General features: G+C 45.2%; 2 long non-coding RNA genes across 3 annotated transcripts; one reads left to right on the top strand and one right to left on the bottom strand.

Moving 5' to 3' along the window:
- Window positions 1-28,820: 28,820 nt before the first annotated feature.
- On the bottom strand, window positions 28,821-39,937 carry LOC128340027 (uncharacterized). Of its 2 annotated transcripts, none has more exons than XR_008313407.1 (3): window positions 39,779-39,937; window positions 31,455-31,736; window positions 28,821-29,035 (listed from the first exon to the last, which is right to left on the bottom strand). It is a non-coding gene; the product is annotated as an uncharacterized LOC128340027 (long non-coding RNA). The 2 variants fall into 2 exon arrangements; XR_008313406.1 differs by lacking the exon at window positions 39,779-39,937 and adding an exon at window positions 31,834-32,263.
- On the top strand, window positions 32,347-48,847 carry LOC128340026 (uncharacterized). The gene is made up of 5 exons (XR_008313405.1): window positions 32,347-32,439; window positions 45,501-45,802; window positions 46,136-46,261; window positions 47,291-47,407; window positions 48,633-48,847. It is a non-coding gene; the product is annotated as an uncharacterized LOC128340026 (long non-coding RNA).
- The last annotated feature ends 23,242 nt before the right edge of the window (window positions 48,848-72,089 follow it).

The raw sequence follows: 72,089 nt of genomic DNA on the forward strand, positions 1-72,089 counted from the left end.
GCTGATCCAAAAACTTTTGCTGAATGTGAAAAACAGGGTGGGAAATGCAAATTTCTGACTTGTGGAAAAAACATGACCAGCATTGGGAAGTGTGATAAACATGGTGCCGTTTGCTGCAAAAAACCGGAAGAATCCTTTTAAATGTGATATATGTGAGTGTATCCTTAATGAACCCACATCCTCTCTCTGGGTGCATGTATCTCTCACCCCCTCTCTCTCAGGACCAAACTGCATGTGATACTGAAAGCATTATTAGCCCTAATGGGCTCAGTTTTTCTGGAGTCAACAGTAGTTGGACTAAGGCCTCCCATAGATTGGGATGATGGTAGGAGAAAAGGTAGGAGTTTGATCCTACCCCCTGCCAATCTGACAGCTATTTACTCTGGGGGAAATGTCCCACTCGCATAACTGATACCTTTGTTCTGGAAAACTAGCAGCTAGATCATGGTCATCCTGTGAATCAGGACTGAGTCGGGTCATAGAGTTAAAGCCTCCCACCCCATCATAGGAGCATAGGAAGCTGCTTTATGCCGAGTCAGAACATTGGTTCATCTAGCTCGGTATATCTATCCCAGACCTGCTCAACTTAGGCCCCCCAGCTGCTTTTGGAGTCCAACTCCCATAATCCCCTGCCACGGATAGGGGAGAGCTCCGTCCCCCATCTGTGGTGATGTCATGTGCGCAGGGGATGGGATAATGTCACATGCATGGAGGCGTGGCTCGGGCTCTGGAGAGCCCAAGTGAGCTCTCCCCCACCCATTTCAGGCAGCGCTTGCTGCCTGACAGCATTTATTTCTCTTTCTCTCCCTTGCTGCCAGAAATGGATGGGGAGAGAGCTTGCTCAGACTCTCCGTAGCCCGAGCCATGCCGCAATGTGCATGACATCATGTGCACGAGACATCACTAGAAGGGCTGCCGGGTGGGAGAGGACACAGGCCACCGTTCTGCTGACTCCATCCCTGGGTCTGGGGATGAGTGACAGTGCTGGGGTGGGACTTCCTACCCACTTGTGGTGCTGTAATTGTGAGCATTGCTCTGTTGAAATCCTGCAGTGTCCCCACCTGCCTTTACTGGGAAATCTCATCTGTCTACTGGTCATATTTCAGAGCTCTGGGAAGAGCAGAAGGTTCCAAGTTCCCTCCCTGGCAGCATCTCCAAGATAGGGTTGAGAGAGATTCCTGCCTGCAACCTTGGAGAAGCTGCTGCCAGTCTGTGTAGACAATCCTGAGCTCGATGGACCTATGGTCTGACTCAGTATATGGCAGCTTCCTATGTTCCTATGACTGGCCCACCTGTTAAGATGCTTCCTACAGGCCTTCACAAGCTGGGCAGGTGGCTACTGGAGACCTGCCATTCTCTATGGTGACACTCAAATTATGGAGTTTTCACCTCAAACAGTTTCCCCTGGTGTGATCTTTGTTATTTTTAGGCACGAAGTGAAATGGTCCTCTCAATCTCTCATGCTTCCATAGCCTTTGATAGTATTTAAGATGATTTTATGCATGCTTTTTTGAACAGCTTTATTTCAGATTTTTACCTGGAAGTTATCCGGACATGGCTTTATGCTGAGAGGTATCCAAGGAGCAGAATCCCGGCAGCAGAGGCGTAACGATAGGGGGGCAGGGGGGGCACGTGCCCTGGGCGCCACTTGGTAGGGGGCGCCAAAAAGTGCCCCCGCCGATCGCCTTCCTTTCCAGAATTTTTTTAAAATCAATTGCCGCCGCCAGCGGTGCCCGCTCCCCCTCCCCCCTCAGAGTGCCTGCCATGCCACGCCCCTTCCCCCCCCACCATTTTTTTTTGAAATTATATTTTTTCCAAGTTTGGGCTGGCGGCGGTGCCCCCCCTCCCCCCTCGGAGTCCTGAGATCTGTCCAGGCAAAGCTGGCGCTCTCCCATTGGCTCCTGGTGGAGTGGAGAGCATGCGCCGTGTGGCTGGGCGCCAGCGGGCGACGAGCAGCACAGCATGCTGCCCTCATGTGTGTTGCTGCCGCCGCTGCTGCTCATAGCCTGGCTGACTGGCTGCCGATGCGACGAGGGAACAACAACAACAGGCAAAGCTGTTCCAGGGAGGGCGAGGCGGGCTTGCAAGAAGTGGGGTGGGGGGACTTTTCAGCCTGCCCCTGGGGGGTGGGCGGTGGGTTGCCTAAGCACGGCATGTGCCCTGCTCTTCCTCCTCTTCGCTCAGCCTTTGTTGTTGGGCTGGAGCAGAGGTGATGTCTTCTTTCTGGGTGGGACACAGAGCAGAGGTGAGAGGAGAGCTGGCGGGGGTTGCTCTGAGTCCTGGGAGCCGGCGGGGAGCTCCGTGAAGGACCTGCCTCTCTCTCCCCACTCCCGCTTTGGCTTGCCTGCTGGATGTGTGTGTGTGTTTAAGATTTTGGGGTGTGTGTGTTTAAGATTGTGATGTCCAGGTTATTACTCTTTTATAAATGCAAGCCACTCAGCCTTTTGTTTTGGAAAGAGTGGGACTGGGAGGGATATATACCTCACACACACACACACACACACAGTCCTGGGGCGGGGGCGCCTGCTCCGTGGCGTTAGCATGCACAAACTACCCCCATCTACCTGGCAAGGAATTAGGAACTCTCTTCCTCTCCTGCTTGCTCTGTCTCCCTCGTGGGGTAGCAAAGGAGGAGGAGGAAGGTGGGCGGAGATGGCTGGAGGAGGTGGGGTGTGGGGGTTGCCTTCACCAAAGCAGGGGGTTGCTCCATGAAGCAACCTTCATGAAGCAGTTGAGCTCCCTTCTCCTCCACTCTGAGGAGGTGCCATGCTTGGAGACATCCCAAGCAAGAAAGGCAAGAGACGAGCTTCCAACCCTTTCCCCTTCCAAAGCTCTGATTCTTATGCTTACTTTTAGCAATCATGGTTGAAGGCAGGGGTGCTGGGGGTGGCAGTGGCTATTGGATAGGGATTGAACTAGGGGGAATCCGTGTTCATATTATTTAAATAAATAGTTAGATACTTAATTTTAAGATGCAAACTTAAGTGAGCCTCAGGTGCATTGGATTTAGTGAGTTTATTGGGATATGAGCCAGCCATCTCCCCAAATCGTGGTGGTGGTGGGGGCGCGCGCGCACACACACACACACACACACACACACACACACACACACACACACAGCCTGGTTCCAACACAAGGGGCAGTCGATCTTCTGGGAGGCTGAGGTGGGGGTGCGCAAAAGAAGCGCTTCTGTCTCCCCCATGGGACCTGACACCTACCACCACCACCACCACCACCACCAAAGGCAACGAAAATGTACTGCAGAGAGAAAGAGAGAGAAGGTGAAATTTGCCCGTCTCAGTTTCCTTTGCCGGCGAAAGGCACTCTCCAAAACCTGGCAGCTAGCGCTCCAAGAGGTGCTGAGTGACCCAGAGAGGAAGAAGCAGGTGAGGGGGAGAAAGGCCCCCATATGCTAAATCATTGAGATGTATGCAAATATAAGTGCCCCATTGCTTTAGCATCCATCAGACAAACAAACAAAACCCGGCCGGCTTGCAGAGTGGGGTGGAGGGAGAGAGAGAGAGAGACCATGCAAGCCCTAGGCTTTTCCTTCTGTTCTGGATGGATCTTTCTCCACCTCCCCCCTCCTCCCAACCCCAAATGTATAAATTTAAAGAGTCCTCCAATATAACTGCGTGCTCTCTCTCTCTCATAAAAAGGGGAATGTTGAATGCACACCACCAACAATGTTAAGGAAGTAGGACTGTGAGTGACTAAAGCTGTTCCTGGAGGTTTCCTCCCCTGGCCCTGCTAAGTTTTCCAGTATTAAGCCTAAATCTCCTGCAGGATTGCTTGCTTTTCATAACTTGAAGAATTATGTCCATTTGTGGAGATCTGAGGCCAGTCCTGGGACATTATGTTATGATCTATGACTCGGGGGCAGGCACAAAGCATTTTAATTGTGAAAAAACAAACACAGTCCTATTCTATTAGCATGTATTGTTGTTGGGGGCAGGTAGGGGAGAATAGAAGTGATGAAAAAATATTAAGGACTTTTAGATGAGGATGCACAGTTATGTATCATAGTCTGCCTTAACTGCACTATCAGGCAAAAAAAACAAACACAAAAAAACAAAAAAACAAAACAACAACAACAACAAAACACCTCTGTAGGTGATGGGAGTGCAATTCTCAAGGCTTATAATAGAGTCAAATCAAAACCAGTTTTTCTGAATTGCAGAGGCACAGCTACCGGTATTACAGTGTCAAATGACAACCTTTTTACCCCCTAGATTTTTCATCAGTACTGCTAAATACAGATTAATTCATTTTTAGGGTAGGAGGGAATACTAAGGGGTATACAGCTCACAATACTGAACAATGTTTTGTTCAAAAAAGTATCCTCCACTCCCCCCCCCCCAAGCCATATAGAGCCTATAAATTTGTCTGCTAATGGGTCAAAATATCAGATCGTACTGAGCAACAGGAGGGTGTAAGTAAGATTAACAGAAACGCTTATGGATCCTATGCTGGAGGATTCAACTGATTTAAACCTGAGGGCGGAATTACCCATGATTGTTCATCAAAGGCTGGAGTATCAAGGGGTAACTTACAAGTCCTCAAGTTAATGGGGTAATGGGTGGCGAGACATCAAATATTGTACATCAACATTTGAATTAGCCCTGAACTGGATATTTTCAGATGTTTTTAATTCTGGGTTCTTGACTGGGTACATGTTTTTTACAGTAGCTGCACTCAAAGCAGCTAATAATAATAATAATAATAATAATAATAATAATAATAATAAAAAATTATTTCTTGTTTACACAGTCAGACAGGTGTTACTGACTGGTTTGTTCCATCCAGACAGGACCTGGGATGGCTGAATTTTATCATCAATATTATTGGTTATTATAGATATCGTCGCAAAATATAGGCTGTTCCCAGTAAAGTTGCTTTTTGTAATTGGCTGATAGTGATTTCTGTGGCCCCTATGGTGGCCACAGAATCATCATCATCATCATCATCATCATCATCATCATCATCATCACCAAGACCTGGCAATGGCTTAAGAATGGCAACTTGAAGAAAGAAACAGAGGGTTTAATACTGGCTGTACAAGAACAGGCACTAAGAACAAATGCAATAAGAGCAAAAGCAGAAAAATCCACAACAAACAGCAAGTGCCGCCTTTGTAAAGAAGCAGATGAAACAGTGGACCACCTGATCATCTGTTGTAAGAAGATCACACAGACTGACTACAAACAAAGGCATGACAAGGTAGCAGGGATGATACACTGGAACATCTGCAAAAAATACAAGCTACCTGTAGCCAAGAATTGGTGGGACCATAAAATTGAAAAAGTTGAAGAAAATGAAGATGTAAAAATATTATGGGACTTCCGACTAGAAACAGACAAACATCTGCCACACAATACACCAGATATCACTGTAGTCGAGAAGAAAGAAAAACAAATCAAAATAATCGACATAGCAATGCCAGGGGATAGCAGAATAGAAGAAAAAGAAATAGAAAAAAATCACCAAATACAAAGATCTACAAATTGAAATTGAAAGGCTGTGGCAGAAGAAGACCCAAATAATCCCAGTAGTAATTGGCGCCCTGGGTGCAGTTCCAAAAGACCTTGAAGAGCACCCCCTCAACACCATAGGGGCCACAGAAATCACCATCAGCCAATTACAAAAAGCAGCTTTACTGGGAACAGCCTATATTCTGCGACGATATCTATAACCACTGACAATCAAATTCTGGCATCCCAGGTCCTTGGGAAGGACTCGATGTCTGGATAAAACAAACCAGTCAATAACACCTGTCTGACTGTGTAAACAAGGAATAATAATATTATTATTATTAGTCCTAAAGACAATACACAGGCTGATCAATAAAAGCTAAAAAGAGTAGCATAAAATTAAAGCAGCCTAAAAGTGATTAAGGCAGCAGAGCAAACTTTAAATCTCAAAGGCCATAATACTTGCTGGGTGACTCTGGACCAGTCACTTCTCTCTCAGCCTAACCTACTTCACAGGGTTGTCGTGAGGAGAAACTTAAGTATGTAGTACACCGCTCTGGGCTCCTTGGGGGAAGAGTGGGATATTAAAAATGTAACATAAAATAAATAAAAGTCTGAATGTTGCTGCTTGCTGGCAGATAACAGCTGGGGGGGGGCAGGGGGGTTGCTAATACTCACTGCTGGATTTGGAATAGAAGTGGGGCTTATGCTGCTTGAAAGACCATCACTGCCTGCCTGAGTGTTTGGCTGCTGCTCCATGTTTATATTTGTAAATATAACAGATATCACAAAAATGCCATAGGACTCCATGCCTTTGGAGCTGCCAAGGAGACTTGGGCAGAGAATGCTGTCCTGAAGGCCCTATTGAGGACCTTCTGCATAACCTAAACAGGAGATGAGCCCCCACTTACCATACCCCATTGTGGATGGATTATTTGAAAGCAAGGCTATTTTTGCACCCACTACTAGCCATAACATCTGTAGTGTGGGGTTTTGGTGTTAAAGTATATTTTTCCTTTTGCTAGATGAGAGAAATCTCCACCTCCAGAATATTATCAGTGTTCTCTAAACTGTTTTCTCTCAAAAATCATTAATAGCACCTCTGTTGACTAGAATTGCAGTTACTGTACACGTCACCGCTGTTGTGCTTAGCAAACATATTATGGTAAAGTTACCTGAAAGAAGGGTGTCAGATGTTTGGGAGGGGGTGCAATTTCAGTGCTTGCCCTGGGTGCTATTTTCCCTAGATATGCCTCTGCCCGGCAGTTTAATTCGGGGGACTAAATAGATTGTTCATATAGTCACGCTTGATGTGTCTCTTCTCCTCATTCCCTGCGGATGTTTTTCCTGTGTGCTTTCCCACAGCTTGCTCTGGGTTTTTTCTCTGACCAATCAAATCCCAGAGGAAGTTGAGGAGGAAAGATGCCTTGACTGCCTTCAGTATTTATTTTCTGATTGTGGGGAGAAGGAAGAGATTGAGTGTGCTTTGTGAGATGGTCATGTGTTTATATGGGGGCAGGCAGACCCTGGGTTGCACTAGAGAGAGTGGCCGGAGGAGCAGCTGTCTTTCTTTTTCTTTTCTTTTGGAGGGGCATTCACAGTGAGCCTATGTATGCTTACTCAGCATATATAGAGCTCTTGTTAAGCTCTATGGGGCTTACACCCCACATAAGGGTTTTTAGGATTGTAAGCCTCAATGGGGTGTGATGCTGTGCGTGCGTTTGGGGATAATGGGAATGACACTACCTGCGCTGGAGGGGATTTTGCTGCTAATGAAGCCATGCATGGGAAATGTGGTTCACGGTGATGGTAGATGGACACCCACCCAGGTGTTAATTTGGGGAATGAGAACTGGAAAACAGGGAGCTGCAGAGTTGGCTAGGGCGGGTAGATAGATGCTTCCTAAGGGTTTGGGGTGGTGCTCCCTTGCCTGGCGTGCACGGCACAGGTGAACCTCCCTTCCTGCCCATGCTTTCCTCTCCCCCAGCAAAGAGCAGGCTTTGGTTTTAAGGGAGGCTGAGGGGAGTGAGTTGCTTGCATGCCATTCTGGCGGGCTATAGTAGTGCTGACCCATCTTAACTACAGGTGACAGCAAAACTAGATTAATGGGGGCTTCTATCAATCTGTCACCCAGCGCTTGCAATGGCAACTCACTCCAAGAGCAGACCATACCAAACACAACTGTCAAGCTCCCCTTCATTTAGCTCTGTGGAAGATCGACGAGACAAGTTGCCAAGTAGCACCCTCTGCTGACACTTCTTGTTCCAGCAATTCACCCAAGTTTTTTTTAAAAAAACCCACGAAAGTGCAAATTTTTTGGGGAAAAAAGCCGAATTGTCGGCAATGGCCCCTCCACACATTATGGGAGAAGCATTGGGGCATACCTGAAGCATCGGTGGTTTTTTTAAGCCACTGCAAATAGAGGGATGTGAGGTCCTCCCCAGCAGCTCACAGTGACTTTGGGGTAAATCTGGCAGATATGTGAACTCACACCCTCCCATTTGGAGGAGATGTGAGTGAAAAGCCATGTGTGTAAAAGTCCCTGCTGGTCCTACTGCTTTACCTCCTTTGGGTTTTTTTTTAACCCTTTGTCCCAACTGCCCCCCTGAGCAATTAGCCCCTACCCCACATGCTTTATATAGTGGAGCAGAATATTATCCAAAGCAGTTCTGTGAGGTTCCCCCTCCAACTTTTATTTAAGTTAGGGCGTGAGCTTTTGGACAGGCATATGCTCATTTTGCAACTATTGCTTGTTGATATAATAACTTGAAACTAAAAAGAACCTAAAAGTATTTTTTCCCCTTTTGCACAGGTAACGCTATGCCATTGGTTTTCAACTGTGGATCCCTGGGTTCCATCCAAGGCCTGAGCTTTCATTGACCTGGAGCTTCCTGCTTAATTAGCAACCCTGCCTGCTAACACAGATACACGTCTTTATGCAGCTGATTCCATCAGTTTCCAAGCATCTTCCTCTTCATGCGAAATAAAAATCGTGCTTTAGAGCACCTGCATTCTTGATGTGTCTGTTGTGTTTTAGACAAAGGGTAGATGGAGGATATATTTTGGCTATTCTTCTCTTTAATTAGAGAGATTCACAGAGGAACAGAGGTATATCACAGGAACATAGGAAGCTGCCTTATACTGAGTCAGACCATTGGTCCATCTAGCTTAGTATTGTGTACACAGACTGGCAGCAGCTTCTCCAAGGTTGCAGGCAGGACTCTCTCTCTCAGCCCTACCTGGAGATGCCAGGGAGGGAACTTGGAACCTTCTCAGAGCAGCCCCATCACTGAGTTGAATATCTTACAATGCTCACATGCAGTGAGCATGATCATGCATGCATCCAGCGCACGTTAAGTCCATCGAGAGATGTCCATCTCCATTTACCGTCAGCTCCTCTGGTGGTGACTTGGGAGCGGTCCTTCTCTATAGTCGCTCCAGGGGTGTGGAATGTGCTCCCTGTAGACATTTGTGGTTTAACAGCTTTACCAGCCTCCTAAATAGCCCTTAAGACACATTTTTTTTAGCCAGGCTTTTAGTAATCTCTGGATGTTTTATGTTTTTTAATTGCTGTTTTAACAGTTTGTTTTATCTTGTTTTTATTAGGTTTATTTTTGTGAACTGCCTAGAGCCTTTGGAGTCAGGGAGTGTATATATTAAATAAATAATAAATAACAATAATAAAGGGAAACCAGGCTGGACCCTGCTTAGCAAAGGGGGCAATCCATGCTTGCTACCACAAGACCAGCTCTCCTCCCACTGGATATTGGTCATGATGGCTGTGGGGAGCTTCCATGTTCAAAGGCAGTATACCTCCAAATACCAGTTATGGGGGCAACAGCAGGGGAAAGCTATCATGTGATGTCCTTATTGGGGTTTCCCAGGGGCTTCTGCCTGCCCCCAGCCTGCACCCCACCCACACATTTCCTGTGACAAATGCTGGACATGACCAGCCATGATTGCCATCCAGCTGGGTTCTTCTTCTATTCTTACAGCGATGCTTCTTAGAGTGAAAGATACACTATCCCTATCTGCATGGAACAGAGCCCCAATGCTAGTACTTTAAAACAAGAAATGCCGCTGTGGGATAGGGGAATTTGTAGCAAGGAAATGGAGGACACGAGGGCTGAAGCCATTCCTTTCCAAGAGCTTGTCCACTCCAGATCTTTCTCCAAGCTGCTCTTCTCCCTGTTAAGATTCCAAATGCATTTTTTGCAAGGGGAAACATTCCAATTGGAACTCCGCCGGGGAGAAAGTGCTGGGGAAGGAGAGCAGGAGCAGGAGCAGAGGCGGAGTCGGTGGGGAAAGGACTGAACAGTCCTTCACCCGGCTGCTTCTCCATTCTGAATCACCCTCCCATCAAGCTGCTTTTCTTTTTTAAAAAAGGAATTAGGGCTTCCTTACATAGTAACTTGCCCAGGGAGCAAGAGGTTGCTGGTTCAAATCCCCACTGGTATGTTTCCCAGACTATGGGAAACACCTATATCAGGTAGCAGCAATATAGGAAGATGCTGAAAGGCATCATCTCATACTGCGTGGGAGGAATGGTAAACCCCTCCTGTATTCTACCAAGAAAAACCACAGGGCTCTGTGGGCGCCAGGAGTCGACACCAACTTGACGGCACAACTTTACTTTACATATGCTTGCATGGAATGTGTAGTCTTATGGAACAGCACTGAAGCCCCTTTCATGTTGAAAATGGAAAAAGGCCCATCCTGGTGGTCATCTTTCCCATGGAGAGGTACATCATGAAAAGGGAGCTAGACCTGATGGAGCAGACCTGCAGGGCTTTTCACCCTCAAAATCCCCCTTTTCTCTTTCATTTCAAATGAGATGCTTTAAGGGGAATACGCTGGCAACTGATCTAGACAAGCAGAGGGAGAAGAAAGCCCTCTCTCTGTGCTCTGTTGATATTGCTGGATGGGTTGTTGTTGCAGCCACAGGCCAAGGCGACATCCAGGAAGCCCCACCCCAAATAGGGCAAGCATTGAACCTGTCTGAGCAAAGAGATTGGACTTCCTCCCCCATGCTTTTCCTGGGACTCTGTGGTTCCACTAGGCTCTGCTACCATGATGCCGTCTCCTCAGAGGCATAACTAGGGAAAACGGCGCCCGGGGCAAGCACTGAAATGGCGCCCCCCCGCCCCCCCAACATACTACATTATACTTAGGTTTTGCCTCACAAGCGCCTGCTGCCGCTGCCAAGCTAGGCCACTAACTGGCCGCCAGGCGCCAGCAAAGCAATGCGGGGGGGCCGTGGGCGGCGCGGAAGGGACCGCTCGTGGGGGAGGGGGCGCCGATGCGCTCCCTTGACTGCTGCAGCACTGTTGCACTGAACAGGAAACATTTGTATTAACAACAACAAAAAAAAAATTAAAAAAATTTTTTTTTGTCATGGCGGTGCCCCCCACGTGACCAGAAAAGATGGTGCCTGGGGCACGTGCCCCCCCTGCCCCCCTATAGTTACGCCTCTGCTTCTCCTAATTCATTTCCCATATCTTCAGTGGTGCAAGCTTGAATACTTGTATGCTTGTGCATGAGATCATAGCAGGCTTCACAGGTTTTGCAGAAGCTCATCTCTTCTTTATCCTGCATTAAAAATATCTAGGGAGAGCACCTGTCCAGAGATAGGTGAAGCGGGTGGAGGATAGGCGTGCACATTGTTTTTGGATGAAAGAAAAATTGCAACCACTCGCCAATATATTTTATTTATTTATTTGCATTGATAGCCCTCTTCCTCCAAGGAGCCCAGAGCAGTGTACATGTTTATTCACACAACAACCCTGTGAGGTAGGTCTCACCTTAGTTCATGTGGGACATTGGTTTGATTCTTTTAGGAGCATAATTGCACAATGTGGGGGAAACGTCCCTGGGCCCTTAGGGAAGGGGGAGCCCTTGGCTAGCAAGAATTTGCTCATCCCTCTTCCTCTTCTGCACCCCCCACCTCATTGATATGCTGTTGGCTCCTGATCAGAGGACTCATTTTGGCTTTAAGCAAAATGAACCTTCTCCAGGAGGGAGGGCTGAGGACTGTCAGGCAGCATCCCACACCATAGATTGGTATAAGAGCATTCTAATATTAGCATTTTTATTTTCAACCCCCTTCATAATGATCCCTAGCAGGGAATTTGCCTTTTTCACAGCTGCCATGCACTGAATCAACACTTTCAATGAGCTGCCCACAACAACCCAAAGATCTCTCTCCTGGTCAGTCACTGACAGTTCAGATCCCATCAGCATATATGTGCAGTTGGGCTCCCCCCCCCCAATGTGCATCACTTTATATTTGCTTACATTGAACTGCATTTACTACTTTGTGACCTACTCCCCCAGTTTGGAGAAATCCTTTTGGATCTCCTCACAATCTGTTTTGGTTTTCACTAGCCTAAATAGTTTAGTGTCATCTGCAAGTTTGGCCACTTTGCTGCTTAGCCCAACTTTGTAGGATCATTTATGAACAAGTTAAAGAGCACTGGTCCCAGTACATATCACTGGGAGACCTCACTTCTTACTTCTTCCCATTGCGAAAAAGGTCTGTTAATTCCTACCCTCTGTTTTCTGTTCTTCAACCAGTTACCAGTCCACATGTGAACCTGTCCCCTCGGGATCATGGAATCATGACTGCTAGGTTTCCTCAAGAACCTTTGGTGGGGAACCTTGTCAAAAGCTTTTTGGAAGTCCAAGTATACTATGACAACCAGATCACCTTTATGAACATGCCTGCTGACACTCACAAAGAACTGTTTATTTCATACTGTTGCAGTTGTAGGCTGGAGGTCTCTCTTGCACAGGTAAGCAATCAGCGAAATATGAAAGTCTGTCTCTGGTGCTCCTTGTGTTTGCTTTCCTTCATGTGATGCCAACGTGCTGCATGTTTGGCATCAGTGTGCATGCACACGGACCATTTCTCTGTCGGCTCGCAGGGCAAGAAGTGGTTGGGTGTGCTGCTTTCAGCCCATTCAGTAAGCTGGCCAGGAAATGGCAGCTGTGACTTCAATACAAAGATTGGCATTGGTGGCAGAAGCAGAAGAGGTACCCCAGCTGGAGAATAAAGAGGGTGGTGGTGGTGGTGATTGACCTTGTGGGGCCACGGTGGTGGCTGCAGGGTAGGAAGGTGAAGGGGCCTCGGTGGCAGAGGTGCACCTAGATAGTTTTGGAGCCTCTACTTAAAAGCCGTTGGAGGTCCCCTCCCCTGAAAATTGCTGGGTGACCAAACCTGTCAGCAATCTGGCCACCCGGTAGGGAAGTCTAGGATGATAGTTCACCAAAAGACCAAACTGGGTTGCAGAAGCAAGACACGGCTTGGAAATATCTCTCTTTCTGACTCAGGCTGAAAGCTGTTGACACCAGGGATGACAAACATTGTCTTCCAGTGATTAACTGCAAGCTGTAGACGTGCTTTATAGTCCAAGTTGATAACTCTCAGCTGGCAGGGATTCAAGGCTTATCAGCCCTCTGCAAGAGGCACTTACTTCTCCTGATGGTTTCCAGCTGTGTCCGCCGTCTTGTGACGTGCCTCTGCTGTGGAGTCAGTGGGGGTTGCCTGCACAGCTTATCCTCCGGTTCGTCTGTCGCTGTCTCTGCTGCCTCAGACTGCTGTACCTGCTCTGAAACATCAGCCGGACCTGCCTCAGCCACCTCTGCCCCTCAGGCACTCCTGCATCGGCTGAAGGGCTGTCAGCTTCCCCTTCCTCCTTGCTATCTGAGAATGAGGGAGTGACAAAACCACCTGGGACAGACTACAGAGGATTTGTGGCCTCCAGGGGCTGCAGAGGCCCTGGACCTATGCTCTGAAGTCCAGGGGTAAAAGTGACTCTGCTCAGTGGCCCCGTTTCTTGGGGACAGCTAGGATGGCCTGTGCTCTTTTAACACTTCCTCCCCATGACAGTCACACCCCTGACTCCAGGTGTTCTCCACAAAAGGACAAAAACCCTGACGAAGATTTGACACCACTTAGCTATGAAATGTATGGAGGTGCTGGTGCAGTTCAAAGTTTTCCCAGCTGTTGCTTCACACTCTTGGAGATGTGCAGTATTGATGTCCAGGCAGCTTCTCCCAGAGTTGGTCCTCCTTGGCCACAGGCCTGTGCCTAGCCCTGGAAATGTTTCCTGCCATTTGTGCCCAAAGGGGATGTAGACAGGACAGGCATGTCTGTACACCTTTGCCACTTGTCATTCCTCAGGGGGCTGGGTACATGCCATGCAGAGGCCCCATGTGCAGTTCTGCCCAGTTCCTCCCCACTCTCTCAGATGCCAAAGAGCTGCTCTTGAGTTCTTAGGAGTCTGGGCTCAGTTTCTCCAGAGACAGGTCCGAGACAGCTTGAAACTGCATGGTATGACAAAGAGGCTTCAGCATGAGTGGGGCTCCCTAGTCCTCCTCCATAATTCCCTCCAGGCCTTCATGCAAGATTTCCACTTGTGCCCTAGCTTGCCTTGAGCATGCATGCCTAGCTTGCAAGTTAGTTGCCCCAGACACACAATCCTCTGACAACTCACAGTACAGGCAACCTACAGTCATCGAAGGATACACCTGGCCTACAAATCCATCTGGTGATCTTGTGCTGGTCTATGGCTGTCACAATAAACTGAACTAAACTTGGTGATCTTGGAGAAGGAAGGCAAAACTATACAAAATGTTGAAGAATCCTCCATGTTTTAAAACCTTTCCATGATGCTTCATCGATTTCACTGTTGTGGGTATGTATCATCATATTTATATACTGCCTGGCATGTGCATCCCTAGGCAGTTAGGCCAGAACGTGGTGCTGTGGGGAAAAATGCTTGACTAACAAGCAGAAGGTTGCCGGTTTATTTATTTTATTTATTTTTACATTTCTATACCACCTTTCGTTAAAAAAACAACCCCAAAGCGGTTTACAAAAATTAAAACATACAATAAAAAAGCAATAAAAAACATCAAGCTAAAAACATATAAAAACAGCCATTAAAACAAATCTCCGCTGGTACTATATTGGGCAGGAGCGATATAGGAAGATGCTGAAAGGCATCATCTCATATTGCGTGGGAGGAGGCAATGGTAAACCCCTCCTGTATTCAAAGAAAACCACAGTGCTCTGTGGGTGCCAGGAGTTGAGATCGACCTGATGGCACACTTTACCTTTTTCTTTTAAATCTACATACGTTTCCTTTGTCTCTATGAGGGAAGCAGCTATAAAACAGCCATTTAATGGACAACTTCTTAATATGAGCATGAAGACTCTTGAAACAAAAAAGTGCCCATGTCTCTTGTCTATTCTTTGCAGAATCACAAAGCTAAACCTCAGGGTTGAAATACTGGCTATTTTAAAAAATTTGAATGGTATTTTGATTTTATTATGAGTGTTGTTTACTCTGTCAGGATTTTTAGAAATACATTTGTACATTGATTCTAAAATAAATTGGGTGATTATTCTGGACTCTTTGATCATGTATTTTGAACGTTTGTAAGCATCAAAGCATGCTGTTGTTTTAGAATATGTTTTATATCTATGCAGTGATGACAACTTCATCAGAAGCATCTCTGCCTGACTTGTGTTACTTCACAGAGCTGCTAGGCAGAAACTGGTGGAAAGATGAAGGCATTTTGAGGTATGCCACTTGCTGCTTATGGTTTGTCAGCAAAGAAGAAACTTTGTCACTGTGGTCTGAAGTTACAGTTACTTGCGTCTGTGGCTCTCTGAGCCTTCATACTCAGACATTTTGCACAACATTTATTGGTATTTTGAGAAGGAACTTTCCCAATAAGCTTTTGGTTTGAACAGAATAAAAATATTAACATAGGAAGCTGGCCTAGACCATAGGTCCATGTAGTATTGTCTTCACAGACTGGCAGCATATTCTCTAAGGTTGCAGGCAGGAATCTCTCTCAGCCCTATCTTGGAGATGCCAGGGAGGGAACCTGGAACCTTCTTTATGCAAGCATGCAGATCCTCTTCCCAGAGCGGCCCTATCCCTTGAGGGGAATAACCTACAGTGCTCACATGTCTCCCATTCAAATGCAAACCAGGGTGGGCCCTGCTTAGCAAAAGGGACAATTCATGCTTGCTACCACGAGCCCAGCTCTCCTCCCCTATTAAATTTGGAGAAGGTTGAAATGGGTTGGATTTAATCTTTGATAAGAGTTTTTTGGAGGCAACGCAGAATGGGCAGAGCCGGGACCAGAGAGGAACAGAGAGGAGGAGGAGTGCGCAGGGCCCCCTCACTTTCCGACGTGCGCTGCATTTCCTGCTGGGTGGAAAGAGAGGCAGGCCGATACTGGGCCAGCAGCCCCTCCAGCCTGCCGGCCAAATGCCGCAGCAAGTGGCCAAAAAAGCTGAGGAGTCTGCACAGCAGCTGCAGCAGGAGGTGGATGCCGAGCACCAAGCCAGGGAGTGGGTGAGAGGAGGAGTGCAGTGCCCCCCGTACCGGCTCCCTCCGGGCCACCTTGCTTTGGCAGCTGTCTGGGCACATCTCTGTGCTCCCGGAGGGGAAATCTGGACTAGGCTAATTGCCCCGCCCCTTACATCTGATGTCATCTGCAGGGGGCGTGGCTTGGGGGCACGTGTGCGCTTTGTGCGTGCAATGGAAAAACATGGAGGCGGCTGCACTTTGTCCCCCAGCTGCTGGGAAGCTGGCTATGCCACTGCCAGGGACAGAACTTGGAACCTTCTGCACGCAAGCAGATGCTCTGCCGCTGAGCTATGGCCCTATCCCTCATGGGGAATATCTTACAGCACTTACATGCACGCATCCTATGCAGGAGTCGCCGCACTCACATGTAGCACTCACATCCAAATGCAAACCAAGGCAGACCTTGCTTAGCAAACAGGAGAATTCATGCTCACTGCCTCAAGCCCAGTGGTGGCAGTGGCATTCCTATCTCAACTGGGGCAGGGCGAGAGCTGTGCTCAAGTGGAGCAACGAGGGGCAAATGCACAGCAAGAATGCCCCAGCAGGACAAGGAAGGGCAATGGCAGTTGATGGTGGGGCAGTGCCCCTTGTGGCCGTGTCTCTCCCTGCACCCATGCTTGGTGCGACCACCTCAGCCTGCCTCATGGAAGGCTTGCCCCTAATTGTCTTGTGGCTCAGACCAAGGTTCCTCTACTCCAGCATTGTACAGTCAGATGCCTTTAGATGGAGAGGGGACTTCAGACCATGACCATTGGTGTGAAATAGGCACCAACAATCCCTATTTCACACCAGGATCACTACACTACACTGGTCATTCATAATTCATCTATATTATTAATTCCTGTAAATGGACCAGGGGGATGCGCAGGGATGTGGCAAGCTCCAACCCTGCTGCAGCCGCAACACATTCCAAAAATTATAAATTTTAAATTGCACTTCAAAGGAAACCTTCAAAGTCCAAATTATCGCTCTCCGAAATAAAAAGGTTTAACAAGTTCTCATCAAATTTTTCAGGATGGGCTGCATCCTCGTCATTTTCATCCACTTGTGAAAGGTCAGTTGCATCGCTTTCAGCATTTTCAGATTATCTAATATACAATTCCTGTCCCCCGCTCAATATTTATTTTATTTTATTTATCATATTTTTACACCGCCCAAAACTTATGTCTCTGGGCGGTTTACAACAAGATTAAAAGTAAAACCTTAATTAAAAACAAAAACAATTTTTTTAAAATTTTAAAACAATATTCTAAAAACAACATTAAAACAATCAAAACAATATCACTTAAAAGTCTGGGTGAAGAAATGCGTCTTTAGAGACTTTTTCAAAGCTATCAGAGATAGGGAGGCTCTTATTTCACTAGGGAGCGCATTCCAAAGCCTCGGGGCAGCAACGGAGAAGGCCCATCCCTGAGTAGCCACCAGAGGAGCCGGTGGCAAATGCAGACGGACTTCTTCTGATGATCTCAATGGGCGGTGGGGTTCATTACGAAGAAGACGTTCTCTTAAAAACCCAGGGCCCAAGCTGTTTAGGGCTTTATAGGTTATAACCAACACCTTGTCTTTTGCCCGGAAACATATTGGCAGCCAGTGTAACTCCTTCAATATGGGAATAATATGGTCTCTCTAGGATGACCCAGAGACAAGCCTGGCTGCCGCATTCTGGATCAATAGAGGTTGCAACAAACTTTAAATACGCTGATTCCGCCCCCCGCCCCACCAGTCCTTTGGCAGCTGCTGTCCCATTCTTGTTTTAGTGAGCACAGATGAATTCTTTCGCCTCATAAATCTATAGCACCAACATGGGCTACCTTTAAAGTTAGTGATTCCCATTTGCTGTGCCATTAATTTTGCTTGTAGGTGGAGTCTCACAGTAGAGACTGGCAGTCCTTTTTCTCTCTGCTCTTTAATCCACTCCTCGAGGTAATTCTCCAGATCAGGCCAGGCTGCAACACCACTTCTCCATGCACGTTTTGATTTCGGCACACTTGCCGGGTCGTCTTTTTCTGATTTCCCCCTACAAATGCAGTGTTCATCCACTTCAAATTCACAGGCTGCAGCTCTATTTCCGATCTGTTCTGTTCTTAGCACAACTCTCAGCTTGAAATTAGCAATGTAGCACTTATGCCATCCCCGCCGCCGCAAAAACGCCGCCAGAAATCCCACCCGGAAATCTCATGTAACTGCCGCATTGGTGGAAGCACTTTTCCAGCTTGACCCCGAATTTGCACATAACCGTTGAATCGGCGTAAATGCCACAAGCAGTGAAAAAAAACTTTCAAAAATGTTCCCGCCACAGTGTTTCTACCCAAAATTACAGTATATGCACAGGCTGGCCCTAGGAGTCATAGCGCCATGGGTGAGGAGTGCTTTTGGAGCCCCCTTTGCCTGTTTTGGACAATACCTTTCTGGCCTATGTGATTAAAAGGGAGATGCGCCCCCCCCTGTTGTTTTTTGTGGACTCGCTGATGTCCCCCCAGTGGTTCTTCAGGTGGGGAATCCGTTTCATCCAAACCACCACTCTACATTTAGGCAATTTAATGCTGGAAAAAATTTCTTAGTTCTTTTTACAGAAGTTAAATCAACTATTTGGTCCAGCCGAGTTAAGAACTCTAAATTTACACTGACTGTAGTGGTAGAGTTATGCTTGAATTTCTCTCCATAAAATCAGTGGGACTTAAATATGCCTTGCTCTGAAATAACAGCAAAAAGGAGATCACGTCTCAAGATGCTTTGGAATGTATGAGGTCCTTTTATTATTTGTAGATATTATATACCCGATGCGTTTCAGCCATAAGTGCTTTCTTCAGGGGCTGTTATATACTGTAACCTTACAAGAGGTCTCTTTGAAAGTTCCTTGCTTGTGGCAGTCAGTTTTCAACAGAGATATCTTGTAAGGTTACAGTATATGGCAGCCCCTGAAAAAAGCCTTGTGGCTGAAACGCATCGGGCATATAATATCTATAAATAATAAAAGGACCACATACATTCCAAAGCATCTTGAGATGTGGTCTCCTTTTTGCCGACATTTTAGTGTATGCTTCCTGGTTTTTTTTGTGTTGTTTTGCTCTGAAATAAGCATGACAAAGTCTAATAGGAATGGTGATTTTCTGGCTTGAAAATACCAACCTATTCTTCTTCTTCTTTTTAAACAGCTCTTCAGGACTAAGTGAAAAATCATCCAAAACTTCCTTTTGGAACAAAATGACCCACATTGGGTGGCAAAGCGAGCCATACAGAGACAAAATCCAGGACATTTTGCAAAGGAACATAGGAAGCTCCCATATACTGAATCAGGCCATAGGTCCATCTAGCTTGGTATTGTCTACACAGACTGGCAGCAGCTTCTCCAAGGTTGCAGGCAGGAATCTCTCTCAGCCCTATCTTGGAGATGGTGCCAGGGAGGGAACTTGCAACCTTCTGCTCTTCGCAGAGCGGCTCCATCCCCGAAGGGGAATATTTTACAGTGCTCACACATCTAGTCCCCCATTCATATGCAACCAGGGCAGATCCTGCTTAGCTAAGGGGACAAGTCATGTACCCCCCTGTTCCCCCTGGATTTTCTATTGGGTGAAATACTTGGTCCAGCTTTAGACAAAATTAGCATGTGAAATTCTTATCCTTTATCTAAGTTACCACTGTTAACTTGGCAAAGAGGCACCTTTTACCGTGGTGATTCTCTTTATATAGCAGGGGGAGAGTAACTGGACCTATCCACCCCCAGCACAGTACCTCCAGTGACTGTTGCTGGTCTCTATCTTATGTTTCTTTTGAAATTGTGAGCCCTTTGGGGACAGGGATCCATCTTATTTATTTATTATTTCTCTGTGTAAACCACCCTGAGCCATTTTTGGAAGGACAGTATAGAAATTGAATAAATTATAATAATCTATCTCTTACTAATGCCTGGATCTATAAGTACTTCTGAGCTTTTTGAACAATATAGGAAATAAAAACTTGAAATGAGTTGATTTAGAATCAAGTACCAGATAAGGACCCCCTAATTCTAAGAGGGTTAAAATGGGAGAACGTAAAAAGTGATCTTCATTACATCTAAAGCAGGGCTGCACCATCTTGGCCCTACCACTCCAATCTCCCCCAGCCACAGTGGCCAATAGTCAGGGATGATGGGAGATGTAGTCCAACCTCTGCAGGAGGGTTGGGCAGCCCTGATCTAAAAGAACATCTCTGTTCACATGAACCTGCTTATCAGTTAAGATCTTCCCTACAGGCCTTTCCTCCAGACCTTGGGCAGGGGGTTATTGATGAAAAACCTTCTCCATGACGGCACCCAAATGATGAACTTCCCCCCAAACAGGTTCCTCTGCTGTTCATCCAAACTGCCCCTTCTGCAATTAGTGCCTGTCCCACATGCTTCATAGGATGGTGCAGAATATAATTCAAGGCAGTTATATGTGGTCCCCTACAACTTTTATTTAAATGAGAGTGTGAGATTTGGATAGGCATATACTCATTTTGTAACTATTGATTATTGATATAACAACTTAAAAATGATAATCTGAAAGTCTTCTTTCTTTTGCGCAGGTAACGCTATGCCATTGGTTTTTAACCATGGATCTCTGGGTTACATCCGTGGCCTGAGCATTCATTGATCCAGAGCTTCCTGCTTAATTAGCAACCCTGCCTGCTAACACAGATACACGTCCTTATGCAGCTGATTCCATCAGTTTCCAAGCATCTTCCTCTTCATGCTAAATAAAAACCGGGCTTTAGAGCACCTGCATTCTTGATGTGTGTGTCATGTTTTAGACAAATGGTATATTTGGGCTATTCTTGTCTTTCATTAGAGAAATTCACATAGGAACAGAGGAATATCACTGGAACATACAGTAGGAGGCTGCCTTCTACTGAGTTAGAACACTGGTCCATGTAGCTCAGTATTGTCTACACGGATTGGCAGCGTCTTCTCCAAGGTTTTAAGCAGGAGTCTCTCTCAGCCCTATCTTGGAGATGCTTCCAGGGAGGGAACTTGGAACCTCTTGCTTTTCCCAGAGCAGCCCCATCCCTGAGGGGAATATATTACAGTGCTTACACATCTCTTCCCTTCATATTCAAACCAGGGCAGACCCTGCTTAGCAAAAAGTTGCTTTCAGAAGACCAACTCTCCTCCTACTGGATATTTGTCATGATGGCTATGGGGAGCTTCTATGTTCAGAGGCAGTATACCTTTGAATACCAGTTTTGAGGGCAACAGCAGGGGAAAGCTATCATGCAATGTCCTTGTTGGGGTTTCCCAGAGGCATCTGCCTGCCCCCAGCCTCCACCCCACCCACACATTTCCTGTGACAAATGCTGGACATGACCAGCCATGATTACCATCTAGCAGGGTTCTTCTTCTATTCTTACAGTGACGCTTCTTAGGGTTAAAGATACATTATCCCTATCTGCATGTGATATGGAATTGTTTAATCCAGGCCTACAAATAAGTGTATAAGAGTTTGATTCAAAGTTTGGTTAAGACTATTAAAATAACACAAAGGGCCGCTAGGCTTGAAACAAGAACATTGTTTGGGTCAGGAAAAGTGTGGGGCCCCTCTCAAGAATGTGAGATAGGAGGCCAGAAATAACAAATGCCAGAACCTGTCGGAAGATACATAACATAGGTATGCAACTAGTCCATTAGCCAGATCCCTTACTCAAGGAAAAATAGACATCCCTGGCACTAGATACTGATAGGGAGTATCAGAAAGGCCCAGGCTCTAAATAGCACCTCTGGAATGTGTATGTTTAATTGCCAGTGCATGTATTAATTGCTTTACTGATATGCTTGTCTGCTTGAAACCATATAAACTGGACAACTGCACAGCTTCAGTGCGTAGTACCAACCAGACCGTTACTGACTGTACTCTGCCTTTCTTGATCAAGAAATAAAAAGCTTATTTTGAGCACACATCCTTGCTGCATTTGACTTCATATAGTCAGGCAACAAGTATAATTGTGGGAACTCTGTCTAATCCTCTTTGGTTCTGGTAAGACGCCCCATTCTCTATCCATGTGATAGAAGGATGAACGCAAGTGGCTGAATCAAACAGGAGGGCACAGTTCCAGAGGACTTTTCCCCGCAACACATGTAACAAAGCTCCAATGCTAGTACTTTAAAACAAGGAGTGCCGCTGTGGGAGAGGGGAAATTGTAGCAGGGAAATGGAGGACACGCGGGCTGAAGCCATTCCTATCCAAGAGCTTTTTCACTCCAAATCTTTCTCCAAGCTGCTGTCCTCCCTGTTAAGATTCCACATGTATTTTTTGTGTTTTTCTGGAAAGGGGAAACATCCATTTGGAACTCCGCAGGGGAGAGGACTGAGTAGTCCTTCACCTGGCTGCTTCTCCATTCCAAATCACCCTCTCATCAAGCTGCTTTTCTTTGTTTAAAAAAGGGAATTAGGGCTTCCTTACATAGTAACTTGCCTAGGGAGCAAGAGGTTGCTGGTTCAAATCCATGCTGGTATGTTTCCCAGACTATGGGAAACACCTATATCAGGCAGCAGCGAAATCAACTTGATGGCATACTTTACTAAAGGACTAATGCATAATGACATGACTCGAGTCTTCATGCATTTCATGATGCCCTTGTGGTAGAACAGACGCCAGCCTCTGCAGGCTACAGTGTGACTTCCCCAGTACCATGAAGTGTGCCTGATGCCTCCATCACTCAGCTTGTTCTTCCCTAGGCTCGGCTCCATCAGGGCCTCACTTCTTGCCAGAACAGAGGCCCGGTACTTGCACACGGCACCTGTGAGACCACAGCAGTACAACCTGCAAAGAAAGACAAAGAGAATTGTGGCACTTTGAAGACTGACTTACTTATGTTGGTTTGAAATTGTGCAGTGGCTGATTGTGTGAGCCAGCAGCCAGGGCGCCCTTGTGAATGCCGAGGGTAGCGTTTGGCAAGCTGCAATCTCACACAGCTAGCTTATGTACTAAAGTACATAAAGTAAGTTGGGAGTTAAATATCAGATGCTAGTGAGCAATGATTCACATCTTTTGATTGCCGTGAATTGACTTGGGCATTATGCTTTTAATGGAAAGATGAGATATAATTTATGTGGGGTGATGAAGTGCTTCTGTTATCACTCCCATGGAGATGGCCTCAGGCTGTTGTGGCACAAATCCTGCCCATCTCCTTCCCTGGCTCAGCCTCTAGCTTCCTCGAGCTCCTCCATTGCTGGCTATGGAGCCGTCATCTGCCTTTTGGAGTGCATCAAGTCTCGAAGCTGTGCCTTTCCTCTTATGGGCCTCATGAAAGATCCTTTCTTTCTCATGAGAATCCCTTCCACAAGGGCATAGTTGGTCGTGTACCTGTCTGAGTGATAAAACCACTGGGAAGGAACACAGGTATGGATGTTTAGAGGGGGTGTTAATAACAATTAACTAAGCTGGAACATACAGTCATTCAGCTGCTAATGGGTTCCTGCAGATATTCTTCTGTGCTCTGTGAGCGTTCGCCTTCCCAATGAACTATAAATACACGGTTCCTTTAATTCCATTTCTCCTTTGAGTGGGTAAGAGATTCTGGTGTACCCAACATTCAGTCGTGAAAGCCCTTTCTTTATTGGCCTGTGTCATAGAGGATCACCCATTCACAATTCTGCAGTCACAGAACTAGCAGGCCTGTTGAATGGACCAATGCTGGAAATATTCCCCATATTAGAGAATTAGAATTGTTGATTATTTATTTATTTATTTATTTTATTGCGTCTTTTGGATATACGCAATTTACTAGGGGCAGGTTCACACTTATTGCAAAACTCAAAGTTATTATTATTATTTATTTGATTTCTATACCGCCCTTCCAAAAATGGCTCAGGGTGGTTTACACAGAGAAATACTACATAAATAAGATGGATCCCTGTCCCAAAAGGGCTCACAGTCTAAAAAGAAACATAAGATAGACATCAGCAACAGTCACTGGAGGTACTGTGCTGGGGATGGATAGGGCCAGTTACTCTCCCCCTGCTAAATAAAGAGAATCACCATGTTAAAAGGTGCCTCTTTGCCAAGTTAGCAGGGGTAGTGCAAAGTTAACAGGGGTAACAGGGGTTAGCAGGGGTCGCACAACTTCCCCCAGCTCTGAGAGCACACATTTCCCTCCCCACCTCCCATTCCATGCAACAATCTTAATCTACTTCTTTTGAAGTCTGGGATACGTTGAAATTTTTTGCAGTATACTAACCCACCAATTTTGGCATCCGAACCTACTTGCTTCAGGGACCCTATGCTGAAGTTCATTTCAGATCTCAGGATTCTTGGAGCAAGTAAGCTTGGATGTGCCAAGACGGGAAAGTTCAGATGTCATGATCAATCTTGGCATATCCTAACCTACAAAGGAAGTAGGCACTTGTGTGGGGATGGGAGGAGTAGTGCGCACTCGTGGAGCTGAGGGAGTTCACATGAACGTCTGGTTCCTCAATAAGGGTAAACATCTCCCATGGTGCTCACAATCTAAAATTAACACAGTAGCATCAATGGGACAGAATGGAACACAAATGGAAGTGAGGGTAAATTGGGGGATAATATGCAATAATTTCATGTTTACATACTTTAGTATGGTGTGGGAACTCTTTGGACAATGGCTGACATTCTAACTAATGCAGTTCAAAGGATGGCGGGGATGCAGTGAAGCCCCCGTGCAACTTCCCCTTTCCCCTGCATACTTGCTGTTGTGCCAGAGCCAATCTGGAGAGACCATGTTACTCCTTTACTGAGGGAGCTACACTGGCTGCCAATAGGTTTCCGGACAAAATACAAAGTGCTAGTTATAACTTACAAATAACTTACAAAGCTTAGGCCTTGGGTATCTAAGAGAGCATCTTCTTCACTACAAGCCCCACCACCCATTGAGGTCATCTGAGGAGGTCCGTGTCCAGTTACCGCCAACTTGTTTGGTGGATACACAGAGACGGACCTTCTCGGCTGCTGCCCCAAGATTGTGGAATGCGCTCCCTGCTGAGATACGATCCTCCCCATCTCTGGCAATTTTCAAAAAACACCTGAAAACTCATCTTTTTGCCCATGCTTTCTCAGCTTCCTAATATTTTTGGGTTTTAATCTCTGGTTTATTTTCAAATTGTTAAATTGTTTTTAAGTTTTTTGTATATATATTTAACTGCTTTATGCTATTGGTAGCCACCCAGAGACGAAAGTTTGGGGCGGTGTACAAATTTGATAAATAAATAAATAAATAAAATAAAATAAAATAAAATAAAATAAAAATAGAGCTCCAAAAGTCCATCTGCTCCAGAAAGGCAGTGCAAGTTTGGAAACACATCACTGAGGGTCAGCAATCTGTTTCTGATTTTGCAGGTCCCTTCCAGAGTGCTCAGGACTCTAAATGCTCTGGCACAATAGCAGGCATACAGGGTACTTGCCAACATGACAGTAAGCTTGTTCTTACTTGTTCCATAAGCTTGCAGGATGCAATCATGCTCTTTTTAAGGACTGTCAGGGTGAATGCAAGCCAAGATGTTTGGTGACAAGAAACCACTGTTATGATTTTGACCATGTCTACTGTTGTGCAAGGCAAGGTTAAAAAAAAAGAGAGAGATGGGAGAGTGCTTGTATGGGAAATGGGAGCTGGGTAGGATTGATTTATCCTCGCCACATGGATAAAAAGCCATCCTTCCTGGCTCTCATGCTATCACTCTGCCTTAATCTTTGCAAACACATGATCGCTAACTGGGATCGTACATGGGTCTCTTACCCTGGCTGCATGCTCCTTTTTACCCTGTTTTTGATCGTGAGCCCAATGTCTACTATTGTGCAAGATAAGGTAAAATTCCTTCAAGAGTCTGTTGTGGGTCAGATCAAGTATGATCTAATGGGATTTAAGGGTGTTGGGTTTCCATCCTCTTCTGGTCACTACTCATTAGCAATGGCTTCTCACGTCCCAGAGCATCAGGTTGCCAACTGTCAATAGTTGGGTTATGAGTTATTTTCAATAGTCATGTGACTTGATTAGCAGACATGGTCACGAGAACAGGTTCGGCATTGATGGGTTAGGGAATGGAGGAGGTTAGCCAAGCCGAGCAGCATTCCTTACTCTGTTTCACCTCAACAGCATGATGGAAGCCAATTTCATGGAAGATGACGACGATGGCAAGGGAGTAAGAGAAGAAGAGTAAAGGTTGGACTCTTGAACATGTAAATATCAAGTGTGGAATATATCCACATAGGGGTTTCTAACTCATCCTCACTTCCACTGAGGCCAATCGTAGTTGCTCAGAATGAGAGTGAAGAAGGTATTCAGGACCAATAGGCAACAAGTAAGAAAGAGCTGCTCATCATTCAGATTTATCACCACAAAAGTGGGTACATGAGAACATAAGAAAAAGCCCTGCTGGATCAGGCCAAAGGTCCATCCTTTCCTGCATCACACAGTGGCCAACCAGGTTGTAGTGATGGGAAGGTTTTGAGGGAAGACTAGAACTCACTTTTGATTTGAGGGATGGATAGTCCTAACTATGAGGAAAGGTGAGCCTTTCCTAATAATGGAAAAAGCCTGTGAAAATCAAAATAGAAGGACTAATTCAGAGAACTGGGAGGGAACTACAAACACAGCCACCTACAGAAGAAGATAAAGCTTTTTCTTTAGCTTGTTCTATCCTAAGTGTGCCCTGATGAAGCAGCTGGCTGAGAAGTTGTTGGGGAAATGGGAAGGCCACAGCCTGGAGGTTGGAGACTGTAGGAAGGCCCCTGCCTGTGAGTAACATGATAGGGCCCAGTTCAGTTAGATATATGAGGGAAGTAAGATAGAAAATTCTTTATTTGGTCACTGAACAGAAAAGGGGAGGGGTACATCATTGATGCTTTTGAACTTTGGTGCTGGAGAAGACTTTTGAGGATACCATGGACAGCCAGGAAAACAAGCAAACGGATCATAGAACAAATCAATCCAGAATTTTCACTCAAACCACAAATGACCAGGCTCAAACTATCATACTTCGGACACATTATGTGAAGACCCAGCTCCCTTGAGAAGTCCATAATGCTGGGGAAAGTTGAAGGAAAGAGAAGAAGAGGATGATCAGCAGCATGGTGGATGGACTCAATTACAACAGCAATGAATGCACCACTGAGAGACCTTAAAGGCCAAGCTGAAGACAGATCATCCTGGAGAGAATCTCTCTATGTGGTTAATAAGAGTTGACAATGACTTTATGGCACTTAATCAATCAATCAATCAATCAATCAACCACATCAAATTATCAAGAAAAACAATTACCCCTGCTAATTGAGCAAAGAGGCACCTTTTTAAAGTGGCGATTCTCTTAGATTTAGTAGGGGGAGAGCAACTGGCCCTATCCATCCCCAGCACATCTTCCCTTCTGTGGCTGTTGCTGGCATTTGCCTTGTTTCTTTTTAGATTGTGAGCCCTTTGGGGACAGGGAGTCATCTTATTTATGTATTATTTATTTTTCTATGTAAATCGCTTTGAGAATTTTGTTGAAGAGTGGTATATAAATATTCGTAGTAGTAGTAACACGAGAGCATAACAGTATCTGACAGCTATAATATAGACAGAAGTTAAAGGGCTGTAGAAGATAGGATAACTTGTCTAATATAACTTGTAACCTCAGCGTCTTGATCCAAAGAGGGAAGTTATTTTCCTTTATTGTATTGCTTGAATCTGAGTTGCCTAGTTCATGAAAACGTCTCTCTCTTACAATCTGCTTTATGAAGAGACAATTGTTATTATTGCATTCTCTTGTTTTTCTTTTAATCAAATAATGAACCTTTGTTGGTGAAGTTTGTTACTCTTCGTTTTGGGTCTGCCTTAGTCACACACCTGCGGAGGCCAAGGATAGCCCCTTCTAGGGAAGGTTTTGCCATTCACCCACCCCCCCGCCCAGAAATCTTATATGGAGAGAGTGATTTAAAAGAAAATGGATGGTGGCAGCCTACTGTGAATCCCTTACAGTCAAGGATTCATCCCCCCCCCCCGGCTCTGGTAGGAACCATGACACAGGTGCATCTGGGAAGCTCACATGTGGGGAAAAGAGCCCCCTTTCATTTGTATTCCCTAGCACCTGGTGTTCAGGGGCAGGTCACTTCTGATCCTGATGGAAATATACAGCTATCAAGGCTAACAGCTTTTGCTAGCTCTATCCTCTATGAATTTGTCTAATCCTCTTTTAATACCGTCTAGATTATATACCGGCCATCACCATATTGGGCACCAGCAAATTCCATAGCTTAACTACGTTGGGTAAAGAAGTACTTACTTTTGTTTGCGTATAAGAAGGCAACCAACATCTTAAGAGAATGCTTGTTAAAAATCGGATACCCCAGAAGAATGCTGCCTGGCAAGAGTCATGTGTGGTCATGGTAACGGCTCAGTATCTTGTTCACACTGCATACCACATTGGGGCTGTTGCAGACCTGTAAGATGGCCCCAATGCTGTAGGGAATGAGCAGTACCACAGTCGGTGCTATCACAGACACTTGCATTTGCAACCATGGAATTAATGGTGGAAGTGCTGATTGCACAACCGCTCATTGTCTGCAGCGTTGTGGCTGCCTTATGTGTCTGTAGAAGCCTCAATGTGACATGCAACATGTATGAGAATTTTATATGCATCATCTTCTCACAAGATAAGATTTCATATAATGTTGCCAAGGTCTGCCTGATAGCCAGTACAACTCACCAGGAAATGATTACTAGTTGACTATATAGCACCATTCTGTTAGTGCAGGAGTTCCCCACTTGTGGGACTCCAGGTGTTGCTGAACTACAACCCTATCATCCCCAGCCACAAATAAATTGTAGTTGAGGATGATGGGTGCTGTAGTTCAGCAACAACTGGAGTACCACAGGTTGGGAACCCCTCTTAGGGGGTTTGGGTCCCCCTTCCCCAACTAGAATTAACATTTATATTGCTCTTAACTATTTTATCTTATATATATCTTATGCACACACTTATTGTGTGTTGAGTGTCTTTACTTCTGCTCGTCAGTGACTGTAATAATAAAGATTCTGGACTGCCTTATGAGTCTGTAGAACCCCAAGGTGGCATCAACATGGATGAGATGTGGTGCATCATGTCAGCCTCTGTCTTCATTATTTGCAGAAACAGTTCAAACCAGCATAAGGACTGGAGAAGAAGCCAAACCTGTCATTCCCAAACATTGTACCTGGTGTCCTATGCAAAAACTGTTTCTGTGGCACAAGAAAAACAGGTAGGTTAGTAAAATAATGAGAGGCTCATGTGAACCCCAAGTACCCACCCACTGCATTTCTATATGATTTATTATTTTTTTTATTAGAAACATTTAATATACCACCCACTCTAAAGACTCTGGGCAGTGTACAAAAACATGTAAATAAGGCAACATTAAAGATTGCTGTGGTGTGCTCTTTTGTTGCCCCTGTACCTTCAGATCAATTTTGCATCAGCTGTCCTACAACAGCAGCCTTTTAGAATTCCTTGGGAGTGTCAATAACCATGTAGGCAGGGGAAATCTCATTGATATTACATTCTTGGATTTTCAAAAAGCTCTATACGCCCCGAATAAGAACTGTGGGGAGGTGGGGACAGAGGGAGGCATAGACAACCTACTGGTAATATTCTGCACCCTAGTGTGGGTGAAAAATAGCAAATGAATATTAAAAAAATACATCTACAAAAAATGCTGCACGTAGAAACTCCGTTCCACATGCAGCACAATAAGAAAGCCCACAGTAGTATGTGGGGGGAAATGCCTCCATCTTGAAGTACCCATTGATTTCAACTGGAATTAAAAGTGCTTAGTTTTGGCTGGATCATGTCTGGACTTTATTCTGGCTGGATCCAGCTGTAATTTAATATCATGATTTGAGGAGGAGGGGCGGGATAAAAATGTAGTTAAAGGAATGACAGAATGACTTAATGCATAATACATAATGTTTTGGAAATATATAAACAGCGCTTGCAGAGGAATCTGTATTTAAAACACACACACACACACACACACACACACACACACACACACACTTACTTAATTTGATCATTTATGACTTTGTACTCCACAACTTGGTTCAGTGTTATTTGTTCATTTTCATGGCTTAAGATACTGTACTATGAATGGCTTTTTAGTAACAAACTGAGATGTTAGTGACATGTGTTTAATGGACCAGCAGGGGGAACTAAAACTTTAGAGTTGGCCTGTTTTGTAGAGGAAGATTAAATTCTGCCTGACCAAGCAGAAATGCAAGTTAGCTGGAACAGAGTTCACTAAAATTCAGGAGGGCATCGCTAAATGCATTGGGGTGAAGCATCCAGATGAACATCCAAAATGAAAACAAAGAAGTGCATTCTCATAACAAGGAGGTGATTTAATCCACTTTAAATTGTGCTTCAGTTTTTCCTTAAAATAAGCACATGCAAAACCAACAATTAAAAATAACAAATGCTTTAACAACTGCATCCAAAGCTACAGATTATCACAGTTATCCTGCTTGATTTAATTTCCTTCAGGATGGTGTTATCAGCAAAACAGTGTAAAAGTTGTATGCAAGTGATGTAGGTGCATAGGAACAAGTGCGCATGCGCGCGCACACACACAGAGGCACACACACCTAATCCATTCCAGCTTGCTCCCCATCCTGCCCCGGCAAGCTGGCCTCCCCTGCTGGCCGCCCCAGCCTCCGCCCGCAGGATTCAAATGGCCTCTGTGCATCTGTGGATTCCGTACATGCGCAGAGGCCATCTGTGTCCTGGGTGGGGCGAAAGCTGGGGCAGCCAGCAGGGAATGTTGGCTTGTCAGGGCTGGTCTGGGGTGAGATACATGTGAACAGGTAAAGGGTGTGTGCCAGAATGAGTCCCAGGGCTCAGGTGGCCTCTGCGCATGTGCGGAGTCCACACATATGTGGAGGCCATCTGAGCCCTGAGGGCTGAGGCTAGGCAGATGGCAGGGAACACTGGCTTGCTGGGGTGAGGCACACGCCGGAACCAGTGAGGGGTGCATGTCAGAATGGAGTGGAGGATAGGAGTGGTGGTAGTGGGCAGCAGGGTCTAGGCAGCTGGGGGGCCGAGTGGTGAATCAGCCACCATGTTTGTGGGCAGCACTGTAGCCACTGTAACCTCAACCTAGCTTCGATAACAATTTCTTTGCACTACAGATGGGTTCTTTTACAATGGCCGTGTAATCCTGCCTTGTAGGATTACTTTTCCTCTAACTATACAAATGATCACGGATATGAATATAACCCTGCGGCTCAGGGGATATAGAGTCTATCACCCATGTTATTCTTTATTGCCAGTTTTATAAGGATGCTCGCACCAAATTTATTGCTCCTATTTTAGCTTCTTATCCTGGTCACACAGACCAATTTTATTTGGAAATTATGCTGGCCATTTTAAAACCTGTAATTTCAGATAATGTGGCAAAGTTCTGTTTTGTGGTGTCGAAGCTCCGTAAAGACTGTATTAGTAATTTGAACAGTTTGTGATTTTTGAATTTTCTTATTAATGTTATTAGTGGTTATGGTTTGTTAATCTGGTCTGTGACTGCAATAAACATACTACTATCACTACTACTACTACTACTACTACTACTACTATAACAATTAAATAATAAACTTGTACTTCAAAGTTTACCTTTTCTTGATACAAGGAAACAGGATTTTCAAAAAGAAAGTTACAGAGACTTCCTCAGACTCGTGCATCCCGAACTGAGGGTTTTAGTTGTTGGGTTGTTTGAGAGTTCTTTCTCTCCTATTAAAGTCCCACCAAAATCTGGAACCTCACAGTTCTATATCTTGATCTTTCTTGGCTGGTGTTGAGATGCAGTCTGATGTTGCTGGTCCCTCTTCTTGTATTGGAGGCTTCTCAACCACCTAGTTCTCTAGGCAGGGACCTTCTTCTGCAGGCCTCTGGATCCTACGAGGATATTTTCATACACCACAATTATTCATTATACATAATTATTAAATGTATAACTTTACTTAAAGAGCAGCCAGGTAAAACCCCCTCATACCAGAAATTAATAAGTATAGGCTTTGATAACCAGCTAGTCTCGCAGGAACTCTCTAGCCAGTGACCTTCTTCTGCAGGCCTCTGTATCCTCTGAAGACAGGGCTTTTAAAAAACCATATATGGTAGGTCCTACTCATCTTGCAGCCCACCTACTGGGCAAGCCTATATCATTAATGTTTTAATCCTTAAAGGGGTTACATTCTGCCCTACTAAACATCTGTTGTCCTGGCAGTACATCTGAGTGTGAGATGAGTACGCAGTCAAAATTTAGTAATACATCATTAAAAATTTAGTAATAAAATCTTGAAATCTTTTTTGGGGGGAAAGTTGCCTAATCCTATTTGTTATTCTAGGTAATGGTGTTGAAGAAATTATTGGTGATAACCCATAACCATAACCTCCTGATCAGTTATGGCAGTCAGCAGTAACATCCCAATCCAACTGTGCAGAACACTCAGCAGCTTCTGGTTCTAGAGTACTCTCCTTCCAATCATCTCTTCTGCTTGTTGTTAGTGAGTCTTCAGTTGCATGTGCCGGTGGATCAACCCATGTAGACACACATTCTGCAGCTTCTGGGTTAATAGAGGAGTCTGCTGTGCCCTCTAAGGTAGCCTCTGTACCACTTTCAATATATGTGTGATTATGATGTACGTCTAAAGTATGATCCGGGTTGTCACCTAAGTATTTTGAGATAAATCCAAGTGGATGTAAGAGGTCTCTGTCAACATTTCTCCCAGGACCAGTCCCAGATTTTGGCTTAATGACATATACTGGAAAATCATTAGGCATCTGTTTCACTACTATGTAGACTTGTGGTTCCCATTGGTCAGCCAACTTATGATTCCCCCTTATGCTCATATTGCACAAAGAGACTCAGTCTCCTTCTGAGATATATGATATTTTGACTTGGACATCCCATCTCCAAAATTATTAAACATAGAGAAGAACAGGCCTTGCTAAAGGAGAACTAGCATAGCATCTGCAAGGGCAAGTCTTTCCTCACTAGCTAAGTTTTCAGAGTTCTTTAAGAGTATCAACAGGCATGTGGATAAAGGCGACCTGGTTGACAGAGTACACTTAGACTTCCAAAAAGCTTTTGACAAAGTTCTCCATCAAAGACTCTTGAGTAAACCTAACTGTAATGGGATAAGGGGACAGGTTCATGTGTGGATCGGTAACTGGTTGAAGGACAGGAAACATAGGATAGGTATGAATGGAGACTAGTAAGATGTTGGGTCCCCCAGAGATCTCTACTGGGACCGGTGCTCTTTAACTCATACATACATGATCTAGAAGTTGGGGTAAACAGCAAAGTGGTCAGATTTGCAGATGACACTAAACTATTCAGGGTAGTGAAAGCCAAAACAGATTGCGAGGAGCAAAATGATTTTTCCAAACTGGAGGAGTGGGTGGCAAAATAGCAACAGTGGTTCAATGAAAGAAAGTGTAAAGTGATGCATATTACACGCCCCCCACCCCATATACACTGAAGGGGTTTGAACTGTCAGTGACTGAGCAGGAGGGAGATCTTGGAGTCATGGTGGACAGTTTGTTGACAGTGTTAACTCAGTGTGTGGCAGCTGTGAAAAAGACAAATTCCATGCTAGGGATCATTAGGAAGGGGATTGAAAATAAAAATGCTAATATTATAATGCCCTTATACAAATCTATGGTGTGGCCACATTTGCATGCAGTTCTGGTCACTGTATCTTAAGAAGGATATTATAGAACTGGACAAGGTACATAAGAGGACAACCAAGATGATCAGGGGTCTGGAGCACCTTCCCCATGTGGCAAGGCAACAGTATTTGAGGCTTTTTAGTTTGGAAAAGAGGTGACAACAGGGAGACATGGTAGAGGCATAATTTTTTTTAAATAAAAGGTATAAAGTTATGCATGGAGTAGAGAGAGTGGACAGAGAGAAATCTTTCTCCTCTCACAGCTCTAGAACCAGGGGATTGCCAGGAAATTTAGGACCGACAAAAGGAAGCACATTTTCAAACAGTGCATAATTAACCTATGGAATTCTCTGCCATGGGATGTGGTGATGTCCACTAGCTTGAATGGCTTTAAAAGGGGCTTCAACAAATTCATGGAGTCTAGGTCTGTCAATGGCTACTAGTCTGGTGGCTATGGGCCACCTCCAGCCTCTGAAGCAAGATTCTTCTCAATACCAGTTGCAAGGGAGGAAGACCAAGAGAGAGGGCATGCCCTCGCCTCTTGCCTGTGAACTTCTCAAGGGCATCTGGTGGGCCACTATATTAAATAGGATGCTTGACTGGATGGGCCTTGGGCCTGATCCAATCTCCAAAAACTCGATAACTTGCAACAAGCAATGATCACATCTCTGCAAATTCCTCCAAACATTATAATACAATCCTGGTAAACCAGATGTTCCTAGTAGCACACTGGGATCTTCAAATTCTGGAGGAATCGCATCCTCATTACAAGCTAAAGTTTCTGCTCATGTCAGTGCCCCATTGCCCATTTCTTTTTAATTTCCAGTGATATCTTGTGCCATGAGATGTATACCCTTTGACTGGCTGATAGCTTTGCATTCCTCTTGAGTAGGGATGTGCAAGCCAGATGGCCGCCTGGTTAGTCTTGAATCCAAATTATTTCCCTTTTGCTAACATAATCTCTGGGGCAAGGTAATGCAGTGAGAACTCTCATTGCTGAGATGGACACTGATGCAATTGCAAGAAGCGGTAGTCAGGTTAACAAATTGAGATTTTACTATTATTCCTGCAGGTAACCCTCCATGGTTTGAATTGCTTCAATTTCCTGTTCTCATTGGGCCCATTACTTGCTTTGTTTCTCCAGGCTTGATAGTGATGGGGTTCTCTCAGCTAGCCCAACAGCTTTTTCAGTAGCTTGCTGCTGTAACTTTCTTCTTGCATTATATTTAGCATAAGCTGTGGCCCACTCTTAGGGGTGTGCACAAAACCGGTTTGCCTGGTTTGGTTGAAGTCTGAACCAGACTCGGACCAGGCATGTTTGGTTTGGGCATCCTGAACTAGAAGAGCCCTGGCTTGGCTCGAATTTGAGTCAGTTTGGGGTTCATACACACACACACACACACACACACACACACACACACACACACACACGGCCAGGGTGCCTGTGCGGTGACCTCCAAAATGGCCACTGTGACCATGGAGAGGGTTCAAATGGCTCTAAAATGGGCCAAACTGGCCCATAGAAGACCAGGATGAGGCCTGTGGGTGAGGGGGAACTGCCGAGGACCCTGCCCCCCCGTGGTAGCTCTGCCTGGAGGCCACTGAACCTGGTGGTAAGTTTAAGTTTATATATCTGGGGGGTTTCACTTGGGGACTTGGTTCAATGGCGAACTAACTTGACCTTGAGCCAGTTCGCACATCCCTACCCACTCAGTCGCTACTTTCAACTTCTTAGGAAAAAAAATAGCCCTGCCACTCTCTGGCAATCTTCAACTAAGCATCTTAGAATGTTTGTGCCTACAATGGTAGGTACTGCACTTTCTCAATCAGGACAAACAAGAGCAAAAACCTGGTGTGTCCAGTCACTCCCACACTGTTCTGATCAAATTTCACAGAAACACACACACATCCTCAGGAGCCTGGAGCACCTTCCTTTTGAGGCTAGACCAAAGCATATATGGGGCACTTTAGTTTGGAAAAGATACAACTTTCCCTGGAGCACATATCTTCTTGGACTAGAGCACAAAATTCCAAATCAACAGGGGAGCCCCCCCTCCCCAAATCCAACAAGTTTCCAGTTTGCACAATCAAGGCATCTGGCATTAGTCAAACCCATTCTATTACTTCCCCTTTTGCTAATGACTTTTGCTAAGAGGAGACCTTTCCTGGAGCACATATATCAGGGGCCTGGAACCCCTTCCTTATGAGGCTAGGCTACAGCATCTGGGGCTCTTTACTTTGGAAAAGAGGCAACTAAGGGGAGACTCGATAGAGGTGTATAACATTATGCATGGAGTAGAGAGAGTAGACAGAAAGAAGATATTCTCCCTCACTCACAATACTAGAACCAGGGGTCATCCCATGAAACTGAAGGTCAGGAAATTTAGAACAGACAAAAGGAAGTACTTTTTCACACAGTGCATAATTAATGTATGAAATTCTCTACCACAGGATGTGGCGATGGCCACCAGCTTGGATGGCTTTAAAAGGGGCTTAGACAAATTCATGGAGGACAGGTCCATCAATGGCTACTAGCAGTAGTGGCCAGTGAGGGCACTGTTGGAGGGGTGGCAAAAGGCACCTTTAAGAGTAAATGAATTAGTGCTTACTTCCACTCTAGCCGCATCTGAACGCTGCTTGGAGAAGCAGTGTGCTGCCCAGCACCCTCTGCAGCAGGGGATCGCCTCGACCATTCAGCTGGACTCTGCGGAACCGATCCCCTACTGGCAGCCAGGTGAGTGGCAGAGGTGATCCCCTGCCACAGGGGGTGCTGGGTGGCGTGCTGCTTCTCTGAGCAGAGTTCAGGTGCAGCAAGAGTGGAGGTAAGCACCAATTCATTTACTCTTAAAGGTGCCTCTCGCTGCCCCTCCAGCGGCGGGGCAATTAAAATCATTAAAACATTAAAAACATTTAAAACCCAGTATTAAAAATATTAAAACTATAAATCTAATTAAAAGCCTGGGTGAATAAACAAAAAAAATGCCTTTTAAAAAGTTGCCAGAGATGGGGAGGCTCTTATTTCAGTAGGGAGCACAATCCAAAGTCCAGGGGCAGCAATGGAGAAGGCCGGCTCCAAAGTAGCCACCAGATATGTTGGCGGCAACCATAAACGAACCTCTCCAGATGTTAACAAATGGTAGAGCTCATGGCGAAAAAGTAGTTCTCTTAAATACCCAGGACCCAAGCTGTTTAGGGCTTTATAGGTAATAACCAGCATCTGGTATTTTGCCTGGAAATGTATCAGCGTTCTGTGTAGTTCCTTCAACACAGGAGTAATATGGTCTCTCCTAGATGACCCAGAGAGCAACCTGGCAGCCGCATTCTGAACCAACTGTAGTTTCCAGACTATGTACAAAGGCAGCCCCACATAGAGCACATTGCAGTAATCCAGCCTAGAGGTTACCAGCATATGTACCACTGTTTTGAGGTCATTCAGCTCAAAAAATGGACACAGCTGGTGTATCAACCCAAGCAGAAAAAAAGCACCTCTGGCCACCACCTCAACCTGAGACACCAGGGAGAGGTTTTGATACAGGAGCACCCCAGACTGCATATCTGTTCCTTCAAGGGGAGAGTGACCCCATCCAGAACCGGCAGATCAAAATTGTATCCCAAGTTCCGACCCCACACAATAAGTACCTCCATCTTATCTGAGTTCAGCTTCAGTTTGTTATCCCTCATCCAGCCCATTACTGCCTCCAGGCAGGCATTTAGGGAGGTTATGCCTTCTCCCAATTGAGAAATTGACATGGAGAAATAGATTTGGGTGCCAGCAGCATATTTATAACACCCTGCACCAAATCTCCTGATGATCTCTCCCAGAGGTTTCATGTAGATGTTAAACAACATCAGAGACAATATGGAGCCCTGTGGGATACCATGGGAACAGATTTGGAAGAACAACGATCTCCAAGAGACACCATCTGGAATCTGCCTGTGAGGTGGGAGCAGAACCACTGCAAGCATTGCCTCCCATCCCCAATCCCCTCAGACATTCCAGAAGGATTCTATGGTCAGAAGTATCGAAAACTGCCAAGAGATCCAAAAGGACCAACAGAGTCACACTCCCTCTGTCAATTCCAAATTGAAGATCATCCATCAGGCTGACCAAGGCAGTCTCCACCCCATAGCCTGCCCCAAAGGAGGTTTGAAATGGGTCTAGATAATCAGTTTCTGCCAAGACTGCCTGGAGCTGGGAGGCCACCACCTTTTCAATCACCTTGAACACCAATGGAAGGTTGAAGACAGGCCTTTACCTCTGAGGGATCCAAGGGAAGCTTCTTCAGAAGTGGTCTAATGATTGCCTTCTTAAGACAAGGAGGCATCCTGCCCTCCCTCAGAGAAGCATTTATAATCTGTACCAGGCCATCTACAACAGCTTCCCTGCTAGATAGTATAAGCCATGTCGGGCAAGGATCAAGAGGACAGATGGTAGGCCACACCATGTCCACATCCTCAGGAGTCACAAACTGAAACTGATGCAGGGTCATCACATAAGAGGAACTGCTGGACACCTTGGCATCAGACTCTGGAACAATTGTAGAGTTTGAATCTGCCTGAATAAGAGAGATTTTGTCCACAGAAAACTCATTAAAAAGTCACAGCGAGTAATTGTTAGTTCCAAGTACCAATTCAAAGGGGAAGGGGCACACATTAGCCCTTTCATGACCCTGAACAACTCCGCTGGACATGAACTTGCAGACACGATATGGGAAGAAAAGAATCGCTTCTTTGCCTCACGTATCGCCTGAGCATAGATCTTCAAATGCGCTCTATATAATAATCTGTCAGATTCAAGTGGAGTCTTGCTCCACTTGTATTCTAGTCATCTACCTCGCCGCTTCAGCCTCCGTAGTTCTTCTATATAGAAGGGGCCAGTTTCGAAGCAGGACAGAGAGGATGCTTAGGAGCGATTGTGTCCACTGCCCTGGTGAGCTGATTATTCCAGTTCTCCACCAGAGTGTCAACAGGGTCACCAGCAGAGCCAACACTAAATCTCTCCAAGGCTTCTTGGAATCCTATTGGATCCAGTAACCTTCTCGGGTGGACCATTCTAATGGGCCCTCTGTCCCTGTGGAGGTGGGATGTGGTTGTGAGTCCAACCTTAACCAGATAGTGGTCCATCCATGACAGATGGGGAAATCACCAGAGTCCCCACCCACTGAACACCACCCTGTTCAGAGTGAAAGACCAGATCAAGTGTGTGACCAGCAATATGCATAGGTTCTGAAACCACCTGGGATAGCCCCATAGTTGTCATGGCCGCTATGAACACCTGAGCCACCTCAGACAAATTGGTCCCAAAGTGAACATTGAAGTCTCCCAGCACCACATGCCTGGGAGATTACAACATCAAGCCCGAGACCAAGTTCGTCAGCTCAATTAGGGACTCCATTGGTCAGCAAGGTGATTGGTACACCAACAGAAGTCCCAGTCTATCCCTGGTCCCCAAATTTAGGTATACACATTCAGTATGGTCAGACACTTCGACAGGGATCCTGGCAAGGGAGATATTGTTTTTATAGACCACAACCACTCCACCTACCTGCCCATATCCCTTCACCTGCTCCTCAACAGAGTACCCTGTAGGGAGAAGCTGGGACCAGACTGGGTCACCAGCCTCTCCCAAGTCTCGGACCCTTCATCTAGAATCAGATCATGGATGATTTCAGGTTTATTCTAGACTGACCTGGCATTACAAAGGAGCAAGAAAAGGCTCTGTGGGTGCTTGGCATTGCTTTCCAAGGTCAAAGAGCTGGCAGGACAGCCAGAAGGGGAAACAGCAATTAAATTTCTGATTTTCCTTCCCCTGCAATGCCTGCTGACCTGTCAACGTTATTCCCCAATCCCCACCACCACTGGAATAGCTGCCCCATAATCAGTGGATATACCCCCTGTCTCTCCATCTCCAGACAGATCCAGACACATCAAAACTCAACTCACCCAAGATTTCAAAAAGAAGCCCATTTAAAATACCCACCCTCCTTTACATACCCACAAGGGATCTTGAGCCAAGCAACCTGGCCCTCACCCTTGTCAACCCCTGAAGTGGGTCCCCCAAAGGGGCAATCCCTTTTGGTGTCACCCCTTAGGTGGTGATCCCGCTGGTGGCGGCCCTGCCACCACAAGCAGTGTTCTTCTCAGAGGCGTAACTAGGGAAAACGGCACCTGGGGTAAGCACTGAAATTGCGCCCCCACACCCCCCGCGATTACACTGCTCAACATCAAACTGCATTTGACTTAAAGCAAACATTTATATTCACTTACATTAGAAGGCTTGCTACTAAGCGCTGGTTGGTTGTGCCTGCAGTTCTTCCAGTCAGCTCAGCAGAGGTGCTATTATTGTTTTTTGAGAGAAAATAGTATTTATTTTTTGTATTTCAATTTTTTTTCAATTTTTACATTCTATATCCCACTCTCCCTCCAAGTAGCCCAGAGTGGTGCACTACATACTTAGGTTTTTCCTCACAAGCAACAACCCTGTGAAGTTGGCCTGTATCCCAAACATCAGAATTATGATGCAATGATGATACATACTACATTATACTTAGGTTTTTCCTCACAACAACCCTGTGAAGTTGGCCTGTATCCCAAATATCAGAATTATGATGCAATGATGATACATACTACATTATACTTAGGTTTTTTCCCCCAACAACCCTGTGAAGTTGGCTTGTATCATACAAGCCAACTTCACAGGGTTGTTGTGAGGAAAAACCTAAGTATAATGTAGTATATATCATCATTGCATCATAATGGTGGTAGTGGTGGGGCAGGAAACCCACACAAAGCACAACAGTCCAAGTTCATGGAGGCTCTTGCGCAGTTCCTGCCAATGCTTGCAGTAATTTCAGTGGGGCACAGGCAGGAGATCTTGGTGGACAGGGTCCAGGGGTCAGATTTGCCTGCCTCTCATTTTGCTCTTCTTTATCTACCACCCCAGGTAGCTCTAGTATTTTGTGGTGGGGCTGCTGGTGAATATTTATTTAGGACATATTAATTTAGTTTCTCCCCACCCGAGTTTTGTGGGGCTTACTTCCAAGTAAGCAGGCACAAGATCAGGCTAAAAGGTTCCATGGAAAGCACCAAGACTGAGTAGCAACTAACTTGCTCCTTGGGTTTCAGTGGGACTCTAAGCCATGACTAGCTGCATGGGGGGAGGGGGGGCGAGGGCGAGAGGTAAAAGGACCAACAGCTCCAGGGCCACAAAGCTGAGCCCCCCTCCCCAATATACTGTTACTAGAGTTATCTGACAGCATTTGGGGGTGAGGTGCATCAGATGGGCTCCAAGTCCACATTTCCCCCCAGGTTATCTCTTTGCAGCCCTGGCTGGACCAGGGCTCCAGTTTTTCATCTATTCATCCTACATCACAATTCCAAATATTTCTGTTCCTCCATTGCAAGGAAAGAGTTTGAAGTCTGGGAGGAAATGAAATTCAAGTCTGAACAGAGAGAATTCTTGCAACCACTGTTGCAATACACTGTTTCACAATATACATATATTTAGAGAGAGAGATTAACCAAAACCCTCATTTCCTGAATAAGAGGGAAATGATCACACAAGAGGGGTGTCCAGCGACTTGCTAAAGATTTGCGGCCAGATGGAGTTGGAGAATGGGGACATCCTGCCACTCGCTTGTGTTCATCCTCCCCAACACAGGCTGACACTACAGGGCTCTCCTCTCCCCGCAGTCCTCTCTTTGGGGTCCCGAGCCCTCTCACCTGCTGCTAGGAGCGTTGCCAGACATCAGCTCCTCCACTGAGGAGGTATCCAAGCGGGACTCAGGCGCTCCACCTGTCTTCTCCCCATGGTGGGCTTTCCTCAGCCGGACGCCTGGGTCCCTCCCTCCTTCCACTCTCCCGCTGCCTGCCGTCCACCAGAGCCCCGGAGGCTGCCTATGCCCGCAACAGCTTCCCTTCTCATGGGGGTGAAGAAAGAGCCCTCCTGAAGTCCCTCCGGGGGACAGAGTTAGCTGGTTCCTTTAGTCTGTCGCGGGTTCTTCATCTTAGCCAGGCAGTGGAAGGAGACAGGATGGTCCGTGTTGGGCGCTGCCTGAGGGGTGGGCTCTCTCTGCGCCAAAAGAGGAGAGCTCTCTCCGCCGGCGCGCAAGCCAACGCCGAGGACTCAGGCGTCAAGGAGGACCCACCCAAGCCAAGCCCCTCCAGGCGGCCTCCCCCTCGAAGGCTGGGCTGGACCCAGGAATGGCGAGGCGCTGCGGGAGGAGAGACCCAGGAGCGAAAGGGAAAGGGCGATGCTGCACCAGCCAGAGGCAAGCAGGGAAAGCCGCCGAGCGCGGCTGGGTAGAAAGAAGGAGGGAGGGAGGGAAACGGAGGAGAGCGGGGTGGGGGCAGCCCAGGCTGGGAGCGAGAGAGGTGCGGGGCGGAAGTAGGGCTAATCCCCTGCTAACCGGGCAAAGAGGCACCTTTTAATGTGGTGGTGATTCTCGCAGGGAAAGAGCAACTGGCCCGATCCACACCCCAGGACCTCCAGTGACTGTTGCTGGTGCGGCCCCAGCCCCAGCAACGACGCGACGGTGCTCTCCTCCGCTCCGTGACCGCACGTGCAGCCTGCGAACCGAGCTGGGAGGATGGAGACGCACGCACGCGCAGCGCGACTCGGCACGCCAGCCGAGTCACGCGTGCGTGCATGACTACCCTCGAGGGCCTCTTTCTGGCTGGCCTGAAGTTCTTCCAGAGCAAGCAGTGAGCAAATGCATGAATGGCGCCTGCTGCGGTGCCTGCTGCCAAGCCAGCCAGGCCAGCAATGGGGGGGGGGGGAGCGCGGCCTCGGAAGGGAGGGACCGCTCGTGGGGGAGGGGGCACCGACGCGCTCCCTTGACTGCTGCTGCGGCTGAGCCGCAGAAATTTGTATTTAATTTTTTTTTTTTGGATTGGCGGGGGTCATGGCGGCGCCCCCCACATGACCCACAGCAATGGCACCCGGGGCACATGCCCCCCTGCCCCCCCTATCATTACGCCTCTGGTTCTTCTAATGGCCCAAATCTGGGCAGGTGACCCCAGGAACTACTGAGTCACTCAGGAGCTGTGGTTGGTCACAATCCTGCACACACACCCCGCAGATGTTATACAGAGGCAGCAGGCAGAAGCCCCACAGGGGAAGCAGGAGCAGGCAGGTAGCAGGAGCAGGCAAGTAGCAGGAGCAGCAGCAGCAGCAGGAGGAGGAGGTGGCGCCAACAGCACCCACCTAGTCTCTCACCCCAGGTAGCATTGGATGGGAAGGAGATGGACTCTTCCTCTCTTCTGCTGGGCTTCTAGCAAACTGAGGTCACAGACAGAGTTCCTATAAAGGCCCAAAGCTGGGCAGGTGACTGCAAGAACTGCTGAGTTACTCAGGAGTTGGAGCTGGTCCCAATCCTGCACACACTCCCCACAGATGTTACACAGAGGCAGGAGGCAGAAGCCCCACAGGAGAAACAGGAGAAGGCAGGTAGCAGCAGAAGGAGCCGACAGCACCCACTTGGTCTCTCACCCCAGGCAGCACTAGATGCGAAGCAGACTCTTCCACTCCTCTGCTGGGCTTCTAGCCTACTTGCTGTTTCTGGCTAAGTTTCAGGCCGTTTCTGGCTATGTTTTGGACCTTTCTGTGGTGGCCATTTTGGAGGCCACTGTGCATGCCCACTAGCCATCTGTGTGGGCATGCACAGCCACATAGTTGGGAATGTGCAGTGGGCTCCAAAATGGGTGCTGCCACTGCAATAAGGCCTGTAACAGGCCAAAAATGGCTCAAAATGGGCCAAAGATGGGGGGGAAGGCCATCAGGGGGATGCTGGTGAGGGGAGGGGGACATCAGAAGACCCCTCCCCCATGGCCACAACAGCACCCTGCAGAGCCCAGCAATGGTGGTAAGTCCACCATTTAAAAAACAGCAACCCCAAACTGGCCGCAAATGGCCTGGGTGGGTTGGCTTGACTTTAAATCAAACTGGGCCTGGTCTGGCTTGAGGGCAATCTTGAGCCGGCTCACACATCCCTAGCTACAGCTTCATTTACTTCTTCCATTGAGCAAATGCTGTATATTATCTGTGCGTATGAGATGGAGGATTTGTTTGCAGCATTGGCACAATCTCTCAGATAGAATTGCATAAGAAGAACATCATCCCAGCATCCGCAAATTAATTGCTTTATTAAGGTTAAATCATCCTTTTTTTGCAAATACCCTCCTTTCTCTTTTATTTTCCTCCAGTACCAATTTAATCTATATAAGTACTCTGAACATTTTTCAGGATTCTTCTGAACTGTCTCTAAATACTGTCTATATAAATAATCTATAGCTGCAGTATCCCCATAAGTCTTCTTTAACTCACCAAGACAATCCTGTACTATGGCAGTGTGGCCTGCATATAACACACATTTAAAGCAGGAGGTAATAGACTCTCCATTAGCTTGTGCTTCTTTCCATTTGCTGATATCTCAGGATATTCTATTAATTGTTGAATTTTCAGCCTCAAAAATCTATTTCTCCTCCAAGTTTAGGTAGATTTCCAGAAAAGCATCTTACTCTATAAGCATTATTATTATTATTATTATTGTTATTATTATTACATTTATATCCCGCTCTTCGTCCAAGGAGCCCAGAGCGGTGTACTACATACTTGAGTTTCTCTTTCACAACAACCCTGTGAAATAGGTTAGGCTGAGAGAGAAGTGACTGGCCCAGAGTCACCCAGCTAGTTTTCATGGCTGAATGGGGATTTGAACTCAGGTCTTCCTGGTCCTAGTCCAGCACTCTAACCACTACACCACGCTGGCTCTACACCACGCTGGCATAGTGGTAACCACTAGGGATGTGTGAATCGATTTGGGTACAAGATGATTTGTACCCGAATCTAGCTGATTTGGGCAATTTGTAGACAGAACAAATTGCCCCTGTGCTCAATTGCCCAGATTCAGGTACAAAACAAATCACCCAGATTTGGACCCCCCCCAAATTTGGAGAATTGGACCTCCATTTTGTGGCCAAAATGGGTTGGGTGTTACTGCACCAAGGAGGAAAGCTACCACCCAAATTTCAAAGAAATTGGGCAAATGGGTGATTTTTTAAAAAAGTTTGCACGTCCTTAAGCTTTCCCCCATAGGGAATAATGGGGATTTCAGCAGCCCCATAACTCAAAGTGGGGGGGGGGGGCACGAGGGTGGTCCAGAGTGGGTTGTGGTGGGTGGAAGTTCCCAATGGGTAGAAGGAAGCTTTCACCCAAATTTCAAAGAAATTAAGCAAAGGGGTGAATTTTAAATTTTTTGAGTTTGCAAATCTTTAAGTTTTTCCCCATAGGGAATAATGGGGATTTCAGCACCTCCATAATTCCACATGGGGAGCACCAGGGTGGCCCGGAGCAGGTTGTGGTGTAGTGCACATGGGGTGCTAAACCACCTCCCAAACCAGAAGCCCATGGGGTACGGTTTTGTTGTTAAAAATCCACTATTTTGTTGATAGTGGATTCTCTGGTCATTCATCATTTTGCACCAAAGACTATGAATAAGCAAAGATGTTCATTCATCATCTTTGGTGCAAAATGATGAATGATCAGAGAATCCACTATCAACAAAATAGTGGATTTTTAACAACAAAACCAAGTATCCCCATGGGTACTGTCATCCTGTCTGGCCCAGTGGCTCTTGAGAACTGCAAGGTGCTCCAGTGCACCTGTGCTGTTGAAATAGATTGTTGGAAGCCTGTGACATCACGGGCTTGCAGCGATCTATCAGAGTGCAAATCTGATGTTCAACAGTTCAACAGTTCTAAACCAAAGTTCGCAGGTATTGAACCAAAGCCAGATGTTTGAGGACTTCTCAGAAGTGTCTTTTATTGGTTCTAACTTTATCTTGCTTTATTTGTTGTTGTTGTTAGCTTAACCTTGGAAGGTGGGATATAAAATTATTTTAAATAAATCATATAGACAAAACAGCCAAATCAATAAATACCTCCACATGGTGGTACTTACTTCCCTACCTTTTTGTTTTTCTATTTTCAGATTTTTCCACAGGGTGGTGAAGAGAAATGAGCCAATAGATGGGCACAAACTGTACGGACATTTATATCACCGTCACCTGGTTACACTCTTTCCTTCAAATGTTGATTTATTCCTTGCAAAGCTTCTCATCTTCCTTGTGGGTGTCATCCTCCCCCACTGACCTATAAATAAAAGAGTTTCTTTACTTCTATTCCCATCTTATCAATGAAAGGGAAAGAAACTGTGGTGGAGCCAACTTTCAGCCATGAGGACATTCCCCCTTCTGTGTTTTGGTTTCTTTTTCATACTGCTGAGTTTCTCAGGTGAGATATATAGGGTCAAAATACATTATTGAAAGCTGCCCGAAGAAGCGTGAAAGATCTGTTGGTAAGGAAAACCTGGATTTCCCCCCAAGATCTCCCACAGAATGTTTCTAGAGGTAACGGTTGATGTATTTTAAAATGAGAAATACAATGGATTGCATTACAAGCTGTCTTTGCAAAAGTGGATTTCTTCGGCATATTCAATTTGGAAACAATCCATTTAGAGCAGATTGATTAATATAATTTGCAGCAGATGCCTTAAATTAACCTGTATGTGAGATTTTTTTTTTTCATTTGAAAGGCAATATTTCTTTTTTGGTAATATGTTCCCAGGATTCATTAATGCTTGGCATGGAAGATGTCGGGGCAGATGCGCTCCCAGGTGTTCCGATGATGAATATGTGGCTTCAAAAGAACTCTGCCATGCTCATAACCATGTATACTGTTGTGCAAATCCAGGTAAAATTCCTCCAATTCCTCTTATGGGCCAGATCATGTACAACTTGGTGAGATTTCTAGGTGAGGGATCCAGCCTATGGGGAAATGTATGTACCGCATTCTGAAGCAGACTGGGAGAATGTATCCTAGGAAAGAACTGGCAGTGTGACCTTTCTACCTCTCTGCAAGTGAGTGATCTTGCAGAGAGGACTTCTGGAAAATAGAAATTCTTGGCTCTATCTTTCATTGGTTCTAACTTCTTGTTTTATTTTCTGTTGTTAACTTCTGCTAGGAAGGTGGGGAGAAATTATTTTAAATAAAACAAACAAAACAATTGATAAATGATATGGAATTAGTTTTTCTACCTTTTTGTTTTTCTACTTGCTGCCTTTTTAGCAGGGTGGTGGAAAGATATTATTGATTATTGATTATTGATTATTTATTCTGACTGGCTCAGGGCAGTTTACACAGAGCCAATTAGCCAATGGGATGGGCATAAGTTCTATGAACATTTAGAGAGGTATTTTTAATTTCTTGAACTTTCCTATAAGTGTAATCTATGCTAAATGGCTTTACCTGGTCAATGATGAGCCTCACCTGCTAGTGACATATTAAGAAAGAGAAATTAAGAAAGAGTTCCTTCTCTTCTATTTCTGCCATATTTTTGATTGGGAAAGACGTTGTGGTGAAGCCAATGATGAGATCTGTTCCTCTTATGTATTCTGGTCTCTTTTTTCATACTGCTGAGTTTTTCAGATGAAATATGTAGGTTCATAATATATTCATGAAAGCTGTGAGAAGTTGGGAGAAGTTATTTATAAAGAAAATCTGGGTATTTCCCCAAGAACTTGAGGTAAAGTCTGATTTTTTTAAAATGGGAAATACAATGGATTGCATTCCCTGAAAGCTAAATGTTTGGAACAAGAGAAGGGAGGATCAATATGATTTTAAAAATAAATTTACCATAATTTTCTTCAAGTACCTGGAATTAATCTGTATATAGACTTTAAAAATCTGAAGGGCAATTTCTTTTTGGTAATATGTTCTCAGAATCCCACAAGGCAATCTGTCGGGGCAGCTGCAAGCAATTTTGTGCAGGCAATGAATATGTGGCTTCAAGAGATTACTGCCATCACCCTGACTATGTCTACTGTTGTGTGGATAAAGGTAAAATGTCTTCAGTTCCTTTTATAAGCCATATAAAGTTATGCCTTCATGAGATTCCTGGATGAGGGGCCCAGATACTTGAAATTAATGTCTATAGGAATTTTTTTTTTAACAGGGCAATATTTCTTTAGGTATCACCAATTAGATATCACCCATTCACAGGTATATCCCCATTCACCCATGCTGTGAATGATAACTGCTGGGGCAGATGCAAACCAAGTTGTCCAAACTATAAATATGTGGCTTCAAGAAAGTTCTGCCATCATCCGAAGCATATCTACTATTGTGCACAACAAGGAAAAAATTCCTCTTATGGGCCAGATCATGTAAGACAGGCCTGCTCAACTTTGCCCCCCCCAGCTGGTTTTGGACTACAGCTCTCATAATCCCCAGCCACAGTGGCCAATAGCCAGGGATTAGGGGAGTTGTAGGCCAACATTTGCAGGAGGGCTGAAGTTGAGCAGCCCAGATGTAGGACTTGGTGGGATTTCTAGGTTGGGGCCCAAGGTGTAGGGAAACACAGGTATTGTGAAGCACATTGAGAGAATGTATCCTAAGAATGAAGTGGAAATGGAAGATTTTCACCCTCCATGCACAGAGTTGTACTATTAAACAATTAGTTCTTGTTCCAGTTCAGTTTATCAGTATTTTTAAATTCCCTGGTTCAGTCCAGGTTCAGAAACCAACTTAAAATAACCCAATCCTAGTTAAGTAGTTAGGTAAGGCACTTTGAACTGGTATTGATCTAGTAAAGATACAATTTATGCAGAATATTCAGAGGAGGTTTTTCAGTGTGCCATTCTCAGAATGGAAACTGAAACTAAGGCCTCATTGAGATGACACGCCAACCCTCAGTTATACTGAGGTCAGAGTTTCTCATTGTCCGAATGTGGGAAGATCTCACAACCATGGTTCTACCGTCACCTAGAAACCAGATTGGACACTCAGTTTGAAATTGGGCATGTTGCTAGAATTGCTGACCCTGAATCTTTTTTTGCCACTTTGTTTCAGCTTCCTATCTTCCCTATGTAGCAGACTTTAACTTATAACTCTTTGCAGAGCCTGGCTTTTGAAAAGTGCTTAGGTTTTTAAAGATGTTTTCTTGCTGAATGTAGAAAAGACTGAATGAACTATGCTGGAATGTTTTTACAAGCCTAAGTGGTCTAATCCATAAAATGGTTTTATGCAGTCTGTGATTCTCATTCTCTGCTCCTTTGTTTGATAGGCAAACGCTACTGGCCAGATCTTGACAGAGATGGACGTTATTAAATGGCATCAACCCCTTCCTAAAATATGGGTTCCTTCTTCAGTGCCAATCTGATGGATGTAATTTTTTATTTTGAAGAAGCTTTTTAGCTGCTCAAATGACATCTGGAAAGGAAACCTCCAATTCGAATAATTGTTAAATTCAACAGCTAATAAAACCAAAGTTGTTGCACTAACAAATGACTGGGTTTTGGTATAAAATGGCTGTGGGAAGGCAGAGGTGGCTTATTCATTGTCTTGTTATACTGAGGGGAGAAAACATCCCCCTTTCTAATCTAGTTACGTGAAAAATAATCCATAAGGAATACAGACCAGATTTGTGATTAAATTCTCCCCTGGAAGCCATCTCTCTCTCTCTCTCTCTCTCTCTCTCTCTCTCTCTCTCTCTCTCTCTCTCTCTCTCTCTCACACACACACACACACACACACACACACACACACACACACACACCCCGCTCTGTAGGACCAGGACCAAGGCCTTTCTAGCCAAGCCTCCTGTTTCCCACAGTGGCCCACCAGATGCCTCTGAGAAGCCCACATGTAAGAGGTGTGGCCTGCCCTCTCTCCTGCTGTTGCTTCCCTGCAAGTGGTATTCAGAGGCATCTTGCTTCTGCGGCTAGAAGTTGGGTTGAGTCTTGGGTGCAGCAAAGAGCCGCCTGTCCTGGCCATCCACATGTTGAGCGGCTGCCACCTGCAGTTTGCCCCACTTAAGCCTTGCATCCTCAGGGGTACAGTGCCAATGAATGTGGAGGCTTGACCACACCCCCACCCCACTTTGATGCCACCACCCACTTCTGGCCTTCCTGAACCCTCACCAGCTGGATGGGAGCTGCTACCGAGGTTGTTTAACATCTACATGAAATCACTGGGACAGATCATCAGGAGTTTTGGTGCAGGGTGCTATCAGTATGCTGATGATACCCAAATCTATTTCTCCATGTCAGCATCATTGGGAGAGGTCATAACCTCCCTTAGTGCCTGCCTGGAGGCAGTGATGGGCTGGATGAGGGATAACAAACGGAGACTGAATCCAGATAAGATGGAGGTACTCATTGTGCGAGGTCGAAACTCGGGAGATGAGTTTGATCTGCCTGTTCTGGATAGGGTCACACTTCCCTGGAACAGGTATGCAGTCTGGAGGTTCTTCTGGATCCGAGACTCTCCCTGGTGTCCCAGGTTGAGGCAGTGGCTAGAGGTGCCTTCTATCAGCTTCAGGAAAAAAACAAAATGGCCACCGTGCATGCGCAAATGACCTCTGAGAGGCCCTGGGTCATGCCAGGGTTCGCAGGGGTCATTTATGCATGGGCGGCAGCAGCCAAAATGGCTGCCGCCGTGCACTACAGTGGCCCGAACAGGCCAAAAATGATAAATTTCCTGGGCCATGGCAGTGACTTCAGAGGTTGGCGAGGGGAAGGGGAACCCTTGCGGACCCCCTGTGGCATACAGGAAGCCCCTCCCAAAGGGGCTAAAGGTACTTTAATTTTTTTTAAAAAAATTCACGAACGTGTCTGGACCTGAACTGGACCTGGGGGTGGGGTTTGATGGGGGCTTGACCAGACTTGGCCAGTCTGGTTCGAGTCCAGTCTGGACACAAACCGAAATGGGTCAGTTGGTTCCGTGCATACCCCTAGGGTGAGGTCATCAGTAGATTTGGTGCTGGGTTTTATCAGTATGCTGATGACACCCAAATCTACTTCTCCTTTTATCTGCATCATCAGGAAATTGCGTCCATTCCCCATATGCCTGCCTACAGGCAGTAATGGGCTGCATGAGGGAAAACAACTTGCAACTTAATCGAAGCAAGACAGAGGTACTCATTGTAGGGGTTCAGAATCTGAGGGATGAGTTAGTGCTGGATGCATCCGTGGTGGATGGGTTTACACTCCCCTAGAAGGAGCAGGTAGGGAGTTTGGAGTACTCTAGGACCCAAGCCTCACCCTGCTATATCAGGTAGAGGCTATGGCCAGGAGTGCTTTCCATCAGCTTGGGCTGATTTGACAGCTGCATCCATTCCTTGAAGAGGATGACCTCAAAACAGTGGTGCATCAGCTGGTAACCTCCAGGCTTGACTATTGCAATGTGCTTTACGTGGGGCTGCCTTTGTACATGGTTTGTAAGCTTCAGTTAGTTCAAAATGTGGCAGCCAGATTGGTCTCTGGGGCAATCTGGAGAGACTATATTATAAGGATGTGCAAACTGATTCGGGTACAAACTGATTTGTACCCGAATCTAGCTGATTTGGGTGATTTGGAGACAAAACAAATCACCCCTGTGGTCCATTGGCTAGATTTGGGTACAAATCAAATCACGCCTGATTTGATTTGAATTGATTCAAGATTTGGATCCCTCCTAATAATTTCTCCAGATTCCCAGCTTTCCTTAAAAAAAAAAAAAAAAAAAAAAGAACTAAGTTCTATCCCTTGTAGAAATAGAGTTATGGAACAAAATGTGTGGTCACCATTTTTCAAGAGTCTGGATTCTTTGGTATATAATACTTTCCCCTAAATGAATCCCTATGAGGATTCATTACACACCTTCATTTCTTCTATTCATTTTGATTGTCTTTTTAATAGTGCCAACTGTCAACTGCCCAGGGCCTTGCAGAGAACATTTGCACATGCACAGCGGCCATTCCCCCCCTCCCGGTGGCAATTTTATTATTGTATTGTTTTATTATTATTTTTAACCCACTCCTGGACCAGATTGGGGGTGGGTGGGTTGAAGGGTGCCAGACCGAACTGGCCCGGTCAGGTTCAAGTCTGATCTGGACTCGAACCGAAGCGGTCCAGCCGGTTCAGTGCACACCTCTAATCTCCACTGCGTGTTAAGGTCATCTGAGGAGGTCCGTCTCATCTGAGGAGGTATGTCTGGTCATCAGAGGTGGGCCCTCTCTGTAGCTGCTCCTGGGCTGTGGAATGTGCTCCTGGAAGAAATCCATAATCTGAATTCATTAAAGGCCTTCAGGAGAGCCCACAGGCCTCGCCTTTCAGGGTTTTAAAATTGTTGTAAATATTTTTAATCTGCTGTAACCAGGTTTTCCAGGGTTTTTAAACTGTGTTGAATGTTTTAATTGTTAATTGTTTTATGGTGTTTATCGTCTCTGTTTTTAACTGTTAATTGATTTTAATTGTTTTATTTTAATGTAAACCGCCCCGAGCCATTTTTGGAAGGGTGGCACAGAAATCGAATGAAGAAACAAACAAACAAACAAACTGTGGGATCCAGTTCAGCCTATGAGAGATTTTATCTGCAAAAAGGTTAATCAAGACATCACAGCGAGTGAATGATGGTTCCAAGTTCAAATTCAAACACTTTGAATGGTGCATATTTGCCAAGTTAGCAGGGAATAAAATCTGGGGATATCTATTTAAAAGTGATACCCCTGCTAACTTGGGCAAAGAGGCACCTTTTACCATGGTGATTCTCTTTATTTAGCGGGGGGAGAGTAACTGGCCCTATCCACCCCCAGCACAGGACCTCCAGTGACTGTTGCTGGTGTCTATCCTATGTTTCTTTTAGATTGCGAGCCCGTTGGTGACAGGGATCCATCCTATTTCTTTATTATTTCTCTGTGGAAACTGCCCTGAGCCATTTTTGGATGGGTGGTATAGAAATCAATCAATCAATCAATCAATCAATCAATCAATCAATCAATCAAATAAATAATAGCCCCCTCACAACCTTAGACAATTCCACTGGATGTGAATTTGCAGAAGCAATGTGGGCAGAAAAGAACCACCTTTTTGTTGCCTGCACTGCCAGATCATAGAACTTCAAATGTGCTCTGAGTTGTGATCTATCCAATTCATACACAGTCTTCCTTCACTTGTGCTCTAGTCATCTGCCTCACAGCTTCACTTCCCATAGTTCTTCTGAATACCACAGGGCTAATTTTAAAGCAGGTCGGAGAGGATGCTTAGGAGTGATTGTGTCTACTGCTCTAGTGAGTTCATTATTCCATGTTTGCACCCGAGCATCAACAGAATCACTAGCAGAACCAACTCTCAGTCTTTTCCAAGGCTTCTTGGACAACCCAGTCCCAAAGTGAACATTGAAGTCCCCCACTACCAACAGTCTGGGTGAGTCCGACACCGCCAAGGCAACCAGATCTGTCAGCTCAGTCAGGGACTGAGGGTGATTGGACCACCAGCCCAAGTCCCCGTCTATCCCTGGCCCCTAGACTTAGGTACACACATTCAATATAGGCCAATTCCCTGACAGGGATCCTGGTAAGGGAGATGGTATTCATATAGACTACCACTAGTAACCACTGATAGACTTGTCCTCCATGAATTTGTCTAAGCCCCCATTAAAGGCATTGACTGACATGACCTGCTGCATTATGGCTACTGAGGCACCTGCAGACTCAGAATGCAGACCTGATGTTGTTTAGAATGTGCAGTTATGCTATCGGAGCTTCTGTGGTCCCCCCAACCCCGTTCAGTGCATTCTCACCAGTGTCAGGGTTGCATTCCAGGTCCAGTGTTACAGAACCATAAGCCTGAGAAGACAAGGCTAAGACCAGGGGAGTCAGCAACCTTTGTTTTATTTCATCAATCCAATCAATCAATCAATCAATCAATCAATCAATCAAGGATACCCCAACAGCACCTTCCCTTGTCTTGGTGAGTGCTGCCAAGAAGCCGTCCAAGAGCCTCCTCTGCCAGACTGGTTAGGCCTTGGCACTTACACATGTTGATACTTGTGTGGTATGCCAGCTGGCCCGGCAGGATAACTTAAAACAGGGGATCCACACACCGGCGATTTCCTGCGGCAGCCCATCCACCTATGCTCCACACTGATCAGAGCCTGGGGAGTTTGAATGGGGAGAGGGATCAATCCCCGGCACTTCTCCACTGTGCCCACCCAAGACACCCCCCCAACACATGAAGCAGCCAGCAAGGCATTGGAACATGTAGGGTGAGGGGAAGGTACAGATCACAAGCTCTATTATTAACCACTGAGAACGGGGCCCCCACATGAGCAGGGCCCCCTAGATTTGAATAGCCTAACTAATGAATGTGCAAAGAACCAAGGCCCACTGAGACCCAGGTCCTCTCCTGTGGACTGGCCCTCTCATGAGAAGACTAATCCCTTGCTGGCAAGCTAGCAAGGGGGTGGGAGTGTGTTGGGGGTTCCTGTTGTGCTTCCATCACAACATCTTCCCTTGTTACGGTGGACCATACCCCAGGATCCTTTGCCCTTGTATCCTTGTATACATATTTTAATTAATTAATTAAATTTCTATACCGCCCTTCCAAAAATGGCTCAGGGCAGTTTACACAGAGAAATAATAAATAAATAAGATGGCTCCCTGTCCCCAAAGGGCTCACAATCTAAAAGAAACATGAGATACACACCAGCAACAGTCACTGGAGGTGCTGTGCTGGGGGTGGATAGGGCCAGTTACTCTCCCCTTGCTAAATAAAAAGAATCACCATGTTAAAAGGTGCCTCTTTGCCAAGTTAGCAGGGGTACATATCCCTCTTAGGAAGTCATCATTGCAGGCAAACAGGGCCCCTCTTCATCCTCCCCTTTCACATTTAATTGGCTTGTGAGAGACTGCTGGTCCACTGGCCTCTTGCACGGGCTGTGGTGCAAATGGTGTGAGAAGAAGGGTTTAAAGACCATTTTAAAAGGTTTGGATGCCCTTCCCCAGCCCAGGGTGGGCGGTACTTGTTGGAAATGCACAATGGCACTGCACACGCCCCCTTCAAGATCGTGGCCAATGACTGCAGTCCTGATGACAAGCTGATGCATTACCTGGAGTCTGGTGACATGAGCATTGTGGGGGTTGCTGGGTGTCACACCCTTGCTCTCAGATAGCGAGGAGGAAGGGGAAACTGACAGCCTTTCAGCCGATGCAGGGGTGCCTGAGGGGCAGAGCCCAGCTGTCAGTTCCCAAGAGATGGCTGAGGCAGGCCCGGCTGATGTTTCAGAGCAGGCTCAGCAGTCTGAGGCAGCAGAGACAGCGACGGACAAATCAGAAGATGAGCTGTGCAGGCAACCCCCACTGACTCCACAACAGAGGCGTGTCACAAGACGAACACAGCTGGAAACTATCAGGAGAAGTAAACGCCTCTTGCAGAGGGCTGATAAGCCTTGAATCCCTGCCAGCTGAGAGTTATCAGCTTGGACTATAAAGCACATCAGCAGCTTTTGGTTAGCATTCGTCAACCCTCGTGTCGACAGCTTTCAGCCCAAGCCAGATAGAGAGAACTATTCCTGAGCCGTGTTTTGCTTCTGCAGCCCAGTTTGTATTGTCAACTATCTTTCTGGACTTCCCTTCCGGGTGGCCAGATTGCTGACACTGGGATGCGGATTCAGCAGGCCAGGAGGAGGGAGGAGCACCCCACCCCAAAACCTGAGGCTGACAAATTGCATTTGAATGAATGTCTGCAATGTGATTCACGGTTTCCAAAATCAACCATGGGTTTGGCAACCTCTGGTTCTATGTAATGTGCGAATGTGACCTGTGTATATCTTTATAATTTATTCTCAATAATACGAAATGCCTGTGCAATATTAGTTAATTGTTTAAATATTGAAAGATGCTGTATGTATTTTTCTATATTTATTTACTTTTAAAATTAAATATATGAGAGAGGAGAGCTGGTCTTGTGGTAGCAAGCATAACTTGTCCCCTTAGCTAAGCAGGGTCTGTCCTGGTTGCATATGAATGGGAGACTAGAAGTGTGAGCACTGTAAGATATTCCCCTCAGGGGATGGAGCCGCTCTGGGAAGAACAAAAGATTCCAAGTTCCCTCCCTGGCATCTCCAAGATAGGGCTGAGAGAGCTTTCTGCCTGCAGCCTTGGAGAATCTGCTGCCAGTCTGTGTAGACAATTCTGAGCTAGATGGACCAATGGTCTGACTCAGTATATGGCAGCTTCCTATGTTCTTATGTTCCTAATCTCCACAAATATTGTATGAACAAGCCTACTATGAGAATTGCATTTCTATATTACAGTAACATATCCTCTATATGATTATAATGTGTTTCATTTTTATATGTAACTGATTATCACTCTCTTATGCAGTACTTTTTTGTAATGAAAGATAATGGCTAAAATGATGAGGGAAATTTATTTATTTATTTACTTACTTACTTACTTACTTCGTGATATTTCTGTACTGCCTGATGTAAACATCTCTAGGTGGTGTACAAATTGAAAACACAACAAATATTAAAACAGTATAGAACAGTTACAATTCACAAAACTAATAAAACAATATCACAGATAAAAACTCATTGCATTTAAAAATCTTCAGTTAAAAGCCTGAGAAAACAGGTGAGTCTGGAGGGTTTTCCTGAAAACAAACAGAGAAGGGAATGCTCTTATTTCAACAGTGATCATATTCCAAAGCCCTGGGGCAGCCACAGAGAAGGCCCAGTCCCGAGTAGGGATGTGCATGGAACCAGTGCCTGCCAGTCCGAAGGCTGGGGTGGGTGGGTTAACTTTAAGGGTGGGGGAGGGTGCTCTTACTCCTCCCACTGCATTTCCCCCACCGGTGCTGTGTATTCAAATGGTCCGGTGGGGCGGCAGCATACCTCTCTGACACCCCATTGCTTCCTTGGACCAGAAATGACGTGCACACACACCAGGAACTCCCGGTCACTTCCGGTCCTAAGTCTGACATCCCTGGTCCAGCATATCCCGAGAACCGAGTTGCCACCAAAAGAGCAGGTGGCAACCATAACCAGACCTCTCCTGATGATCTTAGTAGATGACAAGGTTCACTCAAAGTAATTTTGCCTACCTAGTCCTTTTAATTTGGTGGGACTACTTTGAGTAAGTTAGCTCATAATGTCAGCCAATAACTTTGGTCTAAAGAGATGAATGGGATTCCCACTCATGAACAGAGAAGAACACCACTTTCCCTGATTTCCTTCTACCGCCCCCATGCTACAGTGCAAGCCATCCCAATTTTGTGGGGCATGGGATGCTGCCACGAGTAGGAAGTTGGAAAAGTGCTATTTCAGAAATGGACTCCACCCTCTGTTCTTTGGATCCAGGACCCTGGATGTTTAGTGATGTATTTATATCTTTGTCTTCGGAGGCTTGCTTCATTCTCTGAGCAGTGGTTTTCAGAACACCCCCCCCCACACACCCACCCGCCCACATACACACTTTGATTTTTTGAGATAGTCATCGGGAAGGAACGTTTTGAACAGAAATTTAGAGGGGGTGTGAGCATCATGATTCCAGCTTGGAACACCCAGTTCTTCAATTGCTAATGGGTTCCCTGTGAGGAGTCTTCTATTCCTTGTGGCTATCATCATGCTCCTACCCAATGACCTATAAATAAAGAATTCATTTAGTTCTATTCTGCCAAGGAGACTGGTGGACCCAGAATTCAGCGATGAAGGCCTTTTTGCTTCTTCCTTCCTTCCTCATCCTACTGAATTTCTCAGGTGAGATAAGGCTACTCATGCTCAGCACCACAGTTTGCACGGTGATAGAACCAGCAGGGCTGTTTAGTGGACCAGTTTAGGTTTCTTACCAAGACCTGCCTTGACATGTCAGAAATATTTCTTAGTTACTATGCCATGTGCTTTATTGCTTTTGTTAATGGGGAATATTACAAGTTGCTTTTATTGCATGGGAAATGGTTAGAGCTATTGAGGATTGCCTCTTACTTGAAATGCCATCTTTCTTTCTTTCGTTGTTAAATAATATGTTTCCAGAATTCACATACAGTCAAATCCCAACCTGCTTTGGTAAATGCAAGCCACAATGTGAACCTGATGAAATAGTGGGTTCAAGAACATCGTGCCATTTGGCTGAGTGGGTCTACTGTTGTGATAAAGACAGGTAAAATTCTTTCACTGATTTACATGCTGAAGCTCTGGTGGTGGCAAACTTGCAAATGTTGACTTGAATTAAATTCAGTTTGTAATGCATGCATATATGTCCATTTTACGGTCTGGTGCTGATGCTGAAAAGACTTGCACTTCAGGAGTTCCTGCTCCTTGAAAGTCTCTATAAACATGACAAGTTCCTGCAAGGGTTTAGGTTGATGTAGATGCACACAAGTGCATTTTCTGTATATTCTTATTTATTTATTTAGTACAGTCATACTCTGCCACAAACTTACATCTCTGGGCAGTTTGCAACTAAACATTAAAACAGTTTAAAACCACAATTCTAGTTAGAAGGCTTGGGTGAATAAGTACATCTTAAGAGTTTTTTAAAAAGTCGCCAGAGGTGGGGAGGTGCTTATTTTGGCCAGGAGCACATTCCAAAGCTTTGGAGTGGCAACAGAGAAGGCCTGTCCCTGAGTAGCTACCAGATGAACTGGTGGCAAGCACAGATGGACCTCACTGGATGTTCTAAATGTACGGCAGGACTCATAGCGAAGATGTTCTCTTAAATACCCTGGGCCTAAGCTGCTTATCAATTGATTGATGATTATCAATTGTCAACACCCAGCACTTTGTGAGTTTCATTTGTGAAATTGTTGTGAATTTCATTAGTGAGTGGTTTCCTCTCTTGGTGTACATGCTTCCCTGCCAACATAAATATATAGCTCAGGGGTTCTCATACTTGTGTTCCCAGATATTGTTGGACTTCACCTCCCATAATCCCTAGCCACAATGGCCAAAATCCATTATGGCTGGGGATTATGGGAGGTGAAGTCCGACAACATCTGGAGACCATTGTTCCCTCTAACAGGGATTCCTAGATGTTGTTGATTACAACTTCCAGAATCCCCAGCTGCCATGGCCTTTGCTTGGGGACTATGGAAGTTGTAGTTAACAACATCTGGGAATTCCTGTTAGAGGGAATACTTCTGGGGACCCAAGTTTAAGAACCCCTGAAAAACCTTGTGTGTGATGATGGCCTTATTCATTCATTTATTATTTATTTATTTGATTTATATAATGTCCTTCCAAAGTGGCTCAGGCCTTCACTGTTACAAAGACTTTGCAAAACTTCAAGAGATGAGAAGCTGTTTCAAAAGGGCTAAATATTAACCCTTCCTTACACATGATATAATAATGTTGCACTGGGTAGGACTCTTTCATGTAATCACCTTCCATTTTTTGCCTTTAAGGTTTACTAACTAACTAACTTTACCTTATGAACTTTTCCAATTGCAAAGGTCCTTTCATGTCCTTTTGGGTACCGAAAAGGCCTTACACTTCAAGAGATTTCAAGAGATTTCTTTACTGAACACAGAGAATTTCAAAAGACAGATCTTCAGTAGGTGACATACTGTGCAATCTCTGTTGTCTCAGGTTGAGGCAGTGGCCAGATGTGCTTTCTATCAGCTGTGGCTGATATGTCAGCTGTGCACATTTCTTGAGAGAAACAACCTAAAAACAGTAGTATATATGCTGGTAACCTCCAGACTTGACTACTGCAATCCACTCTCTGTGGGTCTGCTTTTGTATGTCATCCGGAACTTGCAATTGGTTAAAAATGCAGCATCCAGGTTGGTGTCTGGGTCATCTCAAAAAGATAATAAGAACATAAGAACAGCCCTGCTGGATCAGGCCCAAGAAGGCCCATCTAGTCCAGCATCCTGTTTTACACAGTGGCCCACCAGATGCCGCTGGAAGCCACAGGCAGGAGTTGAGGGCGTGCCCTCTCTCCTGCTGTTACTCCCTTGCAACTGGTACTCAGAGGCATCCTGCCTTTGAGGCTGGAGGTGGCCTGTAGCACTCCGACTAGTAGCCGATGATAGACTTCTCCTCCATGAAGTTATCCAAACCCCTCTTAAAGCCATCCAGGTTGTTGGCTGTCACTATATCTTGTGGCAGAGAATTCCACAAGTGGATTATGAGTTGTGTGAAAAAGTACTTCCATTTGTTGGTCCTAGATTTCCTGGCAATCCATTTCATGAGATGACCGCTCGTTCTAGTGTTATGGGAGAGGGAGAAGAATTTCTCTCTACCCACTTTTTCCACACCATGCATGATTTTATAGACCTCTATCATGTCTCCCCGCAGTCGTCTTTTTTCTAAAAGAAATAGCCCCAGGTGTTGTAGCCTTGCCTCATAAACAAGGTGCTCTAGGCCCCTGATCATCTTGGTTGCCCTCCTTTGCACCTTTTCCAGTTCTACAATGTCCTTTTTTAGATGTGGTGACCAGAATTGTACGCAGTACTCCAGGTGTGGTCGCACCATAGTTTTGTATAAGGGCACTATAATATTAGCCATTTTCTTTTCAGTCCCCTTCCTAACAATCCCTAGCATGGAATTGGCCTTTTTCACAGCTGCTGCACATTGAGTCGACACTTTCAACGAGCTGTCCACCACGACCCCAAGATCCCTCACCTGGTCAGTCACCGACAGCTCAGATCCCATCAGTGTATACTTGGAGTTGGGATTTTTCATCCCAATGTGCATCACTTTACTCTTGCCAACATTGAACCTAATATTACTCCTATATTAAAAGAACTTCACTGGCTACCAATATGTTTCCAGGTAAAGTACAAGGTACTGGTTATAACCTATAAAGCCCTAAACTGCTTAGGTCTGGGATAAATTTAGAGAACTTCTTCACTATGAGCTCCATTGCCTATTGAGATCATTTGGAGAGGTCCACCTGTGGTTGCCACCAGCTTGTCTTGTGGCCACTCAGGGACGGGACTTCTTTGTTGCCGCCCCTGAGACTTTGGAATGCACACCCTGCGGAAATAAGAGCTTCCCCACCTTTGACAGCCTTTAAAAAGTCTTTAAAGACACATTCATTCACCTAAGCTTTTAACAGGAATTGTGATTTAATCAGTTTTAATGTTTTAATTCTTGTTTTATGATGTTGTGAACCTCCCAGAGACATAGGTTTGGTGTAGAAATATAATCCATCGTCGTCATCATCATCATCATCATCATCATCATCATCATCATCATCATCATTATCATCAGTTTTTAATAATTTTAAACTATATTATTCTATTGTTTTTATTGTCATATATTTTAATCTGTGACTTTTAAATATTTAAAATTTTGTACACCGCCTAGAGATGTACATATCAGGTGGTATAGAAATATGATAAACGAAATCATTCATCATCGTATTGCATGCACCTTGCAATGTAATGTTCATACAGTTGAGCAAGAGGTCTGTTGTGCTAAATGCAACAATTACACCAATGTAGTTTCACAGTTCTTGTGTATAGAAGACAAGAGTCTCACCGCCCAGAGCGCACAGTATTGTCAGCCAGGATATATATTTCTAAATAGCTGGTCTAATAAATAAGATTGTACCATGAACGCTGCAATTCTCATCCTGTTCTCCTCTGTTTGGCAGGGATATCCCAAAACACAGTGGGCCCAGTGATGGCATCCCAAGGAATCATTAAATGGCACCAAATTCCTTCTTGAAAGACCCTTCTTTGGTACCAAACTAATGTCCCAGATATTTGGCTAGGAGAGGCTCTGCAAGTGCTTAGTCACTTTCAGAGATGAAATCTCCCATCTCTGGTTGCAGTGGTTTGACATTCTATTACCAATAAAATGAAAACTGAACAGATGAACTACAGAGTAATTTTTCTATATGTAAAAGGGAAGACAGGAGATACACACACACACACACACACACACACACACACACACACACACACACATATATATATGATTTTAATTGCTTAATTGACTTAATGTTTACATGATTTTTAATAGTGAACCGCCCAGAGATGCAAGTTTTGGGCGGTATAGAAATATGTAAAATAATAAAATAAGAATATGCGCACAATATACCAGATCTGACAGTCATTGAGAAGAATCGGGTTCTGATCATTGATATGGCAATCCCAGGGGAAAGATGAGTCGACAAAAAACAACTGGAGAAAATAACCAAATACAAGGACCTTCAGATTGAAGTTGAGCGGCTCTGGAAAAAGAAAACAATAGTGGTGCCAATAGTTGTTGGAGCCCTTGGTGCAGTACCAAAAGAACCTGAACACCATCTCGACACCCTGGGCATCAGTAAAATTACAACACATCAACTACAGAAGGCCACACTACTCGGGATAGCATGAATACTATGACAATATCTTTAATTCTTCTTTAGTTATCTTAGACCCCTGGAAAGGGCCTGATAATTAAAGTACTAAATCCAGTCAATAACATCTGGTAGATTGTGTGTAAATAAATAGATAGATAGATAGATAGATAGATAGATAGATCGATAAATAACACACACACACACACACACACACAATTTATCATCATCGTCATCTGACATTAATAATAATATTTACTGCACATTGTTATGGAGCTGTAACTCAGTACCACCGGGCTGCCATAGACTCAGAAGCAATCCCGACACTATTAAGAATGGCCCTGCTGCAACTTCCCATTCTTAACAGCTTCTGCCTTCCTTCTAAGTCTGCAGTAGTCCTGGGGCACAGAGTTACCTGTGCATCATGGCAGCCACTATTATTGTTATTAGCTAATAACAATACTAATACTAATTGACACTAATGGTGGGTAGAAGTATTCCCACGACAGACAGTTTGGTCTTGTGATAGTACCTTGGTCTTGTGGTAGAAAGAGCTGGACTTGTGGTATCAACCATGACTTGTCCCCTTAGCTAAGCAGGGTACACCCTGGTTGCATATGAATGAGAGACTACATGTGAGCACTATAAAATATTCCCCTTAGGGGATGGGGCTGCTCTGGGAAGAGCACCTGCATGCAGAGGGTTCCAAGTTCCCTCCCTGGCATCTTCAAGATAGGACTGAGAGAAATTCCTGCCTGCAACCTTGGAGAAGCCACTGCCAGTCTGTGTAGACAATTCTGAGCTTGATAAACCAATGGTCTGACTTGGTATACAGCAGCTTCCTATGTTCCTATGTAACTTCCAAAGCTTCATGTTCTCCATCTCACAAGGGGTGTGAATGATTTTCATTTATCTCTTTGTCCCCTGTCAGTAACAGACTCTGAAGGGGCCTGTGTGCAAGATCAGTGAAAAGAGCCGTAAGGGGGTTTGTGGGGAGAGCAGGCTTAGTGATCGGAAGGCAGCTCTGGGCGGCCCACACGACTGCTGGCTCCGTCACGGAGCCAGCGGGGGGTGCAGGGATTGGAGGCTGCATGGCCCCCAGAAGTTCCAGGAAGCCCCGCACAAGTGTGCAGGGCATTCTAGAGAGACCCCTGAGTCTGGGCAGCTGCTTCCAGCCTCCCGGTCGGGGGTCTCATCAGAGGCGTGCTGTGGCAATACACGATCAAAACGCCGAGGTTGATGGAGCGCTCACTCCATTAACCTTGGCTAAGGGGAAGGGGAATTACCAAGGTTTGCTGCCGGGAGCTGCGCAGCTCCTGTTACAGCACACGATCGGTAAAAAGCGGGCTAGGTTCCCTTAGCCTGCTTTTTGCCGATCGTGAGAATCACCTCTCTATCTCAGTGTTTTTATAGCTGCTTCCCTCATCAACACAAAGAAATCTTATGTAGATTTAACTATGAGTTTATTCAGAAACAACTCCATTTTCTCCTTCTTCTTTCTCCCCCTTTCCCTTTCTGACTCCATCCCACCACACTTTCTACAGGATTCCCACTGGGACAAACTTCTTAACAACAAAACGTAAAAGATTGCTAGACAGAATGCAACAGTTAGCCATAAGATTTTGGAAAAAATTAAATAGTTTGCAGAAAAATCAGCAGAGGTACTTTCCCCAATTCACATTAATTTCATCAGTTATGACTTCGTAATCCACAATTTTCTAAAATACTGGGTATGTGTTTTTTTTTTAAGTAATAGGCAAACTGAGGCTTTAGTGACATATTGAATCAACCAGCAGGGGGAACTAAAACCTTAGAATTCTCCTGTTTTGTACAGGGAGATCAAATTCTGCTTGAGCAAGCAGAAATGCAAGTCAGCTAGAAGGGAGATCACTAAAATTCACTAAGGCATCTTGATCTGCATTCCTTGGTGGTGTATCCAGGGGGACATCCCAATGAAAGTAACTCAGTGCATGCTGTAATCTGATGTATATCCAGTTTAAGCTGCTGTGTTGGGTAAAAGAACTCTTCCACATAAGAGGTGCTTGCCTGCCGAGAATGTATGTTTATCTTAATATACATATAATATACATTCGCCCCCTAATGTGAAAGAGGCCCACATGGCATCATTTCATTCCAGGGATTTTCTGAACAATACACACATGGACTTTCCCCCTCTTTTCTGCATAGCTTTTATTTTCTAACAAAATGTCCTATAAACATTATAATACAAAGGTCAGATACAAAGGATCTTCTTGAAAAAGAAGAAAAAGTTTACATTAAAAAGGCTTGCATCAAAAAGATAACTTGCCATCACAAAAGGCTTGCTTCCAAATAAATACATGAGTTAAAATAGATCTTCTATGATAATTAATAATGAATAATAATGAATAAACAATCAGGGCTTGATAAACTCTTCCCCCTCCCCCCTCACTCTTGAACTGAAAAGATATTTGAAACAGTATATTGGCCCCAAAGGCTAAGTCTAGCTTACATACAAAAGAAAATTCTTCAGCTCTTTATGGCATTCTAAAAACCATTCTTAGAAAGAAAAAGTCCAGAAACTGCAGTTAGTCCAGAATGCGGCAGCCAGGTTGGTCTCTGGGTCATCCAGGGATCCTCAACATTGGGCCCCCAGATGTTAGTGGACTTCAACTCCCATAATCCCAAGCCCCAGTGGCCTTTGGTTGGGGATTATGGGAGTTGAAGTCCAATAACATCTGGGGGCCCAACGGTGAGGATCCCTGACCTAGGAGAGAAAATATCTCTTCTATCTTAACAGATCTACACTGTCTGCTGATACGTTTCCGGGCAAAGTACAAGGTTTTGGTTATAACTTATAAAGCCCTAAACAGCTTGGGCCCTGGGTATTGAAGAGAACGTCTTCCTTGCTATGAACCACACCGCCCATTGAGATCATCTGGAGAGGTTTGTCTGTAGTTGCCACCAGCTCATCTGATGGTTACTCAGGGACGGGCCTTTTCCATTGCTGCCCAGGGGCTTTGGAGCATACTTCCTGCTGAAATGAGAGCCTCACCATCTCTTACAACTTACATCTCTACAACTTACATCTCTTACAACTTTTAAAAGGGGAGTTAAGACACATTTGTTCACCCAGGCTTTTAATTAGATAATGTTTTAATTGTGTTTTAATAGTTGTAACTTTTTAAATTTTAAATTTTAATTGTTGAAATGTTTTAATCTTTTTATTGGTTGTTTTTATTGTCCAGAGAACTTGTGTTTTGGGTGGTATAGAAATATGCTCAATAAATAAATAAATAATAATAAATAAATAGTACAAACAAGTACAATTCAAAGCTGTTCTTCCTAATCTCAGAAAAGACTGGCTCCACCTTGGAACAGGTGACTACTTCATTCTACCTCTTGCATCTTAGAAGTCCTGAGGTACTTAGAAGTCCTTGCATCTTAGAAGTCCATTCTGTAGGTACTTAGAAGTGCCTAAGTCCTCTTCAGGTGCTATCTTAAAGTACCGCTGTAGCTGTGTATATTGGCACAAACAAGTATGAAGTCCTCCTTCCCGTCCATCAATCACCCTTGTGACCTGCTGCTCATGCTTAGAGCAGGGTTTCTCTGAACAGGGAAGCACCCTAACCCTAATGCTTCTGTGATGTGAGGCTGAATATTCAATTCAATTCAATTCAATTATTATGCTATATTAGCCGCCCAAACCACTGAACTGGTTTGGTCAAATGGTCTGGACCGGCCGGTTGGTTTGACCGAACTGGCTCAGCAGCATGTGGTCCAGCTCAAATTCAATCCAAATTTGAGCCAAACCATGATTTTAAATTTAAAATTAAATTTAAAATTTAAATTTAAAATTAAATTTAAATTCATGCACATCCCTATTGTGAGGCTGAATCACCCAGCCTTACAATCATGGAAGCGCTCACCATCACGGATAAGGCACTGCTCTGTTCAGACAAACCCTGCTAATTGAGCAAAGAGGCACCTTTAAAAGTAGTGATTCTCTTTATTTAGCAGGGGGGAGAGCAACTGGCCCTAGCCAACCCCAGCACAGCATCCCTCCAATGGCTGTTGCTGGTGTCTATCTTATGTTTCTTTTTTAAGATTGTGAGCCCTTTGGGGAAAGGGTAGCCATTTTATTTATTTATTAATATCTATGTAAACTGCTTTGGGAACTTTTGTTGAAAAGCGGTATATAAATAATTGTTGTACTTGTATTCCTAACCCTGCTCTAAGCAAAAGTAGCATGGCATAAGGGTGACTGACCGGTTGGGGACTGGACTTCTGACCAATTTGCACCACTGTAGATGGCTACCATGGTGCCTTACGGTTAATGTCGGAAGAGGGCTCTTGTTAGCTCATGATTATTTTCTCTGTGTGCTCTGGAACACTCCACCTAAATTTTATTAATTAATTAATTAATTAACTAATTAATTAATTAATTAATGTACATTTATTTATATATTTATTTATATACATTTGTTTATTTGATTTATATTGCAAATAGAGTTTGCAGGTGGTATATGACACAGCTGCACATCCATCCACGATCCATTCTGCACAATTTTGACTTCCCTAAGAAACTGCCAGAAAGGGAAGGGGCAACTTCTAGGGATGTTTGCAAGTCTCAGCACGTGCCTCCTCTCTGCCTGCATTCACACATTTCCAGCTCAGTTCTACTATTTTCCGTTTTGGGGAAATGCAACCATATATCATTACCTCTCACTTATGATGTTTTCATTGTAAATGGCCCTGAGTTTCAGGGACTCTTGGACATTTTACAAAACAAACATGTTGTAAGAGTTCTCCTGCAATGAAGTCAAACACATGTATGAATCAAGAAACCTTCCCAAAGTCTTGGGAGAAATCTAAAATTATGTCAATTGCTAGGTCAGGCAAACATTTAAAAGCACCAGAATCATACAGACAAATTGCATTATTAGATCAAGATTTTAAAATTTGGTCATATATTTTAGCCAAGTGATTGAGGAAAGTAATGGGATCCTATATTGATGATGATCAGTCTGGTTTTATTGCCAGTTGTCAGTTGGCGGCAAATATTAGATGTTTAATTACAGTAATATACAGGTATAAACAGAACATCAAGGACACAGCAATACTATTTTTAGATGCAGAGAAAGCATTTGGTACAGCGGAGCTTTCGTCCTTGTGGTCTACTCTAGAAGCATTTGGTTTAGGTGGCAAATTCGTATCATGGGTAGGCAGTGTCTGCAAGCTACTGTGCTCCGCCCGCAATCCCAAGTGTGGTGGTGTCATGGCAGTAGCATGGCCCTAGCCTCTGTGCATGCGTGAAGCCTCATGCGTGTGCGCAGAGACCAGGGCCATGCTGCGGCCACGCTGCTGGCCTGCTGGATGCCAAATGGAGTGCCGCCTCTCTGTGTGGTAGATAGATAGATAAATCTTTATTGTCATTGTCCTGTGCAGAACAACGAGATTGCGGGAGGAGTCCTGTACTTTGCAGGTGCCACCTAAATGCTGGTAAGCACCTGCTCAGGGGTGTAGCTATAATAGGGCAAGGGGAGACAGTTGTCTGGGGGCCCACTGCCTTGGGGGGGAGCCCAGAGGCAAGTCACATAGCAATAACAATAGCACTTACATTTATATACCGCTCTATAGCTGGAAGCTCTCTAAGTGGTTTACAATGATTTAGCATATTGCCCCCAACATTCTGGGTACTCATTTTACCGACCTCGGAAGGATGGAAGGCTGAGTCAACCTTGAGCCCCTGGTCAGGATCGAACTTGTAACCTTCGGGTTACAGGGCGGCAGTTTTACCACTGCGCCACCAGGGGCTGACTCCCCCAGCCACGCACCCGCCTGGGCTTCCTTCGACAGTATTCATCCTCCGAAATTGAGGTGAGTGTTAAAACCAGTTGCTACCAGAACAGCATGTCCTTCTCTAGTACCATTAAATGACTTGCATCGACCACAATTTACAAAACCTTAAAAAAATAATTTAGGATGATGTTCTATGGTAGAACATAGGTTGTGTGCGTGTGTGTATAAATAAATCTCACTATGGTTTTTGTTACCACTATTCATCCTCATTTAAGATTTCTTTACTTCATGAGCTGAGCTTCGGTGGGGTGGCATTTTAAAATCTTGTCTCTGGGCCCACTCCAACCTTGCTACGCCCCTGCACCTGCTTATTAATCTTTAAAAGTGCCTCTTGCTGTCTTCCTGTCACTGCCATTATCGCCCCCTTCTACTAGCACCTGATATTCAGGGGCATGCCTCCTTTGATTCTGATGGAAGTATATGGCTACCAAGGCAATAGCTGCTGATAGTCTGATCTTCCACAGATCTGTCTAACCCCTTTAAAAAAAAATCTAGATGGGTGGCCATTACCGCATCTGGCAGCAACAAATTCCATAGTTTAACTATATGTTATATAAAGAAGTACTTCCTTTTGTCTATCCTGAATGTTCCAGCATTTAGCTTCAACAGATGATCCTGTGTTCTAATACTACGAGACAGGAATAAAACCTTCTCTCACTTCACTTTAGCTACACCACACATAATTTTATGCATCTCTAACATGTCCCCCTCCCACCCACCTTCTTTCTAAAATAAAAAGAACCCCAAAGTTGTAGTCTTTCTTCATAGGGGAGTCCTAAACACTGAAGAGGAGTTCAGAAAAATTCAAGGAGCAATGGCAAATTCTGTAATGCTGTGGATTTAATACTTTTGTATGGTGGCTATTTTGAAATGCTACATCTACAGTAAACAGAAAGAGTGGATAACTGGAGCCTACATATTTATTGTGTGCAAGAAATGCTTCCATATTTTCACACCAATGGCCACTTCCCATATGCAAAAGCTTGCCTTGTACTTGCAAAACATGTTAAACCTTAAAATCACGATGGACAAAAAAGTGTACAAGAGATTTGTCAACAACTGATATTCCACTACCAGAAGAATAGACACGTTTTAAGGATGAATTTGCTTTGAAATTTGGTTTGAAATTTGACATGAACACAGAAGAATTTGGTTTGACATGATCATGCGTTCCAGCAAAATCTCAGGAGATATTACTCATGGAAGAGAAATGACAAAAAGCATATTGAGTAGGCGGATTCTGGGAATGCTTGCTGCTCATACTGTATGGGACAGCATAGAAGATTTCTGTGGTATAACGTTTGGTACTACAGAATAGTATGTTGATATAAGGGTATTACACATAGCCAAAGACAATGCAGATGTTCAGAAACTTGTCCATTTATTCTTATTTCATCCTGCTTTCCCATTTTTGAACAAAGACCATGAAGCTGTTCACATGACATGAGTAACCCGAGCAGTTCGTGTCGTCTGGAGTGCTGGGAGCTCTCCAGTCCTGGCTGCTCCAGATCTGAGTAGTCCAGCTTCTGTATCCAGGTCTTTACCAAGGTAGAATGATTAGTTCTACCATTAGTTCTACCTCAATAGTGTGATCGCTCTATGTAGCTGGGCTCCTGATTGGCCGGCCACCATTTCAGGCAGCGAGCTGAGGGAAGGAGTGGCTGAGCAGAATCGATTGGCTGCAATCCTGGGAGCAACTGCTCTGATGATAAAGCATTGCATTATGGGTTCCCAGAGGACCCAGCATGAGTTCCCCCCCTCCTGCTAGTGCTTTGGAGCTTGCTGCTGCACTGCTTTTGTGGGTGCATGAGTGGCAGAGCCTCTGGTCATCTGGAAGGAAGCAGGTAGGAACCTGTCTTCACTTCTTCTCCCCCCCACCCCCCAAAAATTTGGTTGTGAGAATGACCTCCATGTCTTGCAACAAGAGTTGTTGGTGATGAAAACATGACGTGTCCTGATGTGTTCGAAATAAATTAAAGAATAAGTCAAATGATGAGCCAAAACTTTAAAAAACTTCAGCTGAAATGACGCAACAGGGTCCACTGTTGCAACCGGCATAGAAGTCAATGATACAATTGGTCAGTTGGTCCATTACTACTTTTTCAAAGAATAGGTCATTTGCAAGACCTTTAACTGGGGCGGGGAGGGAGGCAGGAGGTAGGATAGCACTTACCTTCTTCCCAGACAATCTCTGTTCTGCTCCTGGCTGCGTGACTCCTGCACCCAGACGAGTGGCTTTGCTGGGAGCCATGAGGCCATTTGGAGGCCAGGGAAACACAGTCTGGCTTCCAGAAATCCCACAATATGCTGTGTGAGGTGATTTCCCCAAGGCAGGTGCTCCAGTCACCCTGCTTTGTGTCTGCAGACACATGATTGGGGACCCAGATGTTGGGAATTCTCTTTGGTAGGAGAATTCTATTCTCTTCTATTGCAGCAGAGAAGGTAAGAGAATTCGGTAAGAGAATGATCTATTACAGAGAATTCTTCTGTTACAGCAGAGAAGGTAAGAGAATTTGGTAAGATAATTCTCTTCTATTATAGCAGAGTGCATAGAGGCAAAACACAGCAGAGTCTGCCCAGGCATGTGTGTCTGCTAACAGCCAGAAGAAACTTGGAGCCAGTTCCTAGTTTCAAATCAATATGAGTCGTCTTTATTGGAGAACTCCATTTGAGATAGAAAAGTGGAGAGATAGTATCTCTAATCTATCTAGCTAGCTGGATGCAGAGAGATGCTGTCTGCATCTCCACATACATGGTGCAGAGAGAGAGGCGAGTGTGTGTGATAGGGAGAAGAGAGGAAGAGGCAAGGAAGGGAGACAGGAAGTAAGTAAGTCCCTGAGAGTAGCAATCTACATATCAAAGGGATAGTGTCAGAGCAGCAGAGAGGAGGAATGAGCAATGTCTTGACCCCTCTAGCCCTCTGACTCACTAGTCTGTCCCCCTCTGTCACTGAGGCATGGGACAGTGCAGAGTCCTTCACTTCCAACACCAGAGAGAAGGGCACACTTGCACCCTTCTGCCTGGCTAAGAGCCTGGGATAAAACCTCATGCTACCCGATTGGCAATGATCCTGGTGCCTCAAACGAGTGGCCCTACTTTGGTAGTGCTGTGTAAACTAGGGGTGTGCAATTCGGGAATTTGGTGATTCGGTTCGGGACCCGAACCGAATCACCCCTGTTCTGTTTTGTGCCCGAATATGGGCCACCTGAATCACCCTTGATTCTGTTTGGATTTGGATTTAATCCGAATCCGAATCTGAATCTGAATCGATTTGGGGGTAAAAAGGGGCCCAGTGGCAAAATTTTGGGGTGGGGTGGTAGTGCCCAATGGGTGGAGTCTACCACCCCAATTTAAGGGGGATTGGGCAAAGGGCTGATTTTTGGGAATTTTTTGAAATTTTAGTGACTTTGGGGCAGTTTGGGGGCATAAAGTGGATCTGCCCCAAAAGAGTGGGGTGGGGTGGTAGTGCCTAATGGGTGGAGGCTACCACCCCAATTTCAGGGGGATTGGGCAGAGGCCTGATTTTTGGGGAATATTTGAAGTTTTGGTGTCTTTGGGGCAGATTGGGGGCAGAAAGTGGATCTGCCCCAAAGGAGTGGGGTGGGGTGGTAGATAGTGCCTAATGGGTGCAGGCTACCACCCATCCCCAATTTCAGAGTGATTGGGCGGAGGGGTGAATTTTGGTAAATTCTGAGGTTTGTCTTCATAAGGTGAAGTGTGCTAAATTGATTACTTCCTCATATTCATAGTAATTGAGAGTGTGAAAAAGTGAAAGTGGGGTCATGAGAATTGTCTGATTGAAAAAAATCTCATTTGCTATGATAGAATGAGAATTCACACCGTGAATTCTTTTTGCCCAGTTCCCATGCTATGCCCCCGAACTGCCCTACAGTCACTAAAACTTCAAAAAATCCCCCCAAATCAACGATGAACTGAATCACCCGAATTTTTCATGCCCGAATTTTGGGTGATTCGGCTTGGGCCCGAAAAATATCGGGGGACATCAGGGGTGATTCGGTTTGGCCCCGAATCACCCGAAATTGCTCGTTTCGGGCACAGATCATTCTGTGCCCGAAATTTTTTGCACATCCCTAGTGTAAACCCAAGTAGGGCTGCTCGTGTGAACAGCCTTTATGTATCCCCCCCACAAAGTATAAGAGAAATTAGGAACATAGGAATCTGCCTTCTATCGAGTCAGACAATTGGTCCATCTAACTCAATATTGTCTACACAGACTGGCAGCAGCTGCTCCAAGGTTGTAGTCAGGAGTCTCTCAGCCCTTAATGGTTTGGGCCCAGGATATCTGAGGGACTGCCTGCTCCAAAGGGTTGCTGCCTGCTTGACAAGGTCATGTGAGGGGGCTCTGCTTCGGGTGCTGACAATGAGGGGGGCTCGGTTGTTGTACACGCAGTTCAGGGCCTTCTCTGTTGCTGCCCCCAGACTCTGGAATGCTCTCCCGGTGGCTATTCGCTCCTCGGTCTCCATCACAGCTTTTAGAAAGCATGTGAAATCGTGGCTTTTTACCCAGGCTTTTATTTGATTTTCTCTGCTGCTGCTCTTTGTACTCTGTATTGCTTTTATGCTTTTGTTTTACATTTTTAATCAGATTTGTTTTTTATCTTT

This window comes from Hemicordylus capensis, chromosome 1 (assembly GCF_027244095.1).
Source record: "Hemicordylus capensis ecotype Gifberg chromosome 1, rHemCap1.1.pri, whole genome shotgun sequence".
NCBI lineage: Eukaryota > Metazoa > Chordata > Lepidosauria > Squamata > Cordylidae > Hemicordylus > Hemicordylus capensis.